Here is a 58684-nt window from a genome sequence, read left to right as displayed (position 1 = left end):
ATATATATATTACATAAAGTTATATATAATTTATACTTAAAATTATGAACTTATATTTACTTGTAAAAGTGATAGTTCTGATACTGTTATGAATTTTAAAAAAATTCAAAACATATAAAAATGCAAATCCATTTACACTCTAATAAACCATGAGGATGATATGTATTCTCCAGTACGACCATCTCACCCACCTCCACAGACCACAGATTCTTATCTACTTACATCTTGTCTGAAGTGACACTTTGCGGCAATGGATTTTCACAAGTAACAGAGCTCTCTAGGTAAGATCCTTCAGTAGAAAACTGTTCCACATAATCCCAACTGTTTTAACAGCCTATACTCCTTTTCAACATAGCCAATTTAGAATAAATTTCCATTTAACCTGTGGAAGCAGACTGCATTATACACCTTAAATATTTGTTACTTCTACAAAGATACCTAGTGGAATTTTTTGGGGGGAGGGTGGTCTTTTTAGGGCTGACTTGCGACACACAGAGGTTCCCAGGCTAGGGGTCAAATCAGAGTGGTAGCCACTGGCCTATGCCACAGCCACAGCAATGCATCTGCATCTGCAACCTACACCACAGCTCACAGCAACACTGGATCCTTAACGCACTGAGTGAGGCCAGGGATCAAACCTGCGTACTCATGGATACCAGTCAGATTCGTTTCTGCTGAGCCACAACAGGAACTCCTGGAATTTTTTTTTTTTAACCTTGTTTTGGTATAAATTCATAGTTTCTAATTTTTATCAACACTTTAACAGTTTTGTTTGTCACTTATTAAAAGCATATATACTCCAACATTTAGAGAAGTCATTTTAAAATTGAGCAATTTTCTCTGCTAGATTTAGATTTACTATCAAAAAAACAAGAAAAAAACAAACCCTTATTTTGTTACACAACACAGGCAACTGTGTTATACTTTATAATGGTCCAAACCCTGCAGCCTCCTTTTCCCTTTGCCATCATGGATGTTATTCTTTTACAGTAGTGTTCCGACTTGTATCAAGTGGACATCACTGAAGGGGTGAGTGCAAGTAGGCTTGCTTGAAAAGAATTCCTGTGGATCAGAAACTATGAAATATCTCCCAGCATGATGTTCAGTTTAACAGAAGCCTCTGAAACAGGATGTTTTTTACATCTTCAAAAAAAGAGGATGTAAGTATAGAGGATGCTTATCCATAATACAGTCTAGGTTACTAAGAGCTCAGTCTCTCACACTCTTTAATTTTTCTTTACCAACAAAAAGTTCAAGTGAAATAGTCTGGCCAGTGCCCATAAAGACAACTTTAAATCTCTGCAGCCCTCTCCCTGCAGGAGAGTGACAGCAAAAACAAAACTTGTGACAATGTCCAAACAGATCTTTGATGTTCTCTTCTCATAGCCAACATTCAGTATTTCTGTACTGCAAGTTTACAGCTGGGGAGAAGTGTGTTAAGATTATCCATCTTTCATGTTGACTTATTTCTGAGTACCAATTAAACCAAAGGGGCCTTAGGTAAGTGATTTCAAGCTCTGGTTAATGCTAAAGAAGCTTCTCATTGCTCAGAAAGGACAGTATCTTATGATTCATGAAAACAAACTGATTTATATTGCATCTTCCAGGAAGGTTCAACACTGTAAAGAGTTCAATCCTGATGTGAATTTAATCCTTATTAGCTGTTTGACAGTTAAAGGTGCTTAATCAAATTTGAGAAAAAACCATAATGCCCCAGAGTAGAATTCCGTTGATACTGAATTAAAGAATTGATACCACAGCTCACGGCAACACCAGATCCTTAACCCAGTGAGCAAGGGCAGGGATCAAACCCGCAACCTCATGGTTCCTAGTCAGATTTGTTAACCACCCTGCCACTACGGGAACTCTGAGTTGGGTATATTGTGAAGGATGCTTAGTCTGGTTATGTCAACATGTATTTTTTTTTTAGCAGCTATTAGTTTCACTGCATAATAAACCCAATATTTTACCATATAATTTGATAATATAAATCCGCACTCCAACATACCTAAAAGCACACCATTCAAAGAGCACCTTTCCAGTTTTGAGAATTAGTAACAGAAAAAAAAGAATTGTGGTAGAGATAAGGCACAACAAATGCTGTCAGGTCATTATCTGCATCACTGATTTTACAGCATGCCAAGCAGAAATATGAAATGATAAGAATGCTAGAGGCAGTTTCTGTAGCAGCTACTCAGCTTTCCCACTGTAGTGCAAAGGTAGCCATGTGGTACATAAATGATGAATGTGGTTGCATTCCAAAAAACTTTATTTATGGACATTACGTAATTTTCACATGTCAGAAAATACTATTGTTTTCCACCAACCACTTTAAAAATTGTAAAATCCATTCTCATCTCAACCAGCCATACAAAAACAGGCAGCAGGCTGATTTTGGTTGGTAGGCCATACTCTGCTGATGCTTGCTCTAGGAGATTTAACAGAATATGGTGAGTCCAGAATTAATGGCTTAGGAACACTAAAAAAACTATCAACCAAATAGCTTTTATCCAAAAGCTAGATTTAGTAAAGGTTATAATGTTCCTCTTTTAGAAGTTATAAAATATATTAGCTCTTAGAGACAAAAATCAAAGTCGATACAAACTAGGAAATTCAGCAAGTACATAGCTATTCAAAAGGCAATCTCTATAATTCCTATTTTTTTTCAAAGAGGTGAAGATCAAAATAAAAAATTAGATATCTGCTACATTGTATTGGCTCTAAAAAGAAGTCACAGTAAGTTACCAAAGGCATTTACTTTTAAGTCTTTCGGAATAAATGTATTCTTGGAAAGGGGAGACAAGTCAATTCTTAACATCTAGTTCAGGTATGCATAAAAAAGTCAACAGTGTTGAAATGCAAAAAATGACTCAGGTTGATTTTTCAATTAAAACATTAAAAATCAGGTGGTGAATGAAGCTACTGAGTTCTGTTCAACTGCCCAAATTAAAAAAACAAAACACAATATCCCCCAAATATTTCTAAAACAAAATTACCAGTCATGAACATATATAAGAAAACATTTCTGAAGCCTTTATTTACAAAAGCTTTAAAAACAAATAATACCCTCTGTTTCGCAAATAATGTTTTGTTTAAAAAGGACCACCCAGTTACAGCATTGAAATATCATGAATAAAGAATGTACAAGGGAAACAAACCAATGTGGCTAACATTTGGAGATCTGCTAATATTACTGATTGAAGTGTAGACAACACACATCATAACTTGTCCATCATTTCAGGGCAGAGTTAATGATTACCAAAATGTCTTCCTACACATGCTCTGGTCTGGTCACATGTTCTGCATGGCTAAATATTTCACAGTCTCTTCTGTCCATATATATAAAATAGATTGCAAAGATATACACAAAAAAATAAACAAGCATTACACTCCTCAGGTAATTTTATTAGCTATATATGTATATATAGCTAATAAATACATTTTTTTTGTATTTTGTTGTTTTGCACCAAATCTCTCCATTATTTATCTTTGTAGCAACTATGAAAGCACAAATTTTTTGTCCTCTAATTTAATTTGGTACAAAATATACCTCAAGACTTGCTATCTTTGGATCTTAATGAAATTGATTTGTGGAATCAACAAATCAAGAGCATCGAGTATGGCTATAAAATTTTTAAAAATTAAGGGTGAACAGCGATGGAATAAAAACAAGCAGATCAAGGGAAGTGTGCTATCATAAAATAACTGCAGCTTCAGTATCTTGGATACCAATTTCCCGGCAGACACTAAATATCCAATCACAAACAATTTTTCCTGAAGGGTGTAAAGCTGGTTTGAAAAATTCTTCAGTCACAGAGCAGCCTACACATGCCAATTAGAAACTGACAGACACTAGATGTGCTTGGAAGATTAAATACTACGTACAGAAACAGCAGTTACTAAGCTCCTCAGTAGTTTTTTGTCTTTTTTTTTTGTAGTCTTGCTGAATCAACCATTTGCACAATGCATGTGCTATATTCCGTGGGTCAAAAACAAATACTGCATAGAGTTGGCAGATGGTCATTTTTCCAGCTAAGAGCAAGAAAACCAAAATTGCTGATAAAACAGAGGATTTGAGTCAGAATCACTCTCTAAAGTGCAAAATTGATGGTCCACAATTTCAAATAGCTAAAACTCCTGCAGAATGGAAGGGAGACATGAAACAGGGAAATAAATTACAGTCAGTGCTAGTTAATTTCGGAAAGGGAAAAAACAAACCAAGCTCAAGTAGGTAAAGTTTATCAAAGTATTCAATATGATGTAGCTTTCCCCACTCTGTCACACACGCCTACTAACAAGTATATTAAGGCCAGATTTAACCTGAATGCTTTTCTATTTATTAAGATCTGAGATAGGAATGGTCATACTTAGTACTGAAAGGCAGAAAATAAAATGAGCTATGAAAAAAAAAAAGTAATGTCTATTGTTCAAGGGATTAAACCAGAGATAAAACCTATATACAAGCATGTGTGTTGCTCAAATAAAATAAAAAGAACTATTTCATGTCATGACTGCTTGTTGGCTTCCTCTTCATATGCATTCCCTGTGCCATTCTGTACATAGGATGAACCAGAACCAAGGCCATACAAATGACCACAATATTTGGCATCATCAATATGATCTTCAAAGAACATCTAAAAAGGAATTTTGGAAAAAAAAAAAAAAAGATAATTTTAACCAAAAGGTACCACTGGTAATTTAAACTTCAGCAATGTAAGTAATGACTCTGTTCACTAACTATAATGACAGCTCTTCTCTATGGTGCTCCTCTGAAGCCACACATTAAATGTTTAAGACTGATGTTCTCAAGAAGTACAGAGCTCAAAAGAAACCAAAAAAAAAAAAAAAAAGACTACCAAAAATATACCAACACACACCTATTAACACTCAGACCATTTTTATGAGAATCTATAATCATGGAAAAATGGCAGGTATTTTTAATTCCATTAATTTAACAATAATCATGAGAATGAATGAAAGTAGCCAATAATGAGCAGAGGAGGGGGAGTTAAGATTTATAAGTAGCCTTGGGTCCTTGTGCTACTAAGCTGGTAGGAAAAAATCAAACCCAAACATGTCTGAATAGTTAAATCTGAACATTTACATTAGGTTACTATCCTTAATAAAGCCAAGAAAAATATAGACAACAAATCAGTAACAGAATCTACCAATAATTGAACCATTAAGGCATTTTTTTAAATGCAAAGCTGAAAATCCAAAATGTTGTCTTAATTCTTTAATGTAGCACTGGGAAGAAGTACAAAACAACAAAACATTTACTTGTCATGAATAGACAGCCCAAATCACTTCTGAATCAATACCACTTAACATAAGTTCTATGCTTCCTATTATATGTATTATTAGTATATTTCTACAAAAAGTTTTAAATCCCAGAAGTGTTGTTCTCAGTAATTTCTTTAATATCTGAGTATATACTCAAAAAATTCTACAGTAAATATTTTTGCAAAGAGGAAATTTTTTTATAAGCAAAAAGTCTATTGTTTTGTTTTCTACAAGCGACTTTTTTTTCCTTTGCATTTACCTGTGGTACAGTATACCTGTGCCTATCACTTAAGTAGACTTGGGTTCGTTAAATTTCATTTTTCCATACCTTCTTTATATTTGAAGAATTTATCTCTGCCTTTTGCCACTTTAGGAGCATCTGTCCAACATGATTTTTGATTTAACTACTATTTCAGATTTATTTAACCCCTTTAGAATTCAAAACCTCTTTGTAAGAATCTACTAAAGCATGGGTCCTACTCTGCAGATCCTCAAAGTACTGAAGAATGGCAAGAGCAAACAGTATTTTTATCAGCAGTTTAACCTAAGACAAGACGATGCTGGGGGAAACTTAACATCAGGATTCCTTGACTTGAGAGAAGCAACACTGATGTGGTCCACAGAAAGTACTCTGGAGTTGTCCCCTTAGTAATGTGTATGACCTTCGATAAAAGCCTCAGGTTCCTCACCTAAAAAACAGTATGGCTGGACCTACATGATTTCTAAAATAGTTTAAATAGTCTATTCTACGAAGAACTTATTCTTTTCATTTCCCTCTGAACTACATTTCAAGGTGACTTATTTTTGATTACTTTCATTCAAGTGCGGTAGATATGACTTACATGGTACCTGTAATTTTATCTTCAACTAATAAGTACTTATTGCCCCCAAACTTTTGCCATCAGATTTTAATGTTCTCAACTTAATAACCAACTGAGAAAAAGGCACTGATGTCTTCATACTTCTCTCATTTTGAAAAAGGCCATTCCTGTGAGCAATGAGTCAGATCCTGCCTGATGTTGTGGTCCTATCCGTTCCAGCTCTAACTGTTCAGCGACTTCCTGTAGACCACCCTACAAGAAAGAAAAATTGCCTGTCAAAAGAAAGAATCATTGCAACACCTGAATTCACAAATCATATTAAGACAATGACTGAAATAGAAATGAACTTTAGTATGTAAAGACGGACCTTATGAAGATCAGCAAAAAAAGAGAGAATATGAATTACTGATGTATTTATAGAATGTGGGAGATATTTATAATTGAATAGAAAATGAGATCCCAACTAAGAAAATTTATCTTCACTGTACTATGTAAGGCATGTAATAGGCAAGTAAATTATGAGGGAAGCAGATAGTATACAAGGTAACAGGTATACAGGGTAACATTTATGAGCACCTTCACAGTCCATTCATCCACCCATCCATCCATTATAAAACTGACTGGAGAAGGTAAACTTTCTTTTAAGTTTCACACCAATCTGTCTCTCAGTAATTTAATCTAAATAATTTCCACAAAACAAAGCTATCATGACTAGTCAAATCCATAAGAATTAACTAAGTGCTTAACTATGGTTTTGTTTATTAAGGAAAAGAATATGTCGTTATAAGAATACAACTTCTGGGAGTTCTTGTTGTGGCTTAGCGGAAAGGAATCTGACTAGTATCCATGAGGATGCAGGTTTGATCCCTGGCCTTACTCAGTGGGCCGGGGATCTGGCATTGCCATGAGCTGTGTGCAGGTTGCAGACCCAGATTGGATCCCGTGTTGCTGTGGCTGTGGAGTAGGCTGGCAGCTGTAGCTCCAATTTGACCACTAGCCTGGAAACTTCCATATGCCCTGGGCGTGGCCCTAAAAAGCAAAAAAAAAAAAAAAAAAAGAATACATCTCCTTGGAAGGATCTACTAAACACCCATCTATGTCAATATTGCTGGAATTAAAAAAGAAAGATAATGAGATTGAAGGAAAGGAAAAGAAAGGGAATAATGGAGAGGGAGGGAAGGAAGGAGACTAAACTGGGAGAAACTGGGAGGAGAGAAAGGAAAGAAACAAGCATCAGGACAAAGAAACAAAGAAATTCTTCTGTAAATTGTTAAGGCCTCTACCAGCAAACTAGCCCTTCACTACATCACAGCTTGAAACAGTACTTTGCAAGGCAGTAGCTTCAGTGCTAAAAATAGCACAAGGATTAGGTATCATTAGCAGCTGCTTAGGAGAGCAACAGAATAGTCACTCACTACCACTGACTATAGGTCAAAAAGTACCTTTGTCATTAGCCTAAATTTTCACACAGCTAGTTACTCAGGGCACAATCAAAATATGTAATTTTCCAATAACACATGCATAATGAACAATAATTTGGTTCTCTGTTCTCAAAAACTGTCTTTGTACAGATATGTCAATTTTAAAAAGGATTTCCACAGCCAGATTACAACATTTAGGCCTTGGATTCTCAGCATGCAATACTTTCAGGAGGTATCCTTTCCAGAGTAAAGACAGTCTAGTGCAAGTTCACTTAAGTCACAGGAGTCTCTTCAAATTGCATAAAATTCTGCTATTCTTAGGTGTTACAAACATGAAGTTATTAACTTTCTTAAAAATTTCCCTTGTTATATGCTGTATCCTGTAATGAGGCAAGCAAACTTTGGCCCAAAGACTGCTTCTCTTACGATTTTCAATTCATCTGTCAAAAGCAAATTTTCCTTATTTGCTTCCTAAATTATTTCTTTCAGCATAAAGGTAAAGTTCTTAAAGTTTTTACCATCTCCTAAAAGTAAAACTTTCCTTGCCTTTCTAAAAAGCTAGGGAGGAGAAAATTTGATCATCCTTGATGTAGATTCTATGAAGCAACCACTTTACCTAAATGTCTTTCTTCAGTTACAGCTTAATTACACATACCTGAGAAATAAAACCACTACATTGCTCTGGGGTCTGTACCCCCATAAGTGAATTCATTCTGAAAGTAAAGGGGCCCTTTTCCTTATTAAAGACAGTTTGTTTTTGAAAGAAATAGCATTCAGAAGTAAAAATTATTATACACATGGTAAAGTGCCAGAATGTAAGTGGCTGTCTAAACAGAAACTACCCACCTAACTATAGCACTTACTAACAAGTTGACAACCATGGGCTGGGGGAAAAAATCCTTTTAGATATATAGTTTATTCCTAGGAACATGACCCTGTGACTAGACCCAATAACATCTCTTAGTCAAGATAAGCTGAAGGGGAAACTCTTTTTGCCACACGATTGACAACATCTGCACAAGGCTGGCCACTTCAGACTTCATCTTGCTTAGAAGGATTATGCATGTTGGGAGAGAGGGAGAGCTTGCACTTTTGTGCCCAAGAACCAGTTTCTGTGCTGGCTTATGATTTTCAATCTGGCAAGTAATGACAAAGATCTCATCTTTGGTTTGAATCTTGCAGAAAACTTACTCTGCCAATATATATTTAAAATCCTTTAAAAAAGGATTTCCTATAAATTATTATTTATGCACAGATAATGTACCTTCATTTATTTTTTCTTTCTTTTTTTTTTTTTTTGGTCTTTTTAGGGCTATACCCGTGGCATAGGGAGGTTCCCAGGCTAGGGGTCAAATCAGAGCTGTAGCCGCTGGTCTACACCACAGCCACAGCAACACCAGATCCAAGCTGCATCTTCGACCTACACCACAGCCACAGCAATACCAGATCCAAGCCGCATCTGCGACCTACACCACAGCTCACAGCAACACCAGATCCTTAACCCATTGAGCAAGTCAGATTCCTTTCCGCTGAGCCATGACAGGAACTCTGTGTACCTGCATTTAACATAAAACTTAAAAACAGGGTTTCAAGCAACACCTTAGCCCAGCATAAGTCAGTCACCCGCTCTGAATAGTGTGCTGATTACAGATAAAGCCACTCAAAGCCTTACTTTGAGATTTTTGCAGCTCTTCATGAGGTACTTCACATCATAAATGACGGGAAAAAACAATCGAAGGATCTCAAAGAAGTCAAGTTCTTCTTCAGGCAAGTTAGAGTTGGTCAGGATTTTGATTAAGTAGCCAAAGTCATAACCACTAGAAAAGGGTTAAAGAATAAAGAAGAGTAACATAAATACCATAGAGATGAAAAAATAATTTTTTTTCTTTTAAGTGAGTCATTATGCAGGGGGAAAAAAAGGAATCAACCAGAAAAAAAAGGGCACAAAAGAACAGAGAAAATGAACATGTTTATAATGGGAAAATGCCATCATTTACAGAGAGCGGTAAGAACCTGTCATTCATCATCCAGGAATACCAATATACAGATCTCTGCTACCAGCCCAGATGTGTCACTGAACTACCAAACTACCATTCTGTAATCCTTAAATAGAAAACTTTCTAAGGGGTATCAAGCTGTCCACAGCAAACATCTGAAAAATTAAAGATGAATGGAAACTTGGAAAAAAGCCAAAAGATAGAGAATTGGCATTTAGAAGGCAAAAATTAATGCATATCCTCCCATTTTTTATATAAAGAGGTCACATACTTCAAAAATCCAGAGTGTAATTCTCTAACAAAGTATTTTCACTTCCCTTAAGTGATTTTATTAATAAGTACTCTCTTCACTCAAAATTCTGTTCCTATCTCAATCCCCAAGAGATAGGAATGTTGCTCATGAAAGAAGGAAGGTAGCAAAAGCTGAGAACTACTAACTAGAGAATAAAAAACTCCCACACTCTCACGATCTCCTCTTCCTGTTGTTTAGCTTTCGCCACAGGTTTATATCGCCCCACATTTCCCCCACAATCGCACCTCCTTCTCCCTGTCTACCTTTAAGGACCTCTATCCGAAGCCTTCCCTAAAGAGCCCAGCTCCCACAGAGTTCTCAGACAAGTTCTTTTTTATCACCCTTTAAAGCGTAGGTATTGTCTTCTCCATGCGTTTAAAGGGAGGTATCACATCTTAAAAAAATTTTTCCATTTAGTTGGGACTCAAATATTTGATGACAGATGCTACTAAGATATCTTTTAAAGGAAGATTACAAATAAATTTCTATTCAAGGTTTAGAATTATACTTCTTAACACGGAGAAAAACAAATTTTTAATACTGAAGACCATTAAGGAATATCAAAGTATAAACAAACACTAGAAACCTTTAAATTTCTGGCAGTTGACAAGAAAGTAACTTCTTTGTCTACCTAAAATACAAGTCAATATATTTGCTTACTACTAGGTAAAAACAAGGTTGTTTTAGAATTTAGTATTTATAAATTTCTTAAGTCCTTATCTACTAGAAATAAGACTATGAAGAAAATATTTAATGACATTTAGGAGAATGAAATCTTACATATCTTGACAAATACTCAAATAGTCAAACCTAGACTCTAAGACATGACCCCTGTTTTTGTTCATCTTTTATAAAAATATTGAAAAAATTTTTTTTGGCTATGACAGGCATCCTTGAAGTGGAATCTCAGTTCCCAGACCAGGGATTGAACCCAGGCTGCTGAATCCTAACCATTAGACCACCAGGGAACTCCCTGTTTTTATTCATCTTAATATTCCAATGCCTAAAACAAGTAATGCCTCAGACTATTTTTTGAATGAAAGAACATATCATACATAGTTAAAAAGAGGACAATGCTTTCCAGTTCTTTTGTATCTTCAAGACTAGGGAAGTGAAAAAAGAACTCAAAAAACATCCCTCAAATTACCAGAGACTTAAGCCTCATTTCCTGAGGTACAGACTCAAGTGAAGGAAAACAGAGAAAAGAAGATAGGTGGATATGAGTAAGTTCAATACTCCAGCTCAAAAATGACTGCTTAGTACTGCGCTAAGGTTGACGGTATGAACAGTCCTTCACTAGTCTCATTTATTACTGAGGCCAGTGCTGGAAATTACACAGCATGCAGAAACTTTTTTTTTTTAATGTGTAAAGTAGACCAAGTGTGAAAATATTAATACCTGCATAATTCAATGCATTTTAAAAACATAACAAAAGGCCAAATAAAATCATTCCCGAAGCACTTTTAGTCCCTGAGTTGCCAGTTTAATGTAGTTTACTTAGATAGGAAAACTCTTTCTCTTAGCTAAAAGTCTGTTTATACAAAATAGAATTTCCTTTCCAGAAATTCTCAACAACCTAATTGTATGATAAGAATTAAAAACTACCATTTATTGAGAATTTACTGTGTGTAGAGCACTTTACTAGATGCTTTAAATATGTCACTACTGATCATTAAAACAATTTAAGCTAATTCTAAGTATTTCTTCCTAATATCCTATTTAAAAAAATTAAAATCGGAGTTCCCATCGTGGCGCAGTGGTTAACGAATCCAACTAGGAACCATGAGGTTGCGGGTTCGGTCCCTGCCCTCACTCAGTGGGTTAACGATCCGGCGTTGCCGTGAGCTGTGGTGTAGGTTGCAGACGTGGCTCGGATCCCGCGTGGGTGTGGCTCTGGCGTAGGCCGGTGGCTACAGCTCCGATTAGAACCCTAGCCTGGGAACCTCCATATGCCGCGGGAGCGGCCCAAGAAATGGCAAAAAGACAAAACAAACAAACAAACAAAAAATAAATTAAAAAAAAAATTAAAATCCACCACACACACCTCTAGCTTTCTCTTTATCAATTTTTTTCCGTAGCATTTACCACCATCTAACAAACTAAAATATACATTTCATCATTTAAAAAACTTGTCTGTCTACTCCCACCAGAATGTGAACTCCATGAAATCAAAGATTTTAGTCTGTTTTGTTCATAGCTTAATTCCTACAATATTATCATAGTGCTTGGCATATGAAGGATAACAAATAAATACTTTTAAAATGAATAAATGTTTCCATTCTAAGGCTTAGAAATGTTAAATAACCCTAGGTAACACAGATTCCAAATGGCACTGCTGGATGGAGGGATGGATCGATCGATTGATTTTGGACCCAGGCCCTCACCTCACCAAAAAATATATATTTTTCCACATACCAGTGGTATATGGTAGTTCCAAGGCTAGGGGTCAAATCGGAGCTGCAGCTGCTGGCCTACACCACAGTCACAGCCACTTGGGATCTGAGCCACATCTGCGACCTACATCACAGCTCACGGAAATGCTGGATCCTTAACCCACTGAGCAAGGCTTGGGATTGAACTGGCATCCTCATGAATACTACTTGGGCTCGTTACTGCTGAGCCACGAAGGGAACTCTGGGATTGCTGAACTTAAACCAAGGTCTACTTTTCCAGCCTGCCCTCTTTCGACTATGCAATACTATCTCTTTGACAGCCTAAAATGGATCCCATATCATTAAATTAACTTTTCAATTAGCCTGGAGAGTTAAGAGACTGCTATATGGCAGCCAATACTTTGTAGAACTAAGCCTGAAATTGCTGACAGAGTGACCCAAACCAAGTGTGAAGCAATTAGGAAATGGTAACACAAATGCCACTTTCAAGGCAATCTTTTTACCTATGAAATGATAACCATTTGACCCCTTCACAGAGGACTACTCCTGAAGTCATAAGAAGTTCGGCAAAGTACTGGGTTTCAATTCCTTCCTCCTCATGTTTTTTAAACTGGATACCAGATGTTGTTAGTAGCTCTATAGAGTCTTGGGCATACATGTCCTCCCTGGCAGGAGAAAAAGAAAGACAACATTCAAAAGTGTCATACTTCAAACTGATTTTCTCCCATTTACATCTAAAACTGTAATGTCAGTAACGAGAGAGAAGATTGGCGTTTAATTCCAAAGCTTTGCATATATGGAGTGAAAATACAATTTAAATATAATGGTCATTAAGTATTGTGGAAAAATGTTCATACAGTAAATAATAATCATTCAGAACAATCCAATGGTAAGATTTTAATCTATACTATCAATTTCATTAGCGGTTCACAAGTTAAATAAATTTAACTGGGTTTGGGGAAAAAAAGTGTCTTCTACTCACCAGCCATTACCACCACAAAGTAACAGACACATTTCTGTCAGGGGTTTTTGGTCTCAGCAGCCACTTTAATGCTGCCAAATGGAACCGCAGCCACAGGGGTGAGGGCCTGGGTCCAACTCCCAGGCTCTCGGCAGTACCAGGAAGAAGACCAAATGCGAAGCATCTGATGTGACTGAGTGAAACTACATTCTATCTTAAATAAAAAGGAGATGCCTCCTCTAACGATGAGCCTTTCAAATGGCTCCGATAAGCAGTAAACTGCTTAAAATGAAGAACTCTGCTAGAATAACTCTGCTCTCCTAACCTTATTCCTAGAAGACTACCTTTCAAAAATCAAGCTAGGATATCTAAACTTAAATAAGAATTTAAGCTACAAGAGGGCGATGATTTTTGTCTGTTTTGTTCAATGTTATGTCACCAGGGAGTATCATATTATTTAAACCATTATTTCCCAAACTTGCCCAATGATAACCAACATTCAGAGAACTTAGCAAAAATATGGATTCCCAAGTCCCACACCTGGACCATTTAAGTCACAATCTCCAAGAGAAAAACCTCTGGTGTTTCACCATCAGATATCATATTCTACTTCAATTTTCATGTACATATCAACTTCAAATCCAGTTTACAGTGAATTACCAAACACTGATCTGGACCTACCAATTCTAATTCTTGGACTTGGGCAAAAGAAAACAGAAGACATAATTATAACACTAGGTTATAATGACCATGACCAACTTTTCTCAACACTATGTTCCTGGTGCCCAGCACAGGTGCTGACACATTCAGTCTAGGCAATCAATGAAAAAGCCAATTTTCATCTTTCTTTGAAATATCCAAGATTCTGTTCATGTTCACCGTTCTTTCTCCACATCACATGGTACTGGTTTTATCCTCCAACTGACCCTCTCTAGTTAAATATTTTCCACTCTACCCTTAAACATCTCTTAAGACATTAATGTTAGTATGAATGGTAGCAAAACTATAGCAGTATTCTGTATAAGAAAAAATGTCTTTCAAAGATTTTAATAACAAAGCAGTTATTAAAACAAAAATGTTTCTAGAAAAAAAAAAAATGTCAACTTAACCAAAACTGAAACACTGATCGGTGTCCTCCTACTCACGTACTGAGATCACAACAATACCTTAGTAAAGAACAATGTTCTAATGATGAACTTTGAAAAAAAAAATAACATGGAACCAAGGAAATAGCAGAATACTAATCTTAAAAAGGGTTATCTTTCCGGAAAAGGAGAAAAGGCAATTTTGAGAACTACATACTTATAAAAGGTTACTGTCAGTTTGAATAGATGAGAGTACCTTGTACCCTTTACGAAATTCCAGAAAGTACATTATTAAATCCAACAGAGTGAAACAGGCTAAACATAGCCATACTACTGCACCATTGACCATCTAAAATCATCAGCCCTGCTTTTCTTTAGATCTTATATGCTAAATAGCACATCCCAGAGAATGGGAGGTTCTTACAATGGCACCACCATTCATTGTCCTACAGCTTCTTTTACTATTTTTCAAATCAGATGTTAGATCATATGACACAAGCAGAGGCTGTGCAGTAGAAGAATAGCGCAGTATAGTAACATACTCAAAATGTATCAAACATTTCCCATCTTACAGTTTGTAACCAATCTGCCCTCACCCCCAATCAGTGGAAACTTCCCAAAACTATCAAGACTACTCCTACCAATGATATAGAAGTAGTATAAGCAAGGAAACTGGGTTCTGATCCAGGATTTGAGTAAGAATTCAGATTCCGAATTGTTTCTAAAAGAAATACCAGGCTCAAGGCTACTATTACTCCTCCTATATATAACTGATAAAAAGTTCTATGGGCTTGACTAGAAAAATAAGCATTATAAAATACTGATATGAAAGGAAAAGGCACTCAAGTTTCTAAAAAATATCTTAGCACTTTTGATGTGTAATCTACACATAAACTGAAGTATGACCATAATAAAAATCTCTTCACAAGAAGAATAATTATTACAACAAAGACATGTATGTTTCAAATTCCAAAGTTTGAAAGCAAAATTAAGATACGGTTATTTATTCTATTGAGTACTTTCAATACCCAATTTTCCAAATTTCAAAGTAGTGCCAGTCATACTTTTCAAGTAACATCTCTAAAACTCAAAATATTAGAATTTAAAAGTCTTCTTTATCCTGATTTTTTTGCCCCATAAAAACAAAAACAAAAACAAAAACAAAAACATCTTGTGAAATTTAAGGTTTTAAGTATTTCCAGGATAATGATACCAAATTTAATTAGAATTTCATTTGTCACATTTCAGGGAAATTCACTTCTAAAATCAAACTAAAACAGGTTTGAATTATATTTATTTCCCACTTACGTCAAATTAAATTTAAAATTAAACTGCCAAGTTGAAGTTCCTGGAGGGTATTCTCCTTGCTCATTCATAAATGTCAGTCCTAGCTGAATTATCTTTAACAAGTCTACATTACACCGCAATAGTTGGTACTGATAGTCGGCATTACTCCTGAATTCTCCAATGGGTCTTGCAACCACACCTGGAAACTCGGTGTCCTGTAAAATATTTTAAGGTTTATTATTTACTAAATGGTTGAAAGCACAATCCACAAATAATTAAAATAATTAATTTGGGGTACAAGTCAAAGACTCTTGATATAGGTGATGTTCTACACAATTCATATTCGATTACAAAGTACCTTTTAACTAGGAAGAGCATTACTTTTTAGAACCATAAAATAAAACTCTTCAAACTTAAATGACTTACTTTAAATACTGTATCAGTAAAAAAATTACTATGTGTAAGATACACACAATACATGCAACTAAGTATTCCCAAGGAAGGAGGAAAAAAATCACAAATACATGTTTCTCAAAAGGTATGTGTAACTATGCTCACAGTATTCTAATGTTAAAATCAATGAAGAACTGGTTAAAAAGAATAGAAAATGCATCATACTTTCCAACTGTTTTTCTGAAATAAGGTTTATCTAAACACCAAAACCTTAATTTCTTGTGCTAAAACAGTATTCTTTTTACAGTCCAAAGAAAGCATGACCTTAAAAACTTCATGCCACCACTTATTCCTGTAAAATGTTATGGCATCTCTAACGTTTTTCATTCCTTATCGCCTGAGAAATAAATTATCTGAATGAATTTCTACTGGAAAAAAATAACTTCAATTCTAATTATGGGTAAGAACATCTATTATATAAAACATTATCTAGGTACACTCAAATATTTATATTTTAACAAACTACCTGCTCCTCTCAAAAAAAGCATATTTATTTTCTTATATTCAATATACTAATAATACATCAGTTTAATATTAAAATGCAAATTAGGAAACTAAAAACAAAACCTAAATAACAACTTACTCTGAAGCAGTAAAGAAATTAAAACTTTTCTAAATTCAGTCCAACTCAACAACCACTTTATTGGATGCAACGTGTTAGGCTAGGTATTGGGGGTGGAGGGAGAAAGGATGATTAAAGACACTAATCCCTTCTTGAAGCTAATAATCTAGAAAACAGCAGGTTCACCAAGACAGTGCTAAAGAAGCAAAATAATTAACTGAGTAGACAGTCTAGGCAAACTGAATAGTATATGCAAAACTAGAAACACTTAACAGCACAGTGTGTTCATGGAAATCCACTGATGATTAAAAAGCAAACACAAAACTGCAAATCATCAATGCTTCACTGGGAGATCAGAATTTTTTGGTTTGAGAAAAGACAAACAGGAGCTCCATCTGGTATTAACATTAAGCCTTAGTGTTGCTTGGAGCAGACCTGGCATTCACAGCTAAGTCCTAAGGTTCTTCTGCTGAATGTAAACAATTTCACACTCTTAACATCAGACAAGGCCACTTTGTAATCATGACTGAACATATGTAAAAGCACAAACATTGTCCAAACCACAGAAATGGCCCAACATCCTTCTATGGTAGCTAATGAGTGACTGTTGCTTCTTCAGAGCTTTAGCCTCATTCTAGTCTTTTATTCTGGTTGAGACTCGTTAAGATACCCTATCACAAAATTTCCCCAGCTTCCCAACAGCTATCCATCCAGAGCAAAGCCCTGCTTCCTAACTTCCTACCTAAAACCACCTGACACAAGCCCAAATCCTAAAAGTCCTTTCTGACACTCTCATACTCAAATGCCCCATGGTTCTAATAGCAGATTTTCCCTCAAGGCAATAAGTAATAAACCCAACTCATCACATTACAGGTGTGTTCTTGGTGGTCTTTAGTTGGAGGTCATTGACAAAATTCTCTCTTCATAATTAAGTTAATCCCTTTTTTAAAAAATCAAGGAAAGGGGTGAACTTGAGATATTTAAAATCCCCCTTCCTCATTCTTAAAAGAATTTTAAGGATTTTGCTCATAGGCATACCATGGCAACGTAATTATATTTTCGGATAACTTGACGAATTTTCTTCATCTCTTCATCCAGGTTGCAAGCCCAAACTTCACAAATTCTTTGGCTATGGTCTACAGTTGCTGCTGGCATAGTGAGGGCACAAGGGGTCTAGCTGCCAAGCATCAAAATGTTACACTTGATTGAAGATTTATTTCATAAAATACTTTATCCTTTATTTGTGTACCTGTCAAAATAAGAACCAGCTCTATCAGAAATCTGAATTATATAATAATTGAGTTGACCAAAACTTAAGAGATTATTCAAAGTCTCTGATAAGAAAATCAAAGTTTAGAAAGTGACTTGTCTAAAGTCACACGGTGACTTAGGGAAAAAAGGACATCACAGGCTTCCTGGTCCTGTTATGTAAAAAGTGCTTTTTGTGTACACACCAATCATTTCTTAAAACTTTCCAGTAATTAAAGATTCCTCTGAATTCAACTCACTATCTGAATAGAACTTCATAAAGACATCCCTTTTCAGATAAAAATGAAAAGCAAAATACCCACTACATGTGAAAGACGTCACTTTGTTACTAGACAAAGGTAGTATTTGCTTTTATTCCTCATGAACTGAACATTTGTCTGATATGGTTACAAAATCTACTTTACTGGAATTTATTCAAGTCATATTGGAGGGGCCAAAAGTAAACCAATTAAAAAAAAAGCTCTTTCTGAGCAACAAGTAACAGCCTCAGAAACTGTTTCAATGTCTGTAACAGCAGATGGAAGAAAGGAAGCAATAGAGTGTCTCCATTTCAAATTGTTTCTTTCTAATGTCCTAAAAATCAGAGCATTTTTCCCTGGTTACCAAATACGCGTTACATTTTTGGCCCATAACACAGGTTTCATGGTATAAAATTATAACACTACAGACCAAAGTTTTGATGCTTGAGCAGGGAAATTCCAGATGCTCCTTCACTTTTCACACATGTTTGAAAAAATCATTACAGACAACCGTAAAAAAGGGAATTGTGACCTCCTCTTCTAAACGCTTCAGTCACAAATGTAACCTAAGTGCTCTAAGAACAGAAACCAAAGATGCAGGGAAACCCTCCTGTATAACTCCCTTCACTCTGCTAAAAACACCACACGCGCCCGCGCGCGTACACACACACACACACACACACACACACACACACACTTTGGAAAAAACCTGTAGTTTAACATTGCTTTCACCAGCTCTCTCTCTACTACAGTTCCAGAAAGCCCCGAAGAGGCACCAGAGGCCTTCTCATTACTAGAGGTAGCATCTCAGAACGGCGGGTTTCCAACCAAACGCGAGGACCGTACAGACACATTCAAGTCATAGCTAACTCTCTTCCCTGGCAAAGAGCCAGTGCGAAGGTGCTGATAACCACTGACTGGAGCCCGATTGACTCCCAAGCACCGCCAAGGAAGGAATACCAAGAGCTGAGGATCTAGGCCACCGCCCTCCACTCCCAATTTCCGTCCCACATCGAAGCCCCAGGTACAAAGCCTTCGCGTCATCACTCCGCGCCATCCCCTTGACATACCCCCAACCCCCGTTAACCCTCCTCCCCACCCCCCGCCGCCCAGCCCTTTCCTCCTCCAGCCGCGCTCCAGCTGGCGCCATCGCGCACCCTCTCAGGTTCACCGTTCCCGCCCCCTTTCTACTTCCCCAACCCACCCCTCCCCCCCAAGGTCTGTGGCAGACGCAAGATCTACTTGTGTCGCTGAGCTCGCGCTCCTCCTCTTCCTCCTCGCCATAGAGACAGCACCCGGCGGCGGCGGTGGCGGTAGCGGCGGCGGCAGCGGGTGCCCCATAGACACCTCTCGCCCGGCAAGGGGGAAAGGGGAGCCGGAGCTGCGCTGCACCGCGCTGCGCCGTCGCTTCTCACGTCCGGGCAGGAGCGCCAGATGATGACGTGACACGCAGAAGGGGGCGGGGCACGCAGTTGACGGAGGCCGGGGTGGCGGAGAGCTGGGCAGTCACGCAGCCTAACTGGCTGGTTGGGCGTCAGGGAGGTGAAGGTAGGACTACCGGTCACGGGCGCCGAGTTCCCTCTCTCCAGCTGCCCGCAGTCAGAGCATGCTCCTCAGGCCCCGAGGACCCCTGCCCGGGCTTGCTTAGAGAAGACAAGTCCCCAGCACTGGGGCCGGGGCGTCCCTGCCCGCTCCTCCTCTGTCGCTGGAGAACCGCCTGGCTGAGCGGCTGGGAGAAACAGGCCAGAGCCTTCTAGGGCCTCGGGCCCGGGGACCCGTGGAGGATGAGCTGGCTCTTTCCCCTGACCAAGAGCGCCTCCTCCTCCGCAGCTGGGTCCCCCAGTGGCCTCACCAGCCTCCAACAGCAGAAGCAGCGCCTGATCGAGTCCCTCCGGAACTCACACTCCAGGTGACTGGTAGCTGCCTCTCCAACCTAAGGAAAAAGTAGGGCGGGAGGGCGGGCTGGTCTTAAGCACTTTCGCAGCTCCTCAGGCCGACTCCCCGCCAGCGGCCTCCTTTGACATACCTCCCCCTTCGTCCTGGGTCACGCGCCAGTTCTTCCATCCCTGACCCACGTTCAGGAATTTTCTTCCGGGCCCTCCTTCCCTCCTTCCCACTCACTGCTCAGCTTCTCTAATTCTGATTTACTCATCCCTCCTGACACATCGCCGCTGACTAATCTGTTTCACAGTCTGTATCCAATATGCCTTGCTTTGCCCGCCTTCCTCATTAACCTTTCCCTTTGCTCACCTGATTGCCGCTTTGGCAGAATGTTAAAATTTTGTACTTGGCTAAAATGAATTGTGAAGAGTAATCTACAAGTTTCACAAAGAGTGGACCATTCTTGAAAAACAAAACAAAACAAAACTTTTAACATCGAAAGAAAGGGAAGACAGAAGTTTTCATCAGTGAGTTCTCTGGGAGGACAGTTTTTCAATCCTCAAGTCTCTAATAGATTTACCCTGTTCCAGCAACCTCTCCTCATCTCGCAACTACCAGTCTCTACATTTCTCACTTCATTATTCTTGCTCTCACATTCAGGAATTGCTTTATATTCATCTTGTACTATTGGCGTCCTATGAGTTTTTCGTTTTCAGCGTGGTCAGATTAGAAATATTTTGCAATTTAAATTATTTTAATTATCTTTATTGTAAACTGGTGTGCTGCAGCTCTTTCTATTGCAAATACCTGTGACCTCTAGTGGCTTTCAAAAATTAGATCTCTTTATATTATGCAAGTACATTTACTTGTAACAACCTGTATTTTAATGTAAAGATGACAACATCTTTAGCCCTTTTTATTTTTCTGTCTTTTTGTCATTTCTTAGGCCGCTCCCGCGGCATATGGAGGTTCCCAGGCTAGGGGTCGGATTGGAGCTGTAGCTGCCGCCGGCCTACACCAGAGCCACAGCAACACAGGATCCCAGCCGCGTCTGCAACCTACGGCACAGCTCACAGCAACGCTCCTGATCGTTAACCCACTGAGCAAGGCCAGGAATCGAACCTACAACCTCATGGTTCCTAGTCAGATTCGTTAACCACTGAGCCATGACGGGAACTCCTTTTAGGCCCTTTTAAAATAGACTTTTCATACATTTAAAATATATATATTTAGAGATAACAAAATTGATTAATTTCTGTTGGAGCTACTAAAGGGCCATTCTGGCTGTTAGAGCAGTGGTTTTTCCCAAGCAAGGTATAATATAGAATAGTTTTAAATTGGATGTATTAAAGGAAAAAAATCCCTGCAAATTCAGTTTGGCAAAAATGAGGCCTGTTACTGATTGAACTTCAGGTGTTCTGCTTGTTGAGAACTTTAGAAAAGTGGAATTTTGTGGTACTAAGAAGGAAAGAATGGTATGGTATCTGATTTAATGGTAGCTTTCTTTTTGGAAAATTAAGTTCCCAGAGTTCTTACAAGTCATTCTTATTCTAAATAGTGTTCTGTACTAACCTGTAAGAGCTACTTTTATAAAATAAAAATAAGCTGACTCCTTATTATAAAATAAGGTGACTTCTTTTTAACAAACATAACAAAAGTTTGTCTCTTAGAAGGTGTCACCTTGGAAGACTGTTTGCATACTATACTAGCACTACTATTGGAATATTTTGTAGAACCACACCTTTGGAATTAATTACTTTTAATATATATATTTTTGCCTCCCAAATAAGGTGAGATGCTAAAGCAGGAATTGCTAATCTAAGGAGTTCTGGGATTGGCTTAAGAGGATCAGTAAATACCTGAGTCAAATGCAGAAAGGATCCACTTTATTTGTATTTTTTGAGCCAGAAATCATGAACGTATAATCAGACAAGTGACATTATCCACGTATTTTGTAATGTTGTGAACAGCTAACTTTAAGTACTTGGTCCTTTTGTAAAAATATTTGAAGTTTTGTTTTATTGAAATATTTCACATTTATATAAACTATAGTTGGATATATAGTGACAATTGTGTAAGTCATGTACTTCCAGTTTTCAAAGAATGGTAGGATCCCAGAAAAAAATGTTATCCACCTATTCTTGTTAAGTCTGCCCCTTTAATTTATGGCATAATTTTAAAGCTAGCTGGTAAAAATGATGTATCTGTGCAGTATCTGACAGTATGTTGCTTGAGTAACCAAATTCAGTAATACAACTTAAAGATTTCTATACAAAAAGATATTGTGACTGATTATTCTGAAGGTGCACTCTGCAAAGGCTGAAAGAATGTTTTGAATGGTATTTTAATGAATAATACAAAACTCCCTCATTTATGAATACGAGTATCTTGTTGCACTCTGCCCACTTCCCTCGTGTTTCATACTCTATCCCTTCTCCAAATCCCTTCCTGGCCATAAAGGTGACTTTTTTCTTTGTGCCCTCCTTCATAGACTTTCCCCACCCCATTCTCTCATCTACCTCCCAACTTGTATTTTCTTTTAACTTGCTATAGTTCAGAAAATCCCATTTTAGGAGTCTCTTTAATTCTCTTTCTCTAATTAATGTAAACTTTTTTTTTTTAGTTACTTTAGGAAATTCTTACCATCTTCCTCAGGGCTCTCTTAAAAATTAGCTGAAGTTTGTATTTCCTCATCTCAGTCTTATGGGTAAGGCAGGGCAAATGGGCAGTTGTCATAATGATGACAAAAAAAGGTGTTTGCCCAAAATATAATAACACGTTTGTCTGCTGTAAAAATAGAAACCAAAAGTTATATAGATTACTAGGCTCAAGTAATGTATTGCACATTCTAAGAAGCAGTTGTCACAGTATTCAATTTACCACTAAAATTCCTGACTTTATGGGTGGGAGTAGAACTAATTCTGTTGTTTCTTCTACATCCTAAAGAAGTTCACTCTAAGGAACTCTGTTGATTTCCAGTCTAAATCCTTTTCTCCTGATCTCTTGGAAGAACATCTGTTTTTATATGGATTCCTGGTCTACTTATGTAGTGGAGGTTATGCTTTTTCAACCCACATAGGTAAATGATGGTTGTTTACACCAGTGGTGATGGTCTCATTCCCACTGCGAGTAGTTGTGGAAGCAAGACACTTGTCATAATCTTGGTCAGTGGAAAAGAAGTCTGCTGGGGAGCTGCCCAAAACATTTACTTGGTAATAGAGATGTCTAAGAGGAATTAACTCAATGTTTTTCATATTGTGTTTTGTGGGACATTGGGAACTACTTGGATCATGAAGGAAGACAGGCTGATTACTGAATATGAGAGAGTAGAAAGATAAAAAGTCTGATAATATTCTGTTGCTGCAATAACCAGACTTCGAATATTTCTGTCTCTGGACTTCTTGCTCTATAAAATTATACTTCGCACAGTTGTATTATACATACAAATACTCCTCACTGTTGAAGACACTTTCGGCCTGGTTTTTCAAGTACTTGAAGTTGAAAGTATCCCAGATAATACTAATCCCAATATTTAAAGTTTCTTCAGACGTGAGGCTGTTAAGTATCTCCCTGCACTGCACCTACAATCAGAAAATGCTAAAATCTGGAGTTCCCATTGTGGCACAGCAGAAACGAATCCGACTAGTATCCATGAAGATGCAGATTTGATCCCTGGTCTCCTTCAGTGGGTTGGGAATCCGGCATTGCCTTGACCTATGGTGTAGGTTGAAGATGCAACCTGTGTTGTTGTGGCTGTAGTGTAGGCCAGCAGCTGCAGCTCCAATTCAGCCCCTAGCCTGGGAACTTCCATATCCCGCTGATGCGGCCCTAAAAAGCAAAAAAAGAAAAGAAAATACTAAAATCTGATTGTAACTCCACAGTTACCATCCTAACAATCCTGGTTTTCCTCTCTCACAATACTTACAGTTAATTAGCTTCTTTATTATTTTATTTCCTTAGCTTCAAAACAACAACCTGGAGCTGTGTTGTAAATGGTAATTATTATCTGTAGTTAACTATATAAATTCGAAGTTAAACAAATAGTGTTCTTTCTTTGTTACCTTTTACTTGGGGAGATCAACTCTCTCAAGTAAAGCACTTCATAATTTTAATAGTTAAAAATTATAGTAATTCTGGTGCTATTTTATTTTACATTCAGTAAGAAATCTCATTTGGGAATTATGTTTGTCAGAATTGCTTTTTTCTTTTTCACACTGGTATGACTAATGGTCCTAATGAACAAAGCCCTGAACCCGAAGTCAGGAGATAACTGATGCATCATAAACTAGATGCAACCCTGGATGTTCATGGAACCCTAATAGGTCTTAGGACCACTGAAGTAAGAGGACTGACTACCTGATCTCTTACTGCCCTGCCCAGCTGTGAAAGTCTCTTGATTCCTCAGGTTCCTCAATGTGAGCACTCTTAGAGATAATAGACAAAATGAATTTGAGCAACATAAATAGAAGCAGAAATTCATAGGAAAAACAGCCTGGCTTAGGTGAACTCTAAGCTCCAGTTCCCATCTGTAAAATCAGGAATATTTGTGGATATTTAAGTAATATATGTAAACAGTTATTAGAGCATCTGACTCACAGATAGATGACAGATTATATTCATTCTTACTACACAGAGTCACTGTGCCTGATACCTTTGCCTCTTAGCCTACATGGATCTAGCCAGCTTATTGTTTATAATTCCCTCACAAGCTTACAGCTCATTTTTCTCTGGCAGGACTACTTCTGACTTTCCATTTAGAAAGTACATCCATCCAGAAAGTTATTTTTCTTCACAAGGTGTAAGATCTCATTGTCCAAGATTTTAGACAATACATGTAAAGAAACTAGAATACTATCTGACATATAGTAAGTACCCTGTACATGCCAGTTGTATTAACTTTGTATTTTAAATATAATACTGCCAGTCTCCATAGTCTTTAAAAATTGTTTTGAAATTTTCTTTTGCAGCCAGTCCTTAAATATTCTTTCTGATTTCCCAAATCTTTTTTTAAAAAAAATCTTGTAACTTCTTTGAAAAGTCTACTATTCTATAGTTTTCTATCCTCTATCCATTAAGTTTACCCCCTGCTCCCAGTTATAAGGCTGTCTCCTGTACACTCATGGCTTTCTGAGTAAGCCTAGATTCCAAACCTTCCTGTAGTTTTTACTGTCAGCTCATGTGGACTCACATATGAACTTGTTAACACAAAAAAAATGTGTAATGAGAGGATATGTGTATATGTTTTAACCTGCCCAATGTTATATTTTGTAATGGATTTGTTCTCAATATAATCTATATTTTCATTAAAATAAAAAAAAACTTCCAACTTTAAGAAAATGTATTTTATTATTTCAAGCAGTTTTAGGTTCACAGTAAAGTTGAGCAGCGGGTGCAGAGATTTCCTATATAGTCTCTGCCTCCCTCCAACTTTTCTTTTAAAATACATCTGGCAATAGTTTCCACACAGCAGTGTTTGCTTTGAGCTTAAGCGTAGCTGAAGTATTTACTGGGCTGCCCTTCTCCATTTTACCTGTATGCAGTCATTCCCTGTTATATACAAGCAATACCTTCATTTATGTGCATTATCTAACTCTTATAGGTATTTGAGAGTAAAACTTCCCTGTGGAAGAAAATTACCTTAACTTGTTACAATAAAAAATTCTTTAAGAATCTGTTATGCATTAGCCTATTAAAGCTACAGAAACCTACAAAATGTCTATTTTGACCCTATAAATTTGAACTCTTATGCACTTAATTATGTGTATCAAATCTCATAATTAAGCGAATTTTAATTTGATACATTAAATCATATAGCCTATTTATAACCAGTGATTAAAAGTTATAATTGCAGAGTATATGACATAATAAAGCATATTACCATTTAAGAAAAATTTTCCTAAATCTTAATAGTTAAGTGCCGTCTCTAGTTAGTTTTCCATATGTGGTCTATGGTAGTATAAGTCCATACCTGCTTTAAAAAAAATGTTACCACACAGGTAGTCATTTCTCCTTTGCTAGTTGAATCCAACCACATCTACCCCTCCTCTCCTACCTCTCCCTACTGTCCACTCACCTAAGCCAAAAACCTGGTCATCCTGTATCCACTTAGTCATCCCTGCTACCACTGGATTGTTAACTACTCTCTCTGACTCAAGTCTTGTTCCCTTACTCTTTTCTTCCACATGGGCACCAGAGTAATCTTTTTAAAATTTGAATTTGACCATGTTATTCCTTTCAGCAGCTTCCTAACCCTTGCTCAGAAAAGTCCAGGCTCCTTAGCTTAATGCCTGGTTGTCACAGAAGGTGATGTGGCTGATGGAAAGGTGTAGACAGACAGAATGTAATGTTAAGTGTTCTTTAATAGCAAAGGATATGGAGACTTATAGAGACCTGATGTTACTTCCTATCTGAAGCTTTTTTGGGGGGATGCCCACACCCTCAGCTTGTGGAAGTTCTAGGGATCAGACCCGAGCCACTGCAGTGGCAACACTGGACCCTTAACCCTATGTGCCACAAGGGAAATCCCATATCTGAAGCTTTTCTGTTTGTGTTTCCTCTGTCTAGATTGTACACTTCATTTCCTTATTTCTCTTTCTTGGGGTTAACTCTTACTTGACTTTTTAATGTAGCTCAGGTGTTGTTTTTTTGCTAGAAGACCCCATCACCCCCATCCTTGTTTTAGGTTAAATGCTTCTTCTCTGTTCCTATAGTTCTTTGCACATCTCTATCATTATCCAGTGTATTCCGTAGAGCACTACTCAAAAAATACCGTGAAATAACTGGTCCATTTCAAACAGAGAAAACAAAACTTTATTTTAAAAATTTTTTTAAATGTTTTAATTATAGTTGATTTACAGTGTTCTGTCAATTTCTGCTATACAGCAAAGAGACCCAATTATACATGTATATACATTCTTTTTCTCACATTATCCTCCATCATGTTCCCAGAAAACAAACAAAACTTTAAAATTTTTAGAATTTCTAAAAGTCTTTAATATGCTAAAGTGCATCAGTACTCTCCAAGAGAAGGATATAGTACGTGGCATCTAACGAACAGAGCACCAAACCGCTTATTTAAGTTTAGTTATTTTAAATTTCCAGTTTAATTGTTCATTTTCATATCTCGTGTGTGTGTGTGCGTGCGTGCGTGCACGCGCGCGCGTGCGCCCGTGTGACTGAATATGAATGCAAGTGCTATTTTCTTTTCTTCCTCTGAGGATATAGGCTTCTGTTGGTTCATTTCACTCTTATTTGTTTTGGGCTTGTTGAATTTGGTGCATGGCTCGCATGGTTTAATTGTTTTCAGACCTTTTTGAGTGTTCATTTCTGTATTTGAGATTCCTGGTTGTTTGTAGATACTTAACTGTCTGTCATAGCCTGGCTCAGGTGATGAGTGAAAAAGAATGACTTGTCTTGGTATGGGGCAAGCGAGCGTGGTCATTTGAAAATGGAGGCTTCTTGGGAGTTGGGAGCTTTCCAAGGTACTGCTACCTTAGAGGCTGCCTCACCATGTTATCCCAGGGCCAGATACCATGGCTGTGAGCTGGTTGGACCCAGCAGGGCAACAGCTGAGTGCTCCAGCCTTCCTGCTGTCCCTTCTCCACACATCTTACCCTGAGATTTGCTCCTGCCCCTCCCTCCATGCTCTGATTTGCATTGACTTGGTTCAAAGGCTTGAAGGACCTTCAGACTGCTCCTGCTTTGCATTGGCCTGATACTTTGGGTTGTCATTAGTTCCTGTATTTATTTTCTTTTTTTTAACCCTTATTTCTTAAATCTAATCCCATATCATTTTATCATTCAAAGATTCCTCAAGGTTTCTTGTTTATGGTACTACTAGCTTTCCAACATTGTTATAGATTTGCTTTTTAAAAGCCAGTTTTGATATTTCCTGGAGATTTAGATGGGAAAGGGGAATTGCCTAACCTTCATCTGCCATCTTTATCTAAGCACCTGAACCCATTATTGGAAAGGATCAACTAAAACCCTTTCTCAAATTACCGAACACTGTGGGAAATGCATGACATTAGTATCTTGAATTGATCTTTTTTAGTCCCTTGACTTTCTCTTTGTGCTGTGTGCCCTAGCAGAGCAAAGACCATACATTTCCATCTCTGTATTTCCATTTCCTTGTAAGATGCTGGATATATGGTAGCTGTTCAGTTGAATCTGGTCTTAGTTATGAAATTTAAGTTTACACAGAATACAAAGCTACGGTATAAATGGTTTTTCTACAAAAGGAATCTTTTAGCCCTAACTAGTGCCTGTCTTGCATTTCAAGTTTCTTTATAGTTTTAGAGACTATCAAGGAAATGAGGATTTTAGTTAATCACACATTCTGACAGTTACCTGTTGTTTTGGTTTTGGGTTTTTTTGTTTTGTTTTGGTTTTGTCTTTTTGCTATTTCTTGGGCCGCTCCCACGGCATATGGAGGTTCCCAGGCTAGGGGTTGAATCAGAGCTGTAGCCACTAGCCTACGCCAGAGCCACAGCAACGCGGGATCCGAGCCGCGTCTGCAACCTACACCACAGCTCACGGCAACGCCGGATCCTTAACCCACTGAGCAAGGGCAGGGACCGAACCCGCAACCTCATGGTTCCTAGTCGGATTCATCAACCACTGCGCCACGACGGGAACTCCAAGTTACCTGTTGTTTAAGCTTTCTTTTGTCCCAAGCAGATTCAGAGTCACTGAGGTAAATCTATAGTAATTCACTTCTTCAGAGATATAGCAAATAAAAGTTATTAATGGAAGGCCATTTAAATTTTCTCTTGTGATGTGATTACAGTATTACTTTAAAATGTGTGTGTTTATATCCAAAGAATACTACCTGTCAGCGTAAAGATATGGCTATAAGAATGTTTATCAGAGCATAATTTATAGTAGTAAAAATTGGAAACAATCTAAATAACTAATAGTACAGAATAGGTTAAACAATATTCTACAACTTTATGCAGCCATTTAAATATATTTTAAAATAACATTGATTTGGGAAAGTAATTTTTTTCCATGAGAATGACTTAGTTTTGTAACTTTTTTTATTTAATAGAAAAGGAAATCGGTATTATATTTGTGATGAAGGTTCAGGGAATACTTCTTGTTTTAATTAAGTAAGACAGCTGTCTGCCATTTTGTCTAATTTAGCTAGTTTCTTAGCTAAAGGGAAGAAAAGGTTTTCCTTGACTCTCTTAGGGTCCCTCACTGGGTCTGAAAATGAAACTGGCAAGGACATATTAACAGAAAAAAGCTACAAATTTAATTAGTTAAATTTAATCAGTTACATGACATGGGGGCCTTCAAAAGGAAATGAAGATTCAAAGAAACAGACATGGTATTTTATGCTAGGTTTGATGAAGAGTGGACAGTTGTGGAGGAATGTGAAGGGTTAGGGAGTATGGAGCAGACCTTGGAGATACCGTGGGTTCAGTTCCAGGCCACCTCAATAAAGCAGATATCACATTAAAGAGAGTCACATGAGTTTTTTGGTTTCTCAGTACACATGAAGGTTATGTTTACCCTATATGGTTGTCTGTTAAGTGTGCGATAGAATTATGTCTAAAAGACAGTGTATGTATCATAGTTAAAAATATTTTATCGCGGAGTTCCCATCCCATTGTGGCTCAGTGGTTAACGAACCCAACTAGCATCCATGAGGACACAGGTTTAATCCCTGGCCTCTCTCAGTGGGTTAAGGATCCGGTGTTCCTGTGTGGTGTAGGTCGCAGACATGGCTCAGGTCCCTCGTTGCTGTGGCTCTGTCATAGGCTGGCAGCTACAGCTCCAATTGGACCCCTAGCCTTGGAACCTCCATATTGCTGTGGGTGTGGCCCTAAAGAAGAAGACAAACAAAAAAATATTTTATTGCTAAAAAATGCTAACCATCATCTGAGCTTTCAGCGAGTTGCAGTCTTTCTGCTGGGGGAGGGTTTGACATATTGTGAGAATTGCCAGTGTGTGACACAGAGACATGAAGTTAGCAAATGCTATTGGAAAAATGGCACCAGTAGATTTACTCTATGCAGGGTTGCTGCATCCTCCAATTTGTAAAAAGGCAGTATCTGTGAAGCAGAATAAAGCAAATTATGCTTGTAATTGTAGTAAACTACAGCAGGGAGTGTGTGGTTGGGGAGTGGATAGTGGACAATGATGACATAGCAAGGTTAGTTTGTTGGAATTTTTCTTGGTGTCCCTATGCCTTCTGAGATAAGGATGATCCTTTCCTCTTGGGATAGGGAGAGCACCTCTTAATGAAGTTTTATGATCTGTTTCAGGGAAGAAGTGTTGGGAGGGGCAGGAAGGAGGTCAGTAACTTTCCTGTTTCTGCTTTTTTCTCATACTCCTTCGGCTTAAAATATTCAAGATACCAAGGTGCCACCTTTGTGGGTAGCATGTCCTGAACCCCATCAATTCCCATGATTAACCTGGTGTTTTGGAATTTGGTGATTATGTGTTCAGCTCTCATTAATATTATAAGTATTACCTTCAGCTATTTTTGATACCTTATGTGTGGAGGAAACTTGTCAAGAATTTTAATAAATGTCCCCAAATGTCAATTATGGGGACAATAAATTGAACACTTACAGCCAGTGATTTAAGTGAAAATTATTTTAATCAAATTCACTTTGTTTTCTATAAAAATACTGTCTGAAAAACTTACTTAAAACTTTAATACTACAAAGTTAGACAGGCTCCAACTTAGATGCATGTTTTACATGCTTACTTAATAATAGCTAACATGGAGTTCCCTCTTGGCACATCAGGTTAGGTATCCATCTTTGTCACTGCTGTGGCATGGATTGGTTCCCTGACCCAGGAACTTGCCAATGCCGTGGGCTCGGCCAAAAGGAAAAAAAAAAAAAGTTAACATATGTTGAATAATTATTATATTATGTAGAGGGCTTTAACATGCTTTATTTATCTCACTTATTCTAACACCTCTTTTAGGTTGATGAGTATTTTAACATCCCCATTTACCATTTGAAAAATAAGGCTTAAGCAGACTAAATAAATTCCCCATGATCACACAAGTAAATGGTAGAGAGAGTATTTGAACCCAGGAACCTAATTTAAGAGATCATGCTCTTAATCACTAAAATGCTCTACTTGGCTTTGAACTGGTGGACGCCTTTGTGATCAGTGTTTTCTTGAAACATTGACATTGTAGGGTCCTAGGATAATGTAGAGGGATAAAAAATTTAAGCCATTTTATTGATTATATAGTGTTCATACAGCTGAGAAGGCTGTCAGTATCCTAATCCAAACCTGATCCCCAAAGAGAAACCTTCATAAAAATTGTATTAGTCCTGGGAGTTTCTGCTGTGGCTCAGCAGGTTATGAAACCAACTAGTATTCATGAGGACTCGGGTTCAATCCCCAGCCTCGCTTAGTGGGTTAAGGATCTAGCACTGCTGTGAGCTGTGGCATAGGGCACAGATGCAGCTTGTATCCTGCATTCCTTTGGCTGCGTGGCAGCCTGGCAGTTGCCTGGCAGTTGCAGCTCCGATTCAACCCCTAACCTGGGAACTTACATATGCCGCAGTTGCAGTCCTAAAAAGAAAACAAACTGTGTTAGTCCTAATGTTGACTATATTCTTGAGTATTTTCTCAAGCATTTCTTTAATCATAATCCCACTCCATGGGATGTCAGAGAAGACATGTACAGTTTCTTCATAACTCCATCCCAACACTTTTGACCCTTTCAAATTACCTGAAATTTACATATTTGAGAGGCTAGGTTTTTATCAGAACACTATAAAATGCCATAGCCCAAAAAATGAGGAAAATAAGAGGTTTTCTAAAGCTACTATTGAAGTAATGAAAAGAACAAAAAGTAAATTATGTAACTGCTAGATCTCTCAAAGGTATTCATGTTGAAAAGATTTCATGTATAGGAATATTAGGCTTCCTCTCAACCTTAACTCATTAATATTTTACTTAATGATTTTCCCTTTAGAGATATTATGAATGTTGGTTAGAATTCCAAGTGAACCCCCAAAAGATTTGGTTGGGAGATTATAACTGAAATACTTTCATGCCTGCAATTAAAAATAAAATAAAATTCTGAATGTAAAGTGTTAAAATAAAGAACTTATATTAGTTGGCAGTTACATTTAGCTGCTAGTAGCAGACTCCCAATATAGTGACTTAAACAAAATAAAATTTTTTTTTACTCTTGATTCAAGAAATTCACTTTGACAATTCCATAATCATCAAGGACTCAAGTTACTACCTCTTGCTTAGCTCTCCCTAGTGTATGGCTTCCATTCTTAGGGACGTTCATGGTCCAGTGGAGCTTTTAAAGTCCAGCTGTCAGGTCTAGGCAGGAAAGGCAAATGGACTCATACTATATTTTGTTCCCCTTTAAATTAAGATGCTTTTCTAGAAATTTCTCCACTCAACTTCCCTATATTTTATTGTCTGGAACTTAAGTCTGTAGCAACAACTTACTGCAAGAAAAGCTTGAACACTGCTACTCAGAATAAAATCAGGCTTCTCTTACTTAGGAAGAAGAAGTATATTTGGTTTTGAAAAGCAGCCAGCAGTTGTCATAAGACTGTAGGAGACGTCTCATCCAGATTTCTAAGTGTAATCCCTTAAGGCCCAGCCTTCCCCAGCTGTCTGTATAGGTGGTTAGTGGCAGAGCTATAATCAGAGCCCAAATGCCCTGCTGACCTCTTAACCAGAGGGTTCACAATTGCCTCTATTAATGATGAATTAGATAAAGTGGTCATAAATCAGTCTAGAGTTTTTCTTTGCCTTTTTACTTCACCATCTAAATTCCCCTCTCATCCCACCCATTATCTCAAAATAGTATTGCCTGCTTATTTGATAAACTTTTCTGTGATCATTTCCCCCTCAAGATACAAGTTATATGTGGCTATCTAGATTCTGTGATTAAAACAGTCTTTGCAGACTTTTAAAAAATTTAATACTTGTTTTTCTCATTACTAGTTTTTTAACTTTAGGTAAATTTTTTTTCTCAAATTTTCTCCTACAGTATAGCTGAAATACAGAAAGATGTGGAATACAGGTTGCCATTCACCGTAAACAACTTGACAATTAACATTAATATGTAAGTAGAATTGTATCCTATTTTTTCATGTAGTAGGTCTTTAAAAATTTATTATTTTTGTTACCTGTTATTAAAAGTAAAGTTGAAAGTGAACTTATGTCCTTTTGCAGTAACTACAATTTATTAAACTTACACAATTTTGTGAAACAAAATATTTTAAAGCCATCATTTTAATATATATGGCTATAAGAAACTATAAAAGAGGAAATTTAATAAAAAATGTAATAATAATAATCCTTAGTACTATAATCCTTTATTGATTTGCACTAAAGTCTTAGCTGGAGGTAAGCTGAAAGTAAGAATGATAGTGACAATCAAAGGATCATATATGGAAAACCACTAGAAGATGTATTCACCTTTACATCAGAAACAAGTTAAAATACTAAAGAAAAAAGTTAAAAATGCAATCATAAGATTACTAAGTTATAAAGAGGAAGGGTTGGACAAAGTGATTGCTGAAGTACTCATTTAGCTTTAAGTGCAATTACTAGTCTTTAGCATAAAAATTATGGAATTACCTCAGATTGCATCAGGTAGCTGTCTGCTAGAGTGAGTGTTTGGGTGAGGTAAAAAGGCACTTAACTTGAACACAGGAATCATGCTTGTTCATTCCCATTTCCTCATTGCCTAGTATGTTGTCTGCACATAGGAGGCCTTATTAAATCCTAGTTGAATGATGAATTAAAGCATGAATATAATACTGCCAACCATTATGCTCTGTTACCTTGATAATTGGCAGCTTTTTGAATCTTGTCAGCAGTCCTGCAAATTACAGACAGGTGGGTAGCGAATAGAATAGTCAGGATCGAAACCCAGTTTGGGTGAGCTCCAAGGGTCATTCCTTGCCTTTTTTACCAAACTAGTTTAACATCTTCAACCGTATAAATGAAGTAGTTGTATCTCTCATCTCTTGCCCTAGCTCGAGCTAAGTAGGAGAGGCCAGTTTTCTTCTGGACAGTGCTGCCAAAAAATAATCTTCTGAGCCAAAAGCGGAACAGAGAGGTAGTTTAAAATGACATATTTGTCTGAATTTTAGAAATTTGGAAAACAAAGTTCCATATATAGTAAAATCTCACTTTTAAAAAAACTTCACTCCTTAAGAGTTCCCTGGTGGTGCAGCAGGTTAAGGATCTGCTGTGGCATGGGTTTGATTCCTGGCCCAGGAACGTCCACATGCCATAGGCAGAGTCAGAGAGAATAAAAAAGAAAAGAAAGAAAATTCATAAAGACCTCACTCCCTAATTTTAAATTTGTAATAGTTCCCCCAGAAGTTAAGATTTTTACTCTTATTCTTTTTTTGTATTGAGAATTTACTGTTCCTTACTTGAAACCATGTGATTGACCTCAAAGTTGGGAAAGATGTGTTAATCGAGATATTTTGAAAGAGTGCCGTATAGAACCAAAGCATGATGACAGCTACAGTGTTCCAATCCTGGTTCTTTCCATAGTATCCACTCTTTAAAAATCCAATACATAGCGAAATAATTTCTTGGCAGCATTTCAAAAGTAGGAAAACCACAAAAAAATTATATGGCCAGAACTTGTGATCCAGTAAATAAGCAGACTGGATTATATGGTTCACCTGATTTAAAAAATACCTGATCTAATTTTTACCTGAGATTTTGGATAGTTTGGTATATTGCATTTGAAAGCAATTAATTGGTGTGGTGTGAAAAATAGTCTGTAACTCAGGGTGTCCTTATTCCACATTAAGAAGATTTTACAGGAGTTCCCTTTGTGGCTCAGTGGTTAATGAACCCGACTAGGATCTATGAGGATGCAGGTTCGATCCCTGGCCTTGCTCAGTGAGTTAAGGATCCAGTGTTGCTGTGAGCTATGGTGTAGGTCGCAGATGTGGCTCAGATCCTGTGTTGCTGTGGCTGAGGTGTTGGCCAGCAGCTGTAGCTCCAATTTGACCCCTGGCCTGGAAACCTCCATATGCCTTGGGTTCAGCCCTAAAAATAAATAAATAAAGATAAAATAAAAAATAATCCAAATGAAAGTATAAAAATTTGTTTTTAAGTGATTTTGTTTTAGGATTATGACTATATAATATAATATTTGTTGTTTTTGTTTTTGAATCTGACCTATCTTTACCAGATTGCTCCCTCCACAATTTCCTCAGGAAAAACCAGTGATCAGCGTTTATCCACCAGTACGACATCACTTAGTGGATAAACAAGGAGTGTATATTACCTCTCCGTTAATAAACAATGTATGTATGTGGTATAATTTATTTCAGAAGTTTTTACTATATTTAATAGATAATTCCAAATTGAAGGTTATTTGTTTTTTCAGTGGTGAGGATCTGTTAATGTTAGAACTTTGATTCATAGTAAATCTTTCATAGTTATTAGAGAGAGATAAAATTCAAATATGCCTTAAATTTCTTATGATAGGTATATGATTGATTAACATGAGGGACTGTAACTTAAATGTACTCTCAGTATTTACCTTTGAACCGTCAAATTATTGTAAGTAGTGAAATGTGGAAATATATCAGATCCACTATTGACTAAATAACTTTTAACCTGATTTATGGTATTGGTAAGAAAATATTATAAGTTGTGGATTGCTAATATATTCAATTGACAACACTACCCTTTGCTTTTCATTTAATTCTTGACTTGCAAAATGAATTTAAGATTAAGTTTTACAGGAGTTCCTGTTGTGGCTCAGCAGTAACAAACCCAACTGGTATCCGTGAGGATGCAGGTTCAGTCTGTGGCCTTACTCAGTGGGTTAAGGATCCAGCATTGCCATGGCTATGGTGTAGGCCAGCAGCTGTAGCTCCAATTCAACCCCTAGCTTGGGAACTTCCATGTGCCGAGGGTTCAGCCCTAAAAAGATGTTTTAAAAAAGATTGTTTTACAATTATCCTAATGAGACTTTATGATCTTTTTCCAAAAGTGATTCTGATCACTGTATATTACTGTTGCTTTTAGTTTACAATGCACTCAGATCTTGGGAAAATTATTCAGAGTCTCTTGGATGAGTTTTGGAAGAATCCTCCAGTTTTAGCTCCCGCTTCAACAGCATTTCCATAGTAAGTATGTTTCTAACAAATTAAATGTTTATAACAAAATAACAAATGTAAATTTGCATATACATTTATTTTAAGTAATCAAAATTATTTTAAAAATTCATATAATGTTAAAAGATACTCCTCTGCTTTTCACATTTGCTACCTTTACACAATGCATTCATACTTTTCAGAGGCAACTATGTTTTCTTTTTTTAGCTTCTTATCTAATATTTACCTTCATCTTTTTGAATAATGTATACATACTGCGGTCTCTTGATTCTTTCATTTTAGATACTATCTATTGGCTTCCTGTTGTGATTGCTGAGGATTTTAGTTCTTTATCAGATAAATTACTTATCTTCATTTCATTAAGGTGTTTTTTCTGAGATTTTATCTTGTACTTTTATTTGGAACATGTTTCTTTATTTCTTCTTTTTGCTTGACTCTGCTCAAGATAACAGTCTCCTCTCCCAGTTTTGAGGGCAGGACTAGGAGATGAACCTTATCATTCAACCCTGCACTGGCTCTTGGCTGTCTCTCAAGCCTTTGTGATTGTCTAAGCAGCCTATCATATTCTTAATGGCTCCCAGGAGTTGAGGGTATGCCAGGACCATCATTACCTCAAAGGGGAAGATCTCATCACCTAGATTTAGGCTGATTAGAAGCAAGACCCTCAGGCAGCAGCTTTTATGTATGGAAATATATACAGTTTTGTGGGACCACAAGCTGAAGTCCTGCTGGCGACCAAAGCCAGATGATGAGAATGCAAAGATGGTGTCCACCTGCCTAGGTTCTCTGAGGTACCTCCATAAGTCTCTACAGGGGTTCAGTACCTGAGGCCCACCTCTCAGGCCGAAGCTCCAGGATAAGCAAAGAGGCCTCTTTCAGCTTAAGACTATGGATATATTTGAGTCTATCATCTGTGCAGTGCCCTGGTATGGTAGCCTGCCAAGAACTGCTTATAATTGTTATGGTCCCACAGGACCCAGGAATGTAAGCCCCCTGGCCATTAGAGCCAGGTTAGCAAGGGTGGCAGCCATAAAAACCAGAGTACCAAATGTAAAACCAGGACCCCAGATGCATGTAATATCACCCCTCTGAGACATGCTGGCATTCTGGAACATTGCAGAGGGAGAGCTGGAAGATAGCAGAGCCCCCCTCTGAGGTCTGCGGAAGGATTCCCTTCAGCACTTTGAGTTATGTTTAATGAAAAGCCTACCCCTCAGGCTGCAGCTATGATGTTAAACTAATAGGCCTCTTTTACAAAAAGATGGAGCTCCTTTTGCCTGTTGCTTTGCCTTGGGGTGGTAGCTGATTAATAACTCTTTCTCCATTGGTTATTATCTATGAGACCTATGAGTCTAAGCCCCACTGGCTGTCTGATCCAGGCAGTGTCGTGGTGTCCTCTGGTGGCAGCTGCAAGAATCGGCAGCAGACAAGGGTATAAGCTCCATTCTCTGCAATAGTGGTGAGCTAGAGTGAGGCGGAGGGAGAGTGCAGAGATAACATCCACTAGCCTCCATCTCCATGGGGGCCTAGATGTTAAAGCTCCTAGACAAGCAAAGACCTCTTTCACAGAAAGAGTGGAATGTGCTTCAGTCTGCTGCCTGTGCACTGTCCTGGGAATCATACTCTACCAAGAACTGTCTCTGATTCTTTCAGTCCCATGGGACCCAGGAATATAAACCTGCCTGGCATCCAGAGCCAAGCAGTCAAGTGATATCCCCTGGGGAGCAGCTGTGAAACAGGGCACAAGAACAAACAGAAGAACTTCCCTCCAGGAGATACTGGCTCTCTGGAGCACAGCAGATAGGAAGCAGAATGTTACTCCCTACCCTCCATCCCCAGAAAGTATCCCAACAGACCCCAAATGAATGTTAAATTAGATGTCTGCCCCCTCAGGCTAATGCTTTACGATTAGCAAAAGAGCCTCTTTGCTGTTAAGTCTAGGTCCTCTCCTGCCCTGGGTCCTGGGGCCAGGGAGTCTGAGCAAATGAGCCCTTTCAGAGTTGTCCTTAGTTTGCTATAGCTTTGTGAGTCTCATGGATGTGAGCTCTTTTGGTCTTCAGAGAGCTGCTGAACACCAAATTGAATGCTTTGGAGCCTGTTTCTAAAGTTCGAAACCAACCTTTATCTCCCCAGGGAGGAGCTCTGGGTCTTGCGTTTCTTCCATGTTGTAGGTTGTCCTGCTGAGGGTGGGGTTTGTGGTGACACTGTCTGTGTCTAAGCCTCTTCTACGAGCTTAGATGTTTTCTTCCTGTTTGCCCAATGTGTACAAGTTGCTTAGCTAGTTTTTAGGTTTTTTTCAGAGGAGATTTTCCATATGTAGATTGTTTCCGTGGGAAGAGGTGAATTCAGGATCCTTTGTATCAACATCTTGAACCAGAACCCAATATTTATTATCTTGCAAAAATAAATTATTTTACAATTATATCTTGAGTACATACTGCTGTGCCAATTTTTCTAATATATATACTTGTTTTTTGTTTTTTTGTTTTTTTTTTTGTCTTTTTGCCTTTCCTTAGGGCCGCTTCCCGTGGCATCTGGAGGTTCCCAGGCTAGGGGTCCAATCGGAGCTGTAGCCACCAGCCTACACCACAGCCACAGCAATGTGGGATCTGAGCCGCATCTGTGACCCACACCACACACAGCTCATGGCAACGCCAGATCCTTAACCCACTGAAAAAGGGCAGGGATGGAACCCGCAACGTCATGGTTCCTAGTTGGATTCGTTAACCGCTGCGCCACGACGGGAACTCCTATGCTTGGTTTTTATATGCATCTTTTTTATATTTTTGCCAGCTCATTTATACATTTAATTTTTCTTTGAAATTTTCTGGAAAAGCAGTCTTGACTTTCAGTTAGATTTTGCCAAATATAGTGAAAGCTACTAAACAACACCACTTGAATAAATTTCCTGAGCTGTCTGTTCACTTCTAGTGTGACCAGTTGAATTGTATGTTTTCTAAAAATTTTCCTTTTTCATGGAAAGAAACGAAATTTTTTTTTGTGGCGTGTGCATATTTTACCAATTTACATGGTATCTAATTCTCTTATATAGTTATAATAACTAATGGCACCTGCCATAAACAGATTCCATCTGTAATGCATAACCATTGTTATTTAGAACAATTCAGGAATTCTACAGATTTACCCCTAAATCTAATCTCATGTTTTGCCTCTTTCTCCTCAGCCTGTACGGTAATCCAGGTGGGATGCCTCCTTATGCTTCTCAGGGTTTTCCATTTCTTCCTCCATATCCGCCACAAGAAGCTAACAGGACTATCAGTTCTTTATCTGTTGCTGACACTGTTTCTTCTTCAACGACAAGTTATACAACAGCCAAACCTGCTGCTCCTTCATTTGGTGTCCTTTCAAATCTGCCATTGCCTGTTCCCACAACAGACACTTCAGCACCGGTTGGTATCTTCAGATATGTGTATTTTGTACCCTTGCAGAATTCAGTCAACAAACATTACATGCCTCGTGTGCCAGCCTCTAAGAGCAAAAGATAAAAAGATTATAATGTCTTTCAGCTTAAGTAACCATTGTCAGGTGACCAGCAAATAATTAAATAATTGCAAATAAGTAGAGGAGATAGTCTAGAGTTAGAGCAGAGATATGGTTGAGGAAATGGTCAGTGCTCACAGGGACCAGTGTAGAGCTAGAAGAGATAGCTTTATAAAAGGTGCGATTCTGTTTTTTTATACCACTTTACCATTGGTGCCTCAAACCATGCCTCATACATAAAGAAGTTATTCATTTAAAATGAGGCAGGGGAATGAATGAATAAATTCACATTTGAGCTCAAATTTTGATAGGTGGTGATAAATTTGCCAGAATGATAAAGTCATGTAAAGCATTCTGTGAAGAGGCCAGCGGCATTGACAAAAGCACGGAAGCATAAACCAGATGGCATATTTGTAGACTGCCTGTAATAGAGCTCTCTGGTTATCATATAGGACACAGGCAAAGACACAAGAAGTGATTGTGTAGGAGAAGCATATGTCAGATAGTAGAGGGCCTACCCTAGCATACTAAGGACTTTTAAACCAGTGTCACATTGGTTTAAAAAATTGTGTGTTCTTAAATTAAGCTAGTAACAACTGCCATGTGGAATGTTACTAAGGGAAAGGCTAATTGTTCATTAAACATATTAAAGGGTTTTAAAAACTTCATTGTTAACCCTTAATGACTGTCACCCATAGTAATACTCAAATATTAAAAAACTTTATTAATTTTAGTGTTTGTAATAATTTAGAATATAGACCCAAGTAGACTTTGTTTTTCCAAAACCTTTCATCATTGTATTAGTGAATATTATGAATAAATTACAATTAATAGTGTAGATAAAATTACAAGAGAACTTTTCATGGGTCCTCAATTTTTAAGTCATCTGTAGTCAACAGTGGATACTCTATTCCTTATCTTACCCTACTATCGCATGGAACTTAGGTAACTATTCAGACTTTTCCCAATTTACTGATTTTTTCTATACTTAATGCCTTTCACTTGAGACAAACGTATTCTTATACATCAATGAAACCCACAGACAATTCTCTATATTTGTCAAAGAGAGACTTAGGAAATTTATTTTTACAACCATATACTTGCTCAAGAGCTTAACACAGGTCCCCATCAAAATAAAAAAAAAAGGTAACCCTATAAAGACACTAAAAAAATAGAGTGAAGAAGGGCAAAGATGAAGTCTGGTAATGAAAACAATTACGGGATGCAGTACATTAAAAATTACTTTTATAACCAAATAGCGGTCACAAAGACAGCTGGAATTTAATACCATTTCAAACTCTCTTTAGATGAGCCAAAATGGTTCTGGTTACAAGATGCCTGATGTCCCTGATGCATTTCCAGAACTCTCAGAACTAAGGTAAAAAAACTTGGAGAGTGATGTTGGTATTTGTTCTCTTTAATTTGTCTGTACAAACCATATAATCATTTTCATATCCATATTCAATAACAAGATTTTTTAAATCTTCACTATTCCTGTATTGTGGCTGTCCTTGTGGGATGGTTTCATAAGTCAGTTTGTATTATAGGTTATATTTATTGAGTTACTAGTCTGTACCCAGGGATTTTTCTAGATTAGGAAATGATATAATAGTTACCAGGATAACAATATCTTTTCTCTCGTGTAGCTTACATTCTTGTGATCACAAACTATTTCTGAATACATTATTCTTAGAAATTTCAAAATATATCTTGACCTATTTTAGACCTTTCATTGTTCCTTTTGTAGACAAATTTGTATGTAGAGAAATAGATTAAAATTCCCATGGGGTAATAGGTGTTTTTACAAAGCTAAATTTTATTTGAATTTATGACAAGTGAATTTGTAATACTCAAGTATAAAGTATCATTTCTCATGAAACACTGCTCCTAAGATGCTCCATGAAAAAATTATTTTTGTGGCCAAATTTGGAAAGTATTGCATCCTTTATACCACCACTGAAGGTTTACAGTAGTCATGAGGCTGTTACTACTAGACTACTGAATGCTATTTTAAATGTTGTATAATTCTTTTTATCTTTAGTGTATATCCTACCAGGAAAGTATAGCCAAATACTCATGAGAAATTCTGTAGATAAGAAAAAAAAAAAAAGTTTAGCTTTATTTGACCCAATGTTTTGCAATTGTTTTTGGGAAATAGTGATTTATTATTTTCTGCCAATAATGTTAATTAATGAATTTTACATTATACCCACATACGTGTTAAAGATTTATATGCAGTGTAATGTTTTCAGCAACCCCATGAGGTAGGTATGATTATTGTTGCCATGTTATAGAGGATTCTCTTTTTATTCATCCTTTCTTCCTTTTAAAAAAAAAAAATTTATGAAAATGCCAACAGTACACAAAAGATGAACTTCTTTGCTCGTCTTCCAGCTTTTTTCAAGAAGTACAGGTATAGGTCAGGATTATTTTAAAACAAGTCCCAAATATGAAATTGTTTTCATCCATATGTTCTCTGCTAAAATTCTCCACTAGGTAAAGACTTTTTCTTTGCCATAACCCTAAGCCACATCATCATTATACCTCATACTATTAGTAATTCTTTCATATTATATTATTTCCCCATTGTCTTAATAATTAAATGTTTTGGTTGATTTGAATCAGGGTTCAAAATAAGATCTACTTACTGCATTTGAATACTGTTACATTCCTTTTAATCATGAACCATTTCTCCCCACTTAATATGTACATGTATATGCACACAAACACTATAGACACACATGCATATATAAATATATATATATTATATACATACACACATATATACATAACACATATAAAGACATATATGTGATACATATAAATTATACACATATTGTTAAATATTTAAGAAACTGGTTATTTGTCCTACAGAATTTCTCATACCCTGTTTTTTTCCTGATTACATCGTTGTGGTTCCATTGAAGATGTTCTTCTACCTTCTCCTGATAGCTAGATCTATAGAGTTTTGGTTAGATTTAGGTTCAATTTTATCAAACCATTACATTGTACACCTTTAACTTACATAATGTTATATGTCAATTATCTCTCAAGAAAGCTAGGGAAAAGTTTAGGTTTAATTCTTTTGGCAAGAATATTTACATCATAATTAATGCATATTTGATACCACATCACATAGGCAGCAGTAAAACAGTGATGTCAGGTTGCCCTGTTTGTGACATTAAGATTGAAACCTGTTAAAATGCTTGAAATCACTGACTATGCAATATTTCATTAAGGGTTGTAAATATTACTTCCTACTGCCACAATTAGCCAGAAATCTATGAAGAACTTTACTAAATCAACCATTTAGTTATATTGAAATATACTTCAAACAAGAAAGGCAAGAAATGCTTTAATTTTTTCCTCTTATCAGTTTATAGAATAATGAGTTGATAATAAGCTAGCTTCAAAGGTTCTGATAGGCAAAAGTTTTTGTTTTGTTTCTATAGTTGTTTTAAAATTATTATAAACTGATAGATTTTTAAAAATTTGTGTTTCAAACCATCGCAATCTCATTATTCTTTTTGATACTTAAATAGTTCTATCTTTAATCACTAGCAAACTCTGGCAAAACAAAGATGTCATGGGCTCATCATTAACATTTTTCCTCCCAAATCTGAAGCCAGATTCCTCTGAAAGGCATTTTTTCAAAATAACAATACCAGTGAAGTAACAGTGCTAATGATTATTGAAAGAATAAGTTTTTATTCTTTTGTTTTTTATACTTCTTTGTCTTTAGGATATTTGTTTTTTAATTACTTAATGCTTTTATATGGATCTATAGTCAAATGTGAAATATATGTTCAAAAAGGTTTAGCTTCCTCCTCCCCATCCCACCCAGTTCCCTTTTTCTCTCTCTGGATATTGATTTTTATTTTGGGATTAGCCTTCCATGATTGCTTTTTAAAAACATTTTGGTGAATATGTATACACACAGACATAGATACATGTATCTTTATTATGATAGCCACATACATATTAGCTAAATAGGTTCCGAGGTTAAAATTGGTAGGTCTATAGGGCTGTTTACAAACTCTAGTCTTCATAGTCTATAGTGATTTGATATTGTATTCAAAATTCTTTTTGTTCCATTATGGTTGATGTTTCATTTGCTTTTAAGTTTACAGTATACCTTCTTCTAAGTACATATAAAAATATATATATCAAAAATTATTTAAAATCCTGTCAGCTGAATAAAACTGAAAAATCATGAATCATAATCATGGAGAAAACTAGTTGATACTTATTAACATACTTTTTTCCATTGTGTTTCTAGTGTTTCACAACTTACAGATATGAATGAACAAGAGGAAGTATTACTAGAACAGTTTCTGACTTTGCCTCAACTAAAACAAATCATTACTGACAAGGATGACTTAGTAAAAAATATTGAGGAGCTAGCAAGTATGTCTCCCTTTACTTATTAAATTTTCTAAGAAAAAAATGTGATCTTTACCTAGAAATAAACCAGGAATTTATCTTACAGGAAAAAATCTCCTTTTGGAGCCCAGCTTAGAAGCCAAAAGGCAAAGTGTTTTAGATAAGGTGAGTTAGTTATCATTTTTGAGAAATCTATACAATTTTATTTATTTATTTATTTTTACTACTCAAATGAATTTATCACATCTGTAGTTGTATAATGATCATAACAATCCAATTTCACAGGATTTCCACCCCATAACCCAAGCACATCCCCCCACCCCCCCAAACTGTCTCCTCCAGAAACCATAAGTTTTTCAATGTCTGTGAGTCAGCATCTGTTCTGTAAAGAAGTTCCGTCTGTCCTTTTTTCAGATTCCACATGTCAGGGAAAGCGTTTGATGTTGGTGTCCCATTGTATGGCTGACTTCACTTAGCATGATAATTTCTAGGTCCATCCATGTTGCTAAAAATGCCGTTATTTTGTTCCTTTTAATGCCTGAGTAATATGCCATTGTGTATATGTACCACATCTTCTTGATCCACTCCTCTTTCAATGGACTCCTCTTTCAATTTAGGTTGTTTCCATGTCTTGGCTATTGCAAATAGTGCTGCAATGAACATTGGAGTACATGTGTCTTTTTGAGTCATGGTTTTCTCTGGATAGATGCCCAGGAGTGGGATTGCTGGATCAAATGGTAGTTGTGTGTTTAGTTTTCTGAGGAATCTCCATACTGTTTTCCACAGTGGTTACACCAATTTACAGTCCCACCAACGGTATACTAGGGTTCCTTTTTCTCCACACCCTAGAACTTATTGTTTGTAGACTTTTGGATGATGGCCCTCCTGGCTGGTGTAAGGTGGTACCTCAGAGTGGTTTTGATTTGCATCTCTCTAATAATGAGTGATGTTGAACATCTTTTCATGTGTTTCTTGGCCATCTGTATGTCTTCTTTGGAGAACTGTCTGTTTAGATCTTCTGCCCATTTTTTGATGGGGTTGTTTGTTTTTCTGGTATGGAGCTGCAGAAGGTGTATGTAAATTTTGGAGATGAATCCCTTGTCAGTTGATTCACTTACAAAGATTTTCTCCCATTCTGTGGGTTGTCTTCTCGTTTTGCTTAGCATTTCCTTTGCTGTGCAGAAACTTTGAAGTTTGATTAGGTCCCATTTGTTTAGTTTTGTTTTTATTGTCAAAACTCTAAGAGGTGGATCTGAGAAGATGTTGCTGTTATTTATGGCAGAGAGTGTTTGGTCTATGTTTTCCTCTTAAGAGTTTTATAGTGTCTGGTCTTCTATCTAGGTCTTTAATCCATTTTGAGTTTATTTTTGTGTATGGTGTTAGGGAGTGTTCTAATTTCATTCTTTTCCATGTGGCTATCCAGTTTTCCCAGCACCACTTATTGAACAAGCTGTCCTTTCTCCATTGTATATCCTTGCCTCTTTTGTCCTGGATGAGTTGACTGTGGCTGCCTTTGTTTAATTCTGGGCTTCCTATCCTGTTTCACTGATCTATTTTTCATAATTTGTGCCAGTACCTTTTGGTTTTGATGACTGTTGCTTTGTAGTATAGTCTGAAGTCTGGGAGCCTGATTCCTCCAGCTCCTTCTTTCTTTTTCAGGATGTCTTTGGCTCTTCTGGGTCTTTTGTGCTTCCAAACAAACTTTAAAATATTTTGTTTGAGTTGTGTGAAAAATGTCCTTGGTAATTTGATAGGAATTGTATTGCATCTGTAAATGGCCATATGTAGTATAGTCATTTTGATAATATTAACTCTTCGAATCCACGAGCATGGTATACCTTTCCATCTATTTGTGTCATCTTTGATTTCTTTCATCAGTGGCTTGTAGTTTTCAGAGTGCAGCTCTTTTGTCTCTTTAGGTAGGTTTACTCCTAGGTATTTTATTCTTTTGGATGCGATGGTAAACGGGATTGCTTCCGTAATTTCTTTTTCTGCTATTTCATTGTTAGTGTATAGAAATGCTGTCGATTTCTGTGTGTTAATTTTGTATCCTGTGGCTTTGCCAAATTCGTGGATGAGCTCTAACAGTTTTCTGGTAGAGTCTTTAGGATTCTCTAGGTATAGTATCATGTCATCTGCAAATAGGGATAGTTTTACTTCTTCCTTTCCAATTTGGATTCCTTTTATTTCTTTTACTTCTCTGATTGCTATGGCTAGGACTTCCAAGACTATGTTGAAGAGTAGTGGCGAGAGTGGACATCCTTGTCTTGTTCCTGATCTCAGAGGGAATTCTTTCAGCTTTTCACCATTGAGAATGATGTTTGCTGTGGGTTTGTCATATAAGGCCTTTATGATGTTGAGGTAGGTTCCCGTTATGCCCACTTTCTGAAGGGTTTTTATCAGAAATGGGTGTTGGATTTTATCAAAGGCTTTTTCCGTGTCTGTTGAGAGGATCACATGGTTTTTGTTCTTCAGTTTGTTAATGTGGTATATCACACTGATGGATTTGCAGATATTGAAGAACCCTTGCATCCCTGGGATAAATCCCACTTGATCATGATGTATAATCCTTTTAATGTATTGTTGGATGTGGTTTGCTAGTATTTTGTTGAGGATTTTTGCATTGATGTTCATCAGTGAAATTGGCCTGTAGTTTTCTTTTTTTTGTGGTATCTTTGTCTGGTTTTGGTACCAGGATGATGGTGGCCTCATAGAATGAGTTTGGGAGTATCCCTTTCTCTGTATTTTTTGAAATAGTTTCAGAAGGATAGGAGTTAACTCTTCTCTAAATGTTTTAATGTAATTTGCCTGTGAAGCCATCTGTTCCTGGACTTTTGTTTGTTGGAAGTTTTTTATTTATTTATTTATTTATTTATTTATTTTTGTCTTTTTGGCATTTCTAGGGCCACTCACGTGGCATATGGATGTTCCCAGGCTAGGGGTCTAATAGGAGCTGTAGCCTCCAGCCTATGCCAGAGCCACAGCAATGTGGGATCTGAGCAGCATCTGCAACCTACACCACAGCTCACATCAATGCTGGATCCTTAACCCACTGAGCAAGGCAGGGTTTGAACCTGCAACCTCATGGTTCCTAGTCGGATTCGTTAATCACTGACCCACGATGGGAACTCCTGTTGGAAGTTTTTTAATCACACTTTCAATTTCAGTTTTTGTGATGGGTCCATTCATCTTTTCTATTTCATCTTGATGTAGTCTTGGAAAATTGTAGTTTTCTTAGATCCATTTCTTCTAGGTTTTCCGTTTTATTGGCATATGGTTGCATATAGTAGTCTCTTATGATCCCTTGTATTTCTGTGATGTCCATTGTTACTGCTCCTTTTTCATTTCTAATTTTATTGATTTGTGTCCTCTCTCTCTTTTTCTTGATAAGTCTGGCTAGGGGTTTATCAATTTTGTTGATCTTTTCAAAGAACCAGCTTTTTGTTTCATTGATCTTTTCTGTGGTTTTCTTTGTTTCTGTTTCATTGATTTCTGCTCTGATCTGTATGATTTCTTTCCTTCTACTAACATTAGGTCTTGTCTGTTCTTCTCTCTTGAGCTGCTTTAGATGTAAAGTTAGCTTGTTTATTTGAGCTTTTTCTTGTTTCGTGAGGTGGACTTGTATTGCTGTAAACTTTGCTCTTAGAACGGCTTTTGCTGCATCCCATAGGTTTTGGAGTGTTTATCTTTGCTGTCATTTGCTTATAGGTACTTTTTAATTTCCTCTTTGATTTCTTCAGTAATCCATTGGTTGTTTAGTGGCGTGTTGTTTGGTCTCCACGTGTTTTTGTTTTTTGCAGTTTTTTTCTTGTTGTTGATTTCCAGTCATATAGTGGTGTGGTCGGAAAGGATGTTTGATATGATTTCAATTTTCTTAAAGTTACCGAGGTTAGATTTGTAGCCCAGGATATGATCCATCTTAGAGAATGTTCCATGTGCACTTGAGAAGAATGTGTATTCTGTTACTTGTGGATAGAATGTCCTGTAAATATCTATTAAGTCCATCTGGTTTAATGCTTCATTCAGGGCCTGTGCTTCCTTATTGATTTTCTTTCTGATTGATGTGTCCATTGCTGTAAGTGGGGTGTTAAAGTCCCCCACTATGATTGTGTTAAGGTTGCTTTGTCCTTTTAAGGTCGTTAGCAGTTTCCTTATATATTGTGGTGAACCTATGTTGGGTGCATAGATATTTATAATTATTATATCTCCTTGGATTGATCATTATGTAATGTCCTTCTTTGTCCCTTAAAATAGTCTTCATTTTGATGTGTGTTTTGTCTGATATGAGGATTGCTACTCCAGCTTTCTTTTGATTTCTGTTTGCATAGAATATTTTCTTCCATCCTCTCACTTTCAATTTGTATGTGTCCCTAGAAGTGACGTGGGTCTCTTGAAGACAACATATATATGGATCTTGTTTGTGTATCCACTCAGCCAGTCTATGTCTTTTGGTTGGGGCATTTAGTCCATTCACATTTAAGGTAATTATTGATATGTATGTTCTTATTGCCATTTTAATAATTGCTTTGGATTTGTTTTGGTTGCTCTTTTTTTCTTTCCTTCTTCTCTTGTTCTCTTCTCTTCTGGTTTGATGACTATCTTTATAGTGTTGTATTTGATTTTTCTTTGTGTATCAATTGTAGATTTTTGGTTTGCAGTTATTCTGAAGTTTTGATATGAGTCTATATGTATATGAGATTGTTTCAAGTTTTTCTCTTAGTTGCAAGTTCATCTCCACTGCCCTGCATTTGTACCCACCTCTTCTCATGATTTCTGATTTTGGTGGTATAATTGTGCATGGATGATTTCGTATCTTTACTGTATATATACCTTTACTGGTGAGCCTTGTCATTTGTGGTATGTTTGTTTCTGATTGTGGCCTTTTCTTTCCTGCCTAGGAAGTTCCTTGAGTATTTGTTGTAAGGCTGGTTTAGTGTTGCTGAATTCTCTCAGCTTTTGCTTATCTGTGAAGGTTTTGATGTCTCCTTCAAATCTGAATGAGAGCCTTGCTGGGTAGAGTAATTTTGGTTGGAGGTTTTTTCCTTTCATCACGTTAAGTATATCATGCCATTCCCTCCTGGCCTGCAGAGTTTCTGCTGAAAAATCTGTGGATAACTTTATTGGGGTTCCCTTGTATGTTACTTGTTTCTTTTCCCTAGCTCCTTTCAAGATTTTCTCTTTGTCTTTAATTTTGGTCAGTTTGATTAATATGTGTCTCGGTGTCTTCCTCCTTGGGTTTATTTTATATGGTTCTTGTTGTGCTTCTTGGATTTGAGTGAGTGATTCCTTTCCCATGTGAGGGAAGTTTTTGGCTATTATCTCTTGGAATATTTTTTCTGTCCCCTTCTCTCTCTCTTGTCCTTCTGGCACCCCTATAATATGGATGTTGGTGCGTTTCACGTTGTCCCAGAGTTCTCTGAGACTCTCTTCATTTGTTTTCAGTCTTTTTTCTCTTTTCTGTTCTGCATCCATAATTTCCACTCATCTGTCCTCCATCTCACTTATTCGTTCTTCTGCCTCCTGTATTCTGCTCTTAGCTGCTTCTAGTGCATTTTTTATTTTGGTTATTGTATTTTGCATCTCTTCTTGTTGAAGTTTTCTCTCTTGTATCTCTTTGGTCAGTGTTTCCTGTAAGTTATCCATCTTTGCCTCCAGTTTATTTCCAGTGTCTTGCATCATCTTCAGCATCAACAGTCTAAAGTCTTTTTCCTGGAGGCTGAGAATCTCCTGAACACTTAGCTGATTTTCTGGGGTTTTTTGTTTCTCCCTCATCTGAGTTATAGTTCTCTGTCTTTTCATTTGTATAGGTTTTTGGTGTGGTGACCTTTTGACAGATAATAGAATTGTAGCCTCCCTCATTTCTGGTGTCTGCCCCCTTGTGGCTGAAGTCAGTATGGGGGCTTGCTGTAGGCTTCCTGATGGGAGGGGCTGATGTCTGCCCACTGGTGGGTGGGGCCAATTCTAATCCCTCTGGTGGGTGGAGCTTAGTCTCTGGATGGGTTTAGAGTCAGCTGTGTGCCTGAGGGCTCTTTAGGTAGCCTGTTTACTGAGGGGTGGGGCTATGATCCCACCTGGATTGTTGTTTGCCCTGGGGCTTCTCAGGCTGACTGACAGGTGGGGCCAGATTTTCCCAAAATGGCCACCTCCAGAGAAAGGCAAGCTGCTGAATATTCCCAAGAGCTTTGCCTTCAATGTCCTTCCCTCACAACAGGACACATTCACCTTTGTTCTCCCAGGATGTCCTCCAAGAAGTGCAGTTAGGTTTGAGGCAGATTCCCATGGAGACTTTGCTTTGTTGGCCCTGGGACCCAGTGCACATGAAAGTCTGTGTGCGCCTTTTTAAGAATGGGGTCTCCGTTTCCCCCAGTCCCGTGGAGCTCCTGCGCACAACCCCCACTGGCCTTCAATGCCAGATGCTCCAGGGGCTCTTTCTCCCAGTGCCAGATCCCCACATGTGTGGGTTTGATGTGGGGCTCAGAACTCTCACTTCTGTAGGTGAGTCTCTGTGAACCAGTTAGTTTCCAGTCTGTGGGGCTTCCCATCCGGGGGATATGGGGTGGTTTATATCACGAAGTTGCCCCTCCTACCTCTTGATGTGTCCTCCTCTTTTTCTTCTGGAGTAGGATATCTTTTTTAAGGTTTCCGGTCCATTTGGGTGAAGATTACTCAGCCTTTAGTTGTGAATTTTGTTGTTTTTAGGAGAGAAGTTGAGCTCCAGTCGTTCTTTTCTGCCATCCTAATTCCATCTCCTAGCTGGACGTTCTTAATAGGACATAGGAAAGAGCATTGTGATTCCTTTTTGGTTCCTTTGTGATTCCTTTGTGAATAATTGCATTCCAAACCCAAAAGATCATTATCATCCTCAGGTTCCGCCTCCGCAGGTTCGCCTCCACGGGTTCCCTATACAATTTTAATATGGAATTAAACAGCATCTTTATTTTTTCTTTTAGTATGAATTACTTACACAAATGAAATCTACTTTTGAAAAGAAGATGCAGAGGCAGCATGAACTTAGTGAGGTAAGATTGTTTACCACACTTCCTTTACCTAAGAATTATTAATTTCAATGTGCATGTGCCACATTCTTACATTCATTATTATCAGAAAGCATATACTAAGTATCCAAGTTCATGAGGCATGATAAACAGCTCTCAGTTTTGAGCCTTTGTCACTCATTTGTGCTTGTGCAAGAGCATTTGGTTCCAAAACAGAAAAATATAAAAAGCCCTATAAATAACTATTCTGTGAGTTATTATAAAACCAGTTTAACTCTTCTTATAAAAGTTAAGAACAAAATTTTAGACTCACTTGTAAGCTTATTTATAGATATCTTAAATGAAATGTTAGCAAATTGAAAAATATGAAGTATAATTCATTGCAAATCATAGGTTTTATGCTTGGAATCCAATTATGTGAAAAATCAAAAGCATTTTACAGAATTCAACCTATGAGTCTGAAAAAAATAAACCTTTAAAAATAAAAAAGGGAAAAATAATAAAAACAAAAAGGAAAGAGGATATAGTGTTTATATCTCATATCAGTAACCCACATCATAGCTAATAATATTCTATTTCTTTTAAAATCAGGAATTCTGGAAGGTAAAGCAAAATTAGTAAAACATAAAATACAAATAAAACAATAAAAAGAGATGGTAAAGGAGAATATAAATTTACTATAGATTTCAGATAATATGATCATTCTTTAGAATACATGAAATTATAGTTAACATTGTGCAATTGTTTTGTCTTTTGCATTGAAGTAAGCTTTTTACATATATAGCCCATTTTTTGTACCCAGAACCCTATTGGGTATGTATTGTTAATGTTTTTCCATTTTACCAATCAAGAGACAAGAGGTACATGGATATTAAATAACATCCCTGAGGTCATAGAAATAGAAAGTATGAGAGTACTCCCTCAGTCTTAACCAGAAAATCTGAGAGAATCAACTGAAATACTTTTAGGTGTACATTAGAGCTTAGTATATGCTGAGTACTCCCTCAGTCTTAACCAGAAAATCTGAGAGAATCAACTGAAATACTTTTAGGTGTACATTAGAGCTTAGTATATGCTGAAGAAGCTTTTCACAATAATATCATCATTCCTTAGATAAATTCATGGTAAACTAAGATAAAATTAATTACTTAATAAAGATATTAGAAATCAACAGCAAATGACATACTTAATGACTAAACACTTCCAGGATCCCTTTAATGTTAGGAATGAAACAGTGATGCCCCAATATTGCTGCTATTAACATTGCTTGGAAGCTTCTGGCCATTGTGGGAAGACAAAAGGAAAAGAAGTATAATACAAAAGAAAAGATGAAACAGTTGTTAACTGAAACCAAACAATTAAAAATCCTAGCAAAAAACCTTCTGGATATCTAGCAAAATGAATGCAAAATGAAGTAGAACAGGAAAACTCATTTATAGTATCAACAAAACTGGAAAATATTTAGACCTGAACCCAACAAAGTAAGTTAAGAAACTTTACTGAAAATGACATAATAGAAAACTTGAGGAAATGCAGTAACAGAATATTCATGGACTGGATGTACGGTATTATAAAGGTTTCATTCTTCCCAAAATAATTTTAAAATGCAATATGCTTCCTATCAGAATTCCAGGAGGTTTTTGCTTTTTGTTTTTTGTTTTTTTAATTTAGAAAGATTTATTCTAAAATTCTTCTGAAAAACTGGGTAAAAGTAGTCAGGAAGAGCTTGAGCAGAAAGAAACCTATGAGGAAAACCTCCCTTTCCCAGTATCAAAATACACTGCAAAACCTCTTTATATAAAATAGAAGAGAAGTTTCCCAGGAAGAGAAAAATAGTTCTGTGGAACAGCTTCTGCAGTTCAGAAACAGACTTGTGTATATGAGTAATTGTTCAAGAGAAATTGAGGATTTGATAAATTATATTTTTGGAAGTCCATTTAGAAAAAAGTTAGATGCCTATATCATAGTATACAGAAAGATACTCCAGGCGGAATAAGTGTTAGGTAGATTTTTTTTTTTTTAAGAATATGGTAGCGAAATAAATCTTTTGTAAGTTTTATTAAAATAGGCAGAAGCATAAAATAAAAAATTGATTATTTATATATAAATTTAAACTTTGTATGTACTGCAGGTCATAAAATCAAAGTAAAAGAAACAAATATTTGTAGCATATATGACAAATATTAATGCCAGTGGTCCACAAAGAAACCTTAAACCCAGGCAAAGGGAAGAATAGGCAACTCACAGAGGAGAAATATGAAGGTCCAATAAACATTCTGATACGACAGTTATTCTGACTTCTTGAAATATTTTTAAAAAATCCTTGATTCCTAAGATCACCTCTGGATATGCTCACACAGAACCTCTGAAGATGATGAGTAAAGTGTGGAGACCACGTCACTAGACTGTTGGTGCCATCGGTGCAGGAACCTGTCCTGTTTCCTCCCCCTCATATACCCAGTATCTGGTCCAGTGCTTGGCACATAGTAGGTGTTCAGTAAATATTTAATGAATAAGTAAATGGAAACATTTAAAAAGATCCTCAACAGGAGTTGTCACTGCCACAGCACGGTTTGATCCCTCGCTAGGAACTTCCACATGTCGCAGGGAGGGCAAAAAAACAAAAAACAAACAAAAAAATGAAGTTAAAAAGATGTTTAACCTTAAAATAATAGTAATAAGCAAAATTACATCACCTGTGTGAGCCAGACTTGTAAAGATAGGTAACCCGCATTGGTAAAGATTATTGAAAAGTGATACATTCCTTTATATTCCTGTATGTGATGTATCACAATACTACCTCACACCCACTAAGGTACTATTATTGAAAATAGTTTTAGTTCCTATAGTTAAGTCTTTGATCCATTTTGAGTTAATTTTTTTGAGATGGGGTAAGAGTCCAACTTCATTCTGCACATGGATATCCAGTTTTCCTAGCACCATATGTCCAGAACTATACTTTCCCCATTGAATGATCTCAGCACACTTCTGAAAATATTTGACCATATATATGTATAAGAGTACGTTTCTGGGCTTGCTCTTTCATTGATCCGTATGTCTCTTCTTACTGCCAGTACCATATCATTTTGATTATTGTAGCTTTATAGCAAATTTTGAGATCAGGAAATATGAATCCTCTTTGTTCTTTTTTTTTTCAAGGTTGTTTTGGCTATTTGAGGGCCCCTTGAGATTCTTTATGAATTTTAGGTTGGGTTTTCATATTTTGGCAAAAAATGCTATTGGGATTTTAATAAGGATTATCTTGCCTCTGGAGATCACTTTGGGTAGTATTGTCTTCTTAACAATATTAAGTCTTCCAATCCATGAACATAAGATGCCTTTCCAGTTATTTATGTCTTCTTCAGTTTCTTTCAGTAGTGTTTTATAGTTTTCAGTGTACAAGTTCTTCACATCTTTGCTTAAATTTAATCCCATCACCTTTGCTGTATTCTGTTCATTAGAAGCAAGTCACTAGGTCCATCCTACACTCACAGGGAGGGGATGATACAAGAGCAGGAATACCAGGAGGGTGGGCATCATTGAGGATCATCTTAGAGGGTGACTGCCCCTGTGATCTGATTCCTAAGTCCTCAGGAGAAGACAGTGAGAATTTGCATCCAATGGGTTGGTTTCTGTTGTGTTTGGTATCCACCCCATATCCGAAAGTTGAAGACTTGGGTAGGACCAGATTTCCTCAAAAAGAGACTACATGCTGCCACCCTCCGCCCCCCCACCCCTACTGAAAAAAGGACTTCCACGGCTCTCAGCAGGTTAAGGATCCAGCATTGTCACTTCTGTGGCTCTGGATACAGGTGTGGTGTGGGTTTGATCCCTGGTCCAGGAACTTCTGTATGCTGTGGGCGTGGCCAACAAAAAAGAGGCTATATAAGGCATATAATGAATTGCTTCTCCCTACCTTTATCTCTACCGCATTTTCTTTCCCTCTAACGAGTTTTTCTGAGCATTAGAAACTAATATACTTGATTTTATTTTTCAGAGCTGTAGTGCGAGTGCCCTACAGGCGAGATTGAAAGTAGCTGCACATGAAGCCGAGGAAGAATCTGATAATATTGCGGAAGATTTCTTGGAGGGAAAAACTGATATAGATGATTTTCTCAGTAGCTTCATGGAAAAAAGAACAGTATGTAATACTCTTCGGTTGAGGACAAGTGACAGCATAATAGCATATTACTTACATATATTCATGAGTAAAAGAACCTTAGCACATTACTGAGCTGGAGTTTTGATTGCCGTGCGAGGAAACTGAAGAGCCTCTGTTGAGAATAATAGCAACATCCTACTATAACTTAAACCTGCTTGTTGTGAGTACACAAGCAGGTAAATCACATAATAGTTCTGTTTCAGAAACGATAGGATCTGTATCATTCTGTAGTAAAGCTAGTAAATTAGCTTTAGTCTAGTCTTAATTGTTGTAATATATTCCTAAATAACCTGTCTCACAGGTTGTTGAAAGAGAGTCATCTATAGAGACTTAAAAGTTTTGTTTTTAAAATACTGAGAACATTCTGGGAATAGTTTCTGTTCTGATATTTTGGTTATATTTAAAGAAAAAATTTTACAATCCGCTTAGCAGTATCTTGTCCTTTGTTGGAGTCCTAAGTATATACTTAATTTCTCTGAAACAAAACATTTAAAAAATAACCTCCTGTTAATAAACTTTATAAAATATATTTGCTATATATGTTCCTATCCTGTTAAGGAAAGTGGGGCAGATTTTATCATCCCCTTTTTCTATAGGAGAAAACTGAATTTCAGAGATGTTAATGACTATGGTTATAGCCTCAGTAAAACATTGATTTCTGGTCCATAGTTCTTTGGCACTATATTACTGTACCTTAGAAGTTTTTGTTTGTTAAGCCTCCTGTTTAAAAGCAGTAGAAATTACTTTTATATTTTTAAAACACAGATATTTGAACTTACATAATCAGAATTAATATAAAGGATCAGAATTTTTTTTTACATTCTAGAAGTTTACAGGCAAAGATTATCTTCCAAACAAAATTAATTTCTTTTTGATTCTTAAACGCCGTGCTACCTTAGACATTCACAATTTAAATAATGTCAAGTTAAAAAATTCTTAGATTTCCATCCAAATGTAGGTAGTAGTAGGCAAATTATTGACAAAATGACTGGTATTTTAAATAATTTATCTTCTAGATTTACCACTGTAGAAGAGCCAAAGAAGAAAAGCTTCAACAAGTGATAGCAATGCACAGCCAGTTTCATGCTCCACTCTAGGTAAATTGTATTTTGGAAGGTTTGAGTCGTAACACTATTGCATGACTTATTTTTAATGAAGTGTTGTCACCAGTGTGTGTTTGTTCAGCCAGCTTAAAGCATAATATTGTCATTGTAGCTATTGTGCTATATAACATGTAGAACACTTTGTATTGTATACTAAGCATAATGTTATATGCATAAGCTTATAACCAGTAGAAATTGTCTACATGTTTTCTCAGTATGGTATTGGCTTACATGAAGTTTTTTTCTCCAGCATTTGATAGCTAATGTGTAGTTGTAAGCTATAATTAGTTCCTTTCTCTCAGCTGGTATGTGGAGTATACCATATCACTTAGTCGATATATTTCTCAGTAGGCTCCTTTGTCATTTCTTCTTGTAAAATGAACTTCTACTCCGTCTCTTTTCCACCTCACATCAGGATTATTCCAGTAACTTTCTGGCCAGTCCCCTGACTTTAGGGTTTCTCCTTCCTGCACAGCACTGACAAAATGATCTTCCTAAAATACCACTCTGTGATAATATTTCTCTGCTCCAGAACCTGCAGTGAACCCCAGCAATGATAAACGCCATATTTCTTTCTCTAGTTTTAAGCTTTCTATAATCTGGCTTGATTTTAGATCATTCATTTTAATTTTCCATTTTCCCCTTATGTTCTCTCCCATCATGTTCTTTTTTCTACCGTCATGTCTTTGTTCTTGGTCTCACCCAGTCTCAAGACACTCTTCTTTTTCCATCCTTGTTTTAGGAATGATTTGGTTGCAACTTTTCTAAGTACTAGCTCCCAGCCCAACAAGTTTAAGTCAAAGCTTGTGTCACTGAGTAATGTGGGGAAATGTTACGAGCCAAAACAAAGGAAAGGACATCCGTTACCTGGGAGTGAAAGCACGACATAAGGCCATCAGTAACCAAAGCACCTCCTTTTTCTCAGACCCTTCCTGAGGCTGCTGTTCTTCCCTATCTCTCACTCTCCTGCTTTCTCGCTCCCTCTTCAAAGAGCCTTTCTTTGCTACACTTGCATGTGGTTCAACCATTGCTGCCCAGGGACCTGATCTTATGACAGCTCAAGCATCCCATGGAGACTGACAAGTATCTCAACAACAAATCCCTGAGAAAGAGATTGGCCCAGCATAGGTGGTGGCCATCCTGACCTCAGCAGTTTACCCTGGAGATTGGGGTCATGTGGCCTTCTGCACACTCTGCTAGGCTGATGGAGTAGATTGATAAGGGAGCATGGGAGGTTCCCTTAGAAGGGTGCAGGTCACAAAGAGGGAAGGGACAAGCCTTTCTCATCTCTAGCTCTAACTCATCTGCCCCTTTTCTCAATCTAGTTGTCCTTAACATTAGTGACAACATTGAATTGTTTTATTTCACAAATTGCACTGTTAATCCCTGAGGGTAAGGGTTGATTTTTAATACCAAGTATGCATTTCTCAAGCTTGAGAAATACGAGATAATTATTGATATGAACATGCTGGAATCCTTTCCCCATCTCTTTTCCCTCATTGTAAAGTTATAGGTAAATCTTAGTTTATCATCTTAAATTAAATCTTAGGTTTTTGATTTTCTTTCTTTTCAGATTTTCCTGAAAACATGAACTGCCAAGAGAGGAATGGGACATGAAACAAAGCACATTTTATATATTTATGATTTGCAAATTGGCATTTCATCACAGTGGCTGAATTCATAGATGTACTATATAGATCGTGTACAGCACTGAAACTGATTTTGTACAGATTAGAATGATTGCTGTGATCTTTGCTTTAGAAATTTTCTGCACTATTTGCACTAAAAATGTTTATTTATTGTTGATAAATCCTATTTAAGTTCCACCGCTATTCTTCTCATTATTGATGAAATTCCTATGCATGTAATTTTAGCTAGTTTCAATATTTTAAAAAATTACTTCATTTAAATTTGTATTTTTAATTTGAAATTACCTCATTTCTTTATCAAAGAGTGGTTTGTTTAGATTTTTTTCATTTCAACTTTTTTTGAAAAACTGCTATTTCAACTATAGAAAGACTATATTTTTCCTCTTTCTTTCTGGATGATAAACCTTTCTTTTCGAACATAATTTGTTTTTACAACACCAAACCTGCCAATGTGCAATCTCAAGGAAGTAACTTTTAATACATACAATAAATCAAAAGAATAAACCAGCTGTTTTTACATATTGTTTATTTTTAAAGTTAAAGATACTAATAAAGGTAGATAAATATTTTACATAATGGATAAAACTGCTTTTCACTTAAACTAGTGCAGCATAAACTTTCATGTTAACTTTCCAAATATAAGTATCTGATTGGTTTGTCGATAGATGAAGATACGCTCTCTAAATTCCCGATGTTAAAATTTAAAACAGTATTTTTGTTAATAAATAGTAAATCTAAATACAAAAGTCAGTGAATTTTCTGACTTCACCTGTGTTGGCTTTTCATAAGAGAAAAGCTTTTTTTTTAACTGAACGAATTTTATTACATTGATAGTTCTACA

The 58684-nt window shown here is 36.9% G+C and overlaps 2 protein-coding genes across 5 annotated transcripts; one reads left to right on the top strand and one right to left on the bottom strand.

The window, feature by feature from the left end:
• Positions 1–3010: 3010 nt before the first annotated feature.
• CNOT7 (CCR4-NOT transcription complex subunit 7) lies at positions 3011–19503 on the bottom strand. 4 transcript variants are annotated; one of them, XM_047771877.1, is made up of 7 exons: positions 19306–19503; positions 17594–17804; positions 15562–15755; positions 12711–12872; positions 9198–9342; positions 6246–6356; positions 3011–4634 (listed from the first exon to the last, which is right to left on the bottom strand). In XM_047771877.1, the coding sequence occupies exons 2-7, from the start codon at positions 17708–17710 to the stop codon at positions 4506–4508; spliced, it is 858 nt and encodes a 285-aa protein (XP_047627833.1). In that variant the 5' UTR covers positions 17711–17804; positions 19306–19503; the 3' UTR covers positions 3011–4505. The 4 variants fall into 4 exon arrangements, with proteins under 4 accessions (XP_047627833.1, XP_047627835.1, XP_047627834.1 ...); XM_047771879.1 differs by having other exon boundaries at positions 3011–4137; XM_047771878.1 differs by lacking the exon at positions 17594–17804.
• Positions 19504–19556: 53 nt separating this feature from the next.
• On the top strand, positions 19557–58351 carry VPS37A (VPS37A subunit of ESCRT-I). Its single transcript, XM_047771876.1, has 12 exons — positions 19557–19972; positions 32942–33016; positions 35117–35231; positions 35962–36062; positions 39235–39460; positions 40859–40929; positions 43831–43958; positions 44041–44099; positions 50885–50953; positions 54927–55070; positions 56108–56188; positions 57768–58351. The coding sequence occupies exons 1-11, from the start codon at positions 19848–19850 to the stop codon at positions 56186–56188; spliced, it is 1194 nt and encodes a 397-aa protein (XP_047627832.1). The 5' UTR covers positions 19557–19847; the 3' UTR covers positions 57768–58351.
• Positions 58352–58684: the final 333 nt, after the last annotated feature.

This window comes from Phacochoerus africanus, chromosome 3 (genome assembly GCF_016906955.1).
Source record: "Phacochoerus africanus isolate WHEZ1 chromosome 3, ROS_Pafr_v1, whole genome shotgun sequence".
NCBI lineage: Eukaryota > Metazoa > Chordata > Mammalia > Artiodactyla > Suidae > Phacochoerus > Phacochoerus africanus.
This window is presented reverse-complemented; position numbering and strand designations above follow the sequence as displayed.

Bases quoted from the DNA above. Each gene is read 5' to 3' on its own strand.
- VPS37A (XM_047771876.1), top strand. From the start codon at position 19,848: ATGAGCTGGCTCTTTCCCCTGACCAAGAGCGCCTCCTCCTCCGCAGCT. The intron at 35,232-35,961 runs GTATGTATGTGG...TGTTGCTTTTAG, and splicing joins CCTCTCCGTTAATAAACAAT to TTTACAATGCACTCAGATCT. The intron at 50,954-54,926 runs GTAAGATTGTTT...TTTATTTTTCAG, and splicing joins GGCAGCATGAACTTAGTGAG to AGCTGTAGTGCGAGTGCCCT.
- CNOT7 (XM_047771877.1), bottom strand. From the start codon at position 17,710: ATGCCAGCAGCAACTGTAGACCATAGCCAAAGAATTTGTGAAGTTTGG. The intron at 15,756-17,593 runs GTATGCCTATGA...AATATTTTACAG, and splicing joins AATATAATTACGTTGCCATG to GACACCGAGTTTCCAGGTGT. The intron at 9,343-12,710 runs GTAAAAAGATTG...ACCCTTTTCTAG, and splicing joins AAATGGTTATCATTTCATAG to TGGTTATGACTTTGGCTACT.